The sequence below is a fragment of the Eschrichtius robustus genome, chromosome 18 (genome assembly GCF_028021215.1).
Source record: "Eschrichtius robustus isolate mEscRob2 chromosome 18, mEscRob2.pri, whole genome shotgun sequence".
Taxonomy (NCBI): Eukaryota; Metazoa; Chordata; class Mammalia; order Artiodactyla; family Eschrichtiidae; genus Eschrichtius; species Eschrichtius robustus.
Genome location: NC_090841.1, coordinates 34976982 through 35049070, shown reverse-complemented (window position 1 = coordinate 35049070; position 72089 = coordinate 34976982). Strand labels below are relative to the sequence as shown.

Here is a 72089-nt window from a genome sequence, read left to right as displayed (position 1 = left end):
AATTGTTAACCTGAGTGGATGGTATGGTGAATCGTTTTCATTTTTTCCTAATGAAGAAATAGTAAGCTGAGTAAGTAGACTACTTCTATCATAACTTTACTCCAATGCAAAATGGGTCTCTTGGCATTGGACTATATATAGTTCTTACTAAAGCTGGTGCTACTCTCAAATTATATCGTATGACCTCATTATTGCCTGAATAACTTCACATAACTTTTTCAGCTTTATTGAGATATAACTGGCAAATAAAGTATTAATATATTTAAAGTGTACAATATGAAGATTTCATATGCATATATATTGTGAAAGTATTTCTATAATCAAATTGATTAACACATCCATCATCTCATGTATTTACCTTTTTCTTTGTGAGAGCACTAAAATTCTATCTCAGCAAATTTCAGTTATTCAATATTAGCAAGTCTAGTCACCATGCTATACATTAGATTTGCATAGCTTATTAATCTTATAACTAACAGTTTGCACCCCTTATCAACCTCTCCCCCAGCTCCTAGCAACCACTTTTCTACTTTCTGTTTCTATGAGTTTAATCTTTTATTATTCCACATATAAGTGAGACCCTATAATATTTTGCTTAACATATTGCCCTCAGGTCGTCCATGCTATCACAAATGGCAAAGATTTCTTTTCTTTTTTAAGTCTGCATGATATTTCATTGTATGCAGTGGCCAAGATGGTGAAGTAAAAAGACCTTGACCTCACCTTGCCCCACAAGCACACCAAAATTACAAATATTTATAGAGCAACTGTTGATGAGAATAAACTGAAGAATAGAAGAAAAGATTCTTTACAATGAAAGATATAATGAAGGAACCGCAACAAGACAGATAGGAGGCAAACAGATGCAGTATGGTCAAAACCCCACACTCCTGGATAGGCATCCCACAAAAGGGAGGACAATGGCAATTGCAGAGTTTCTCCACAAGAAGCAAGGGGTCCAAGCCCCACATCAAGTTCCCCAACCTGAGAGTCCTAGATCAGGAAGACAAGCTCCAGAATATCTGGCTTTGAAGGCCAGTGGGGCTTGCTTTCAGGAGAGAAAGAGGGCTGTAGGCAACAGAGCCTTTGTACTTTAAAGGCATACAGAAAATCTCACATGCTTTGAGACCCAGGGCAGAAGCAGTAATTTGAAAAGAGCCTGGGTCAAGCCCACTTGCTGACATTGGAGAGTCTCCTAGAGAAGCAAGAAGCAATCAGGACTTACCCTGGCAACATGGACTCTGGCAGCAACCCTTTGTGGGAGCTCACTTTACCATGTGGACACTGGTACTGGCAAATGCCACTTTGGAGTCCTCCCTCTAGCTAATTAGCACCCAAACCTGGTCCCACCCAACAGAAGGTCAGCAGTAGGCATAGGCACCCTTGCACTACCAGACATGCCAAGACCCAGGCCCAACTACCAACAGGCTGACACAAACCCTGGGACTCTTTGGGCTACAGCCTCACCCACTAACAGGCTGGCACCAGCCCTGGGACACCCAGGTCCTGCAACCAACCACATCAAGAACTAACCCCACAAACCAACAAACTTACACCAGTCTCAGGAACCCCCAGACCCCACCCAGACATGCTGAGACCCAGCCACACCCATCATCTGGCCAGTACCAGGACTGGACCTCCCTGGGCTGTGCAGCCAGCTGCACCAGGATGAAGCTCTGCCCACCAGCAGCTAACAACATCTGCATTAGGAAAAGCCTAACTAACAAATGATAAGGGGCCATCCATGTCTACCAGCACACCCATAGTAGTCAACCCTGCTGCAAAAAAAAAGCCTCACACAGATAACATAGGCAGTACATCTAGACCATAGAGCTTTGGTGAACAGATGGAAGTATGTTACTGGGTTTCACAGGATATCTCCTGCATAAGAACATTTCTCCAATGTCAGGAAATGTATCCAACCTTTGTAATACATAGAAATAAAGACAGAATATTAGGAAAAATGAGGAGACAGACAAATATTTTTGAAACAAAGTAGCAAGATAAAACCCAGAAGAAGAAATAAACAAAGTGGAGATAAGCAAGCTATCCAATAAAGAATTCAAGGTTATGACAATAAAGATGTTCAACAAATACATGAGAATTTGTTGCTTTTACTGATGAACATGGTAATGGATGAACATGGTAAGAAGATTAACAAAGAGTTAGAAGAAAATAAGGAAGAAATAAACAGAGCTGAAGAATACAATAAATGAAATAAAAAATACTCTGGAAGGAATCAACAGTAGATTACATGATACAGAGGAAGAGATTAGCAAAATGGAAGACAGAATAATGTTAATGTCTCAGGCTCAACAGAAAAAGAAAAAAGAAAAAGAAAAAAAGATGTAAAACTATGATCAGTTTAAAAAGGACATTATATAGAGATCTCAGAGGAGAAGAGAGAAAGAAAGGAACAGAGAACATATTTCAAGACATAATAGCTGAAAACTTCCCTAACCTGGGAAAGGGAACAGACATCCAGCTTCAGGAAGCACAGAGAGTCCCAAACAAGGCCAACCAAAAGAGGTCCACACCAAGACTCACTGTAATTAAAATGGCAAAAATTAAAGATAAGGAGAGACTATTTAAAGTAGCAAGGGTAAAACAACAAGTCACATAAAAGGAAACTCATAAGGCTATCAGATGACTTTCTAACAGAAACTCTGTAGGCCAAAGGGAGAGGCAGAGGAGCGGCAAAGGGAGTGACAGGGCATATTTAAAATGGTGAAAAGGAAAAAAACACCCACAAACAAGAATATTCTATGCAGCAAGGTATCGTTCATACTTGAAGGAGAGATAAAGACTTTTACAGACAAGCAAAAGCTAGAAGAGTTTGGCTTTACAAAAAAATGTTAAAGAAACTTCTCTAAACAGAAAAGAAGCAGACAAAAATAGAAATATAAAATTCACAAAAGGGAAAAATCTCATTGGTAAAGGCAAATATACAGTAAAGGTAGTAGATCAACCACTTATAAAGCTAGTAGGAAGGTTAAAAAACAAAATTCGTAAAATCATTTATATCCACAATAAATGCTTAAGGAATATACAACAGAAAGACGTAAAACCTGATGTCATAAATATTAACTGTGAAGGAGGAGTAAAAAATACAGGGTTGTTAGAATGTGTTCAAACTTAAGAGACCATCAACTTAAAATAATCATATATTTATGATTATGTATATATATGTATATACAAACAAAAAACATACAATCGCACACACACACACACACACACACACAAAATAGAAGGGAAACCAAACATAACACAAAAGAAACAAAAAAAGAGCCAAAAATACCTAGAAAACAACTAACAAAATGGCAATAAGTAAGTAGCTGTCCATAATTACTTTAAATTTAAATGGATTAAATACTCCAAATGAAAGATATAGACTAGCTGAATGGATACAAAAACAAGCCCTATATACATGCTGCCTACATGTGACTCACTTCAGATCTAAAGACACACACAGATTGAGAGTTGGAAAAGGTAAAAAAAGAAAAAAAGAAAAAAAATAAAAGCCAGGGTAGCAATACTTATATCAAACAAAACAACTTTAAAACAAATACTATAACAAGAGACAAAGAAGGACATTGCATAATAGTAAAATAATCAATCCAACAAGCAGATATAACAGTTATAAATATATTTAGGAGCACCAAATAAAGCAAATATTAACAGACTTAAAGGGAGAAATTGACAGTAACACAATAATATTAGAAGATTTTAACAACCTCCTTACATCAATGGACAGATCATTTACACAGAAAATCAATATGGAAACACTAGCCTTAAATGACACGTTAAACCCAATAGATTTAATAGATACCTATTGAACATTCCATCCAAGAGCAGTAGAATATATATTACATTATTTTCAAATGCACATGGAACATTCTCCAGGGTAGATCACATGCTAGGCACAAAACAAGCCTCAGTAAATCTAGAATATTGAAATCATATTAAGCATCTTTCTAACTACAAGAGTTTAAGACCAGAAATCACAAATGAAGAAAACTTCAAAAAAACAAAACACATATAGGCTAAGGAATATGGTACTTAACAACCAATGTTTCACTGAATAAATCAAAAAGAAATAAAAAATATCAGGAAATGAATGAAAAGGAAAACACAGTGATCCAAAATCTATGAGACACAACAAAAGCTGTTCAAAGAGGTAAGTTGATAGCAATGCAAGCTTACCTCAGGAAACAAGAAAAATCTCAAATAAACAATCTAATCTTACACCTAAAGGAACTACAAGAAGAAGAAGAGCTCAAAGTTAGTAAAAGGAAGAAATCATAAAGATCAGAGCAGAAATAAATTAAGTATAGACAAAAAAAAAGTATAGAAATATCAATCAAACTAAGAGAGAGTTCTTCAGAAAGGTAAACAAAATTGATGAATCTTTAGCTAGATTCATTAACAAAAAGAGAGATAGGGCCCAAACAAATAAAATCAGAGAAAAAAAGGAGAAGTTACAACTGACACCCATAAATACAAAGAATTATAAGGAATTACTATGAAAACTTATATGCCAAAAAATGAACAACATAGAAAAAATGGATAAGTTCCTAGAAAGGTACAATTTCCCAAGACTGAATCAGGAAAAAATAGACAATATGAAAATGCCAATTGTTAAAAAACTCCCACCAAACAAAAGTCTAGGATCAGATGGCTTCACAAGTGCATTCTACCAAACATTTAAATAAGAGTTAACACCTATCATTCTCAAACAATTCCAAAAAATTTCAGAAGAAGAAACACTTCTGAACCCATTCTGGAGGATTGCCCTGATGCTAAAATAAGGCAAAGAAACCATAAAAAGAGACCAATAACACTGATAAAATTAGATGTAAAAATCCTCAACAGAATAATAGCAAACAAATTCAACAATACATTATAAGGATCATACACCACTCATGATCAAGTAAGATTTGATACGTGGGTGAAAGGATGGTTCGATATCCACAAATTAAGCAGTGTGATACACCACAGTAGCAAACTGAAAAATAATCTATGATCAACCCAATAGATAAAGAATTTTTGACAAAATTCTAAGCCCATTTATGATAAAAACTGTCCAGAAACTGAGTACAGAGAGAACATATCTCAACATAATACAGGCCATATATGACAAACTCACAGTTAACGTCATACTCAATGGTGAAAAGCTGAAAAACATTTCCATTAAGATCAGGAATAAGACAAAGATGCCCATTCTCACCACTTTTATTCAACAGAGTATTGGAAGAAAAAGAAATGAGGCACCAAAATTGAAAAGGAAAAAGCAAAACTGTCACTGTTTGCACATGACATGGTACAATTCATGGAAAATCCTTAAGGCACCACCAAAAACTAATAGAACTCATCAATGAATTCAGTAAAGGTTCAGGATACAAAATTACTATATGCAAATCTGTTGCATTCCTAACAATGACTTATGAGAAAGAGAAATTAAGGGAAAAATACCATTTACAGCTGCATAGAAAAGAATAAAATACCTAGAAATAAATCTAACCAAATCTAACGTATACCATGTTCATGAATTGGAAGAATTAATATTGTTGAAATGACCATGCTCTCCAAGGCAAACTACAGATTCAGTGAAATCCCTATCAAAATACCAAAGGCATTTTTCACAGAACTGGCACAAATAATTCTAAAATTTGTATGAAAACACAACACACCCCAAATAGTCAAAACAATCTTGAGAAAGAAAAAAGCTGCATGTTTTCTGTTCCCTGATTTCAAACTATGCAACAAAACCAGAATAATAACAGTATGGTACAGCCACAAAAACAGACGTAAAGATGAATAGAATAGAATAGACAACCAAGAAATAAACACACACACTTATAAGGTCATTTAATCTACCACAAACAATGCAAGAATATAGATTAGGGGATAAACAGCCTCTTCAATAAATTGTGTTGGGAAAAATGTACAGCTACATGCAAAAGAATCAAACTGGATTAATTACACATACCACGTAAAAAGTAAACTCAAAATAAATCAAACACTTAAATGTAAGCTCTGAAATCATTAAACTGCTAACAGAAAACATAGGCAATATATTTTTTTTTTAATTTTTGAATTTTATTTTATTTTTTATACAGCAGGTTCTTATTAGTCATCAATTTTATACACATCAGTGTATACCTGTCAATCCCAATTGCCCAATTCATCACACCCCCACCCCCACCCCACTTGCTGCTGTGTTCCCCCCTTGGTGTCCATACGTTTGTTCTCTACATCTGTGTCTCAATTTCTCACCTGCAAACAGGTTCATCTGTACCATTTTTCTAGGTTCCACATATATGCGTTAATATACGATATTTGTTTTTCTCTTTCTGACTTACTTCACTCTGTATGACAGTCTCTAGATCCATCCACGTCTCAACAAATGACCCAATATAACTTAAAACTTTGGGGAGAGAGGAGAAGATGGTGGAAGAGTAAGATGCGGAGATCACCTTGCTCCACACAGATACATCAGAAACATATCTACACGTGGAACTGCTCCTATAGAACACCCACTGAACGCTGGCAGAAGACCTCAGACCTCCCAAAAGGCATGAAACTCCCCATGTACCTGAGTAGAGCAAAAGAAAAAAGAAAAAAACAGAGACAAAGAATAGGGACAGGACCTGCACCAGTGGGAGGGAGCCGTGAAGGAGGAAAGGTTTCCACACACTAAGAAGCCCCTTCGCGGGCGGAGACTGCGGGTGGAGGAGGGGGAAGCTTCAGAGCCACGGAGGAGAGCAGACACAGGGGTGTGGAGGGCAAAGTGGAGAGATTACCGCACAGAGGGCCGGTGCCGACCAGGACTCACCAGCCCAAGAGGCTTGTCTGCTCACCTGCCGGGACGGGCGAGGGCTGGGAGCTGAGGCTCAGGCTTCGGTCAGATCTCAGGGAGAGGACTGGGGTTGGTGGAGTGAACACAGCCTGAAGGGGGCTAGTGCACCACAGCTAGCCAGGAGGGAGTCCAGGAAAAAGTCTGGACCTGCCGAAGAGGCAAGAGACTTTTTCTTGCCTCTTTGTTTCCTGATGCGTGAGGAGAGAGGATTAAGAGCGCTGCCTAAAGGAGCTCCAGAGACAGGTGCGAGCCACGACTAACAGTACGGACCCCAGAGACGGGCATGAGATGCTAAGGCTGCTGCTGCAGCCACCAAAAAGCCTGTGTGTGAGCACAGGTCACTATGCACAACCCCCCTCCCGGGAGCCTGTGCAGCCCGCGACTGCCAGGCTTCCGTGATCCAGGGACAACTTCCCTGGGAGAGCGCATGGCGCGTCTCAGGCTGGTGCAACGTCACGCTGGCCTCTGCCGCCCTAAGCTCGCCCCACACTCCGTACCCCTACCTCCCCCTGGCCTGAGTGAGCCAGAGCCACCGAATCAGCTGCTCCTTCAACCTTGTCCTGTCTGAGCGAAGAACAGATGCCTTCAGGCGACCTACAGGCAGAGGCGGGTCCAAATCCAAAGCTGAACACGTGGAGCTGTGTGAACAAAGAAGAAAAAGGGAAATCTCTCCCAGCAGCCTCAGAAGCAGTGGATGAAAGCTCCACAATCAACTTGATGTACCCCGCATCTGTGGAATACCTGAATAGACAATGAATTATCCCAAATTGAAGAGCCAGGCAACAGGCCTGTGCCTCTGAGGTGGGAGAGCCAACTTCAGGACACTGGTCCACAAGAGACCTCCCAGCTGCACGAAATACCAAATGGCGAAAATCTCTCAGAGATGTCCATCTCAACACCAAGACCCAGCTTCACTCAACGACCAGCAAGCTACAGTGCTGGACACCCTATGCCAAACAACTAGCAAGACAGGAATACAGCCTCATCCATTAGCAGAGAGGCTGCCTAAAATCATAATAAGGCCACAGACACCCAAAAACACACCACCAGACGTGGACCTGCCCACCAGAAGGACAGGATCCAGCCTCATCCACCAGAACACAGGCACTAGTCCCCTCCATCAGGCAACCTACAAAACCCACTGAACCAACCTTAGCCACTGGGGACAGACACCAAAAACAACGGGAACTACAAACCTGCAGCCGGCAAAAAGGAGAACCCAAACACAGTAAGATAAGCAAAATGAGAAGACAGAAAAACACACAGCAGTTGAAGGAGCAAGGTAAAAACACACCAGACTTAACAAATGAAGAGGAAATAGGTAGTCTACCTGAACAAGAATTCTGAATAATGATAGTAAAGATGATTCAAAATCTTGGAAATAGAATAGATAAAATGCAAGAAACACTTAACAAGGACCTAGAAGAACTAAAGAGGAACCAAGCAATGATGAAAAACACAATAAATGAAATTAAAAATACTCTAGAAGGAATCAATAGCAGAAGAACTGAGGCAGAAGAAGAAGGCTGTTTATCCCCTGTAAGATAAAATAGTGGAAATAACTACTGCAGAGCAAAATAAGGAAAAAAGAATGAAAAGAACTGAGGACAGTCTCAGAGACTTCTGGGACAACATTAAACACAACAATATTCGAATTATAGGGGTCCCAGAAGAAGAAGAGAAAAAGAAACGGACTGAGAAAATATTTGAAGAGATTATAGTTGAAAACTTCCCTAAAATGGGAAAGGAAATAGTTAATCAAGTCCTGGAAGCACAGAGAGTCCCATACAGGATAAATCCAAGGAGAAACACGCCAAGACACATAATAATCAAATTATTAAAAATTAAATATAAAGAAAACATATTAAAAGCAGCAAGAGAAAACCAACAAATAACACACAAGGGAATCCCCATAAGGTTAACAGCTGATCTTTCGGCAGAAACTCTGCAAGAAGGGAGTGGCAGGACATATTTAAAGTAATGAAGGAGAAAAACCTACAGCCAAGATTACTCTACTCAGCAAGGAGCTCATTCAGATTTGATGGAGAAATTAAAACCTTTACAGACAAGCAAATGCTGAAAGAGTTCAGCACCACCAAACCAGATTTACAACAAATGCTAAAGGAACTTCTCTAGGCAAGAAACACAAAAGAAGGAAAACACCTACAATAACCAACCCAAAACATTTAAGAAAATGGGAATAGGAACATACATATCGATAATTACCTTAAATGTAAATGGATTAAATGCTCCCACCAAAAGACACAGACTGGCTGAATGGATACAAAAAAAAGACCTGTATATATGCTGTCTACAAGAGACCCACTTCAGAACTAGGGACACATACAGACTGAAAGTGAGGGTATGGAAAAAGATATTCGATGCAAATGGAAATCAAAAGAAAGCTGGAGTAGCAATTCTCATATCAGAAAAAAATAGGCTTTAAAATAAAGACTATTCCAAGAAACAAAGAAGGACACTACATAATGATCAAGGGATCGATCCAAAAAGAAGATATAACAATTGTAAATATTTATGGACCCAACATAGGAGAACCTCAATACATAAGGCAAATGCTAACAGCCATAAAAGGGGAAATTGACAGCAACACAATCATAGTAGGGGACTTTAACACCCCACTTTCACCAATGGACAGATCATCCAAAATGAAAATAAATAAGGAAACACAAGCTTTAAATAATACGTTAAAACAGATGGACTTAATTGATATTTATAGGACATTCCACACAAAAATAACAGAATACACATTTTTCTCAAGTGCTCATGGAACATTCTCCAGGATAGATCATATCTTGGGTCACAAATCAAGCCTTGGTAAATTTAAGAAAATTGAAATCATATCAAGTATCATTTCCGACCACAACGCTATGAGACTAGATATCAATTACAGGAAAAGATTTGTAAAAAATACAAACATATGGAGGGTAAACAATACATTACTTTATAACGAAGTGATCACTGAAGAAATCAAAGGGGAAATCAAAAAATACCTAGAAACAAATGACAATGGAGACACGATGACCCAAAACTTATGGGATGCAGCAAAAGCAGTTCTAAGAGGGAAGTTTATAGCAATACAATCCTACCTCAAGAAACAGGAAACATCTCAAATAAACAACCTAACCTTGCAGCTAAAGCAATTAGACAAAGAAGAACAAAAAACCCCAAAGGTAGCAGAAGGAAAGATATCAAAGAGTTCAGATCAGAAATAAATGAAAAAGAAATGAAGGAAACGATAGCAAAGATCAATAAAACTAAAAGCTGGTTCTTTGAGAAGATGAACAAAATTCATAAACCATTAGCTAGACTCATCAAGTAAAAAAGGGAGAAGACTCAAATCAATAGAATTAGAAATGAAAAAGGAGAGGTAACAACTGACACTGCAGAAATACAAACGATCATGAGAGATTACTACAAGCAACTCTATGACAATAAAATGGACAACCTGGAAGAAATGGACCAATTCTTAGATATGCACAACCTGCCGAGACTGAACCAGGAAGAAATAGAAAATATGAAAAGACCAATCACAAGCACTTAAATTGAAATTGTGATTAAAAATCTTCCAACATACAAAAGCCCAGGACCAGATGGCTTCACAGGCGAATTCTATCAAACATTTAGAGAAGAGCTAACACCTATCCTTCTCAAACTCTTCCAAAATACAGCAGACAGAGGAATACTCCCAAACTCATTCTATGAGGCCACCATCACCCTGATACCAAAACCAGGCAAAGATGTCACAAAGAAAGAAAACTACAGACCAATATCACTGATGAACATAGATGCAAAAATCCTCAACAAAATACTAGCAAACGGAATCCAACAGCACATTAAAAGGATTATACACCATGATCAAGTGGGGTTTATTCCAGGAATGCAAGGATTCTTCAATATACGCACATCAATCAACGTGATACACCATATTAACAAATTGAAGGAGAAAAACCATATGATCATCTCAATAGATGCAGAGAAAGCTTTCGACAAACTTCAACACCCATTTATGATAAAAGCCCTGCAGAAAGTAGGCATAGAGGGAACTTTTGTCAGCATAATAAAGGCCATATATGACAAACCCACAGCCAACATTGTCCTCACTGGTGAAAAACTGAAACCATTTCCACTAAGATCAGGAACAAGACAAGGTTGCCCACTCTCACCACTATTATTCAACATAGTTTTGGAAGTGTTAGCCACAGCTATCACAGAAGAAAAAGAAATAAAAGGATTCCAAACTGGAAAAGAAGAAGTAAAACTGTCACTGTTTGCAGATGACATGATACTATACATAGAGAATACTAAAGTTGCTCCCAGAAAACTACCAGAGCTAATCAATGAATTTGGTAAAGTAGCAGGATACAAAATTAATGCACAGAAATCTCTTGCATTCCTATACACTACTGATGAAAAATCTGAAAGTGAAATTAAGAAAACACTCACATTTACCATTGCAACAAAAAGAATAAAATATCTAGGAATAAACCTACCTAAGGAGACAAAAGACCTGTATGCAGAAAATTATAAGACACTGATGAAAGAAATTAAAGATGATACAAATAGATGGAGAGATATACCATGTTCTTGGACTGGAAGAATCAACATTGTGAAAATTACTCTACTACCCAAAGCAATCTACAGATTCAATGCAATCCCTATCAAACTACCACAGACATTTTTCACAGAACTAGAACAAAAAATTTCATAAATTGTGTGGAAACACAAAAGACCCCGAATAGCCAAAGCAATCTTGAGAATGAAAAATACAGCTGAAGGATCAGGCTCCCTGACTTCAGACTATACTACAAAGCTATAGTAATCAAGACAGTATGGTACTGGCACAAAAACAGAATTATAGATCAATGGAACAGGATAGAAAACCCAATGATAAACCCACGCACATATGGTCACCTTATCTTTGATAAAGGAGGCAAGCATATACAGTGGAGAAAAGACAGCCTCTTCAATAAGTGGTGCTGTGAAAACAGGACAGATACATGTAAAAGTATGAAATTAGAACACTCCCTAACACCATACTCAAAAATAAACTCAATATGGATTAAAGCACTAAATGTAAGGCCAGACACTATCAAACTCTTAGAGGAAAACATAGGCAGAACACTCTATGACATAAATCACAGCAAGATCCTTTTTGACCTACCTCCTAGAGAAATGGAAATAAACACAGAAATAAACAAATGGGACCTAATGAAACCTAAAAGCTTTTGCACAGCAAAGGAAACCAGAAACAAGACGAAAAGACAACCCTCAGAATGGGAGAAAATATTTGCAAATGAAGCAACTGACAAAGAATTAATCTCCAAGATTTACAAGCAGCTCATGCAGCTCAATAACAAAAAAACAAACGACCCAATCCAAAAATGGGCAGAAAACCTAAATAGACATTTCTCCAAAGAAGATATACAGATTGCCAACAAACACGTGAAAGAATGCTCAACATCATTAGAGAAATGCAAATCAAAAGTACAATGAGATATCATCTCACAGCAGTCAGAATGGCCATCATCAAAAAATCTACAAACAATAAATGCTGGAGAGGGTGTGGAGAAAAGGGAACACTCTTGTATTTTTGGTGGGAATGTAAATTGATACAGCCACTATGGAGAACAGTATGGAGGTTCCTTAAAAAACTAAAAATAGAACTACCATATGACCCAGCAATCCCACTATTAGGCATATACCCTGAGAAGACCATAATTCAAAAAGAGTCATGTACCAAAATGTTCATTGCAGCTCTATTTACAATAGCCAGGACATGGAAGCAACCTAAGTGTCCATCATCGGATGAATGGATAAAGATGTGGCACATATATGCAATGGAATATTACTCAGCCATAAAAAGAAACGAAATGGAGGTATTTGTAATGAGGTGGATGGATTTAGAGTCTGTCATACAGAGTGAAGTAAGTCAGAAAGAGAAAAACAAATACAGTATGCTAACACATATATATGGAATCTAAGGAAAAAAAAAATGTCATGAAGAACCTAGTGGCAAGAAGGGAATAAAGACACAGTCCTTACTAGAGAATGGACTTGAGGATATGGGGAGGGGGAAGGGTAAGCTGTGACAAAGTGAGAGAGTGGCATGGACATATATTCACTACCAAACGTAAAATAGATAGCTAGTGGGAAGCAGCCACATAGTACAGGGAAATCAGCTCTGTGCTTTGTGACCACCTAGAGTGGTGGGATAGGGACGGTGGGAGGGAAAGAGATGCAAGAGGGAAGAGATATGGGAACACATGTATATATATAACTGATTTATTTTGTTATAAAAACAGAAACTAACACACCGTTGTGAATCAATTATACTCCAATAAAGATGTTAAAAAAAAAAAGAAATGAAAACTGAGATATTTTGTAAAATTTTATGTAAATCACAAAAAATTACATAAATTTATTACAAAAATCTTATTACATGGCAATATAAATTATGCAATTCCATAAAAATAGTAACATTTGAAAACTTTAGTAAGAAGAGTAGCATTTTTTAATATATATTTTTTCAAATCTCTTTAATTTCTGGTTTAAGAAGAAATAGGTAGATTCTAACATCTGATTCTCCATTTAAGCTGATGCAATAAGCATGTGGAAGTATATAATGAATAGAAATATATAAATAAACTCCAACCTCACACAGATATGTACTTGGAAAACGTAAAATTTTAATAGCCATTTAATATAATTGAGAATATTCTTTTGATTCTGCACAAAATGTAAAATATGGTTGCTTTTCAAAGTTAGTTGCAATGTGAATCTGAAATCATATGAGTGAACTTTTTACTCTCTTACTCTAAAATCCATTGTTCTATCTTCAACTTTGGACATATTGTTACCCATGCATCATTCTGAAGTATCATGCATTGGTCATTTGGAGAATTCAGTGCTGAGTTTTGGAAATCTTCCAAATGTCAACATGTATTATTTAAAAATATCAAGAACTCTATTTGCCAGTATTACCACCAACTTAATCAGAAAAGTCTTAAATAATAGAAAGCTAGCAAACTTCCAATGTTGGATACAAGTTTCCTAAAGTTCTTCTCTTCAGGTTCAAATTTTATTATTGGCAACAAACACCTTAAGTTGTTTTCCTAGAAGTGGTAGGCTCACTTTGTTATTCTTTGAGAAAATGAGTATCAAATACTTAAGTCTGACTACCCATATTTAGCTTATCAGTTGTTCTCTCAAATAAAAGTGGAAAAATTAGCTAAGTCAGCTGTAACTGAAAAAAAAAAAATTTAAGTTGTTTTCCCTGATACATACATCCTATTGTAGCATTTAACAGAAGTGTTTTATGCATTCACTTTTTCTCTCACAGAATATTAAAATCACATTTACTCAAGGGGTGAGGTTTAATAACATTAAATTTTGTTACTGCTCTTTTGAAGATATTGTTAATTAAAACTTTTCTCCTGGAAAGACATGGCAGTGAAGAATACAATAAGGAGGGGCAAAGATGTCGGAATAGGAAGACCTGAGTTTACCTCCTCTCACATGCATACCAAAATTACAACTCTTTACAGAGAAATTATTGATGAGAAAGACTGAAAAATCAGCATAAAACATATTGTACAACTAAAGATATAAAGAAACAACCACAATGATATTGATAGTAGGGCCAGAGACACATCATACTCAAGATGCTCCTCTGTATGCAACCCGCATACAGGAGGATAATTACAATTGCAAAGGTTCCCCCCAAGGACCAAAGGGTCTGACTCCAACACCAGTCTCCCCAGTCTGGTGTCCTGCACCAGGAAGATGAGCCTCCAAAACACTTTGCCTTTGAAGGTCACAGGAGAGAGAGAAGGCTGTGGGAAATAGACGCTTCACTCTTAAAGGGCACACACAAAATCACAAATGCTCCAGGACCCAGGGAAGAAAGAAGCCTGGGTCCTGGGGCAGACCCAGCTGCTGATCTTGGAGAGCCTCCTGAAGAGGCAGGAAGAAACTGGGGCTCACCCTGGGGACATAGACACTGATGCCAGCCATTTTGGGGAGCTCATTCTATGACCAGGACACTGGTGTTGGCAAGCACCATTTTGGAAACCTCCCCCTAACTTATTAGTGCCAGCACCCATCTCCACACACCATCCTGTTGGCACCAGTACTGGGATATCTCAGGCCAAGCAACTAACTAGGTGGAGACAGAGCCTCACCCACCAGCAGGCCAACTGCCTTAAGACCCCCTGATCCCACAGCCACCCAAGACCCAGTCCTGCACATGAGTGGGCCAGCACTAGCCTGAGACTATGTTCACCCACCAGTGGGCAGGCACTAGCCGCAGGAAAACCTGGGCCCTGGCCCCACCCACCAGTAGGCCAACACACCAACTCTGGAACACCCAGGGCTCTGCATTCAGAGACCTTGGGATCCAGCCCCACCCATCACTGGACTGGCATTAGCCCCAGGAACTGGCCTCACCCACCAGTGGGCAGACACCAGTCATTGGATCCACTGGGCCCCAATCCCACCCACCAGCAGGGAGACACCAGCGTTATGACCACCACAGCCTTGCAGCCTACCATATCAAGATCCAGACCACCTACTAGCAGGCCAACACCAGCTCTTGTACAAATTGAGGCCCTTGGCCAGCCTAAATGTAAGACTGGATACTAGAAAACTCCTAGAGGAAAACAGGCAGAACATTCTTTGACATAAATTACAGTAATATTTTTTTGGATCCATCTCCTAAAGCAAAGGAAAAAAAAAGCAAACATAAACAAGTGGGACCTAGTTAAACTTAAAAGCTTTTGTGTAGTAAAGGAAACCATCGACAAAATGAAAAGACAACACTAAAAGACAACCAACTGAATGGTAGAACATATTTGCAAATAATACAACAGATAAGGGTTAATATCTGTTTAATAACATATATAAACAGCTCATACAACTCAACATCAAAAAAATGAAAAACCCAATTAAAAAATGAGCAGAAGAACTGAATGCACACTTTTACAAAGAGGAATTGCAGATGACCAACAAGCACATGAAAAGATGCTCAACATCACTAATCATCAGGGAAATGCAAATCAAAACCACAAGGAGATATCACCTCACACCTGTCAGAATGACTATCATTAAAAAGAACACAAATAACAAATGTTGGTGAGGATATGGGGAAGAGGGAATCCTCCTACACTGTTGGTGGGAATGTAAATTGGTGCAGCCAACTGTGGAAAATAGCATGGAGATCTTTCAAAAAACTAAAAATAGAAGTACCATATGACCCAGCAATTCCACTCCTGGGTATACATCCGTAAAAACCAAGAACACTAATTTGAAAAGATACTTGCCCCAATGTTCATAGCAGCAATATTTATAAGTGCCGAAGTATGGAATCAACCTAAGTGTCCATCAACAGATGAATAGATAAAGATGTGGTATATATATACACAATGGAATACTACTCGGCCATAAGAAATTTTGCTATTTGCAGCAACATGGATAAACTTGGAGGACATTATGCTAGGTGAAATAAGTCAGATAGAGAAATACAAATCTAAAAAATACAGCAAACTAGTGACTAAAACAAAAAAGAAGCAGACTCACAGATAGAGAGAACAAACTAGTGGTTAACAGTGGGGAGAGGGAATGGGCAGGGGCAATATAGGGTTAGGGGATAAAAATAAGGGGATTTCATGGGACTATATGAAATCATGTGTGTTAAACTTTTGAAAATTATAGAGCACCATAGAACTGGAAGAATCATTCAATAAATAAAAGTTAAAAAACATTTATTTTATGCTAAAATTTATACTCTTTCTACTTGACAATAATGCCTCACATTGTACATTATTCAAAGACTTTGTTGTCTGTTTCTGCTACTAGATACTAAATTTCCTGGAGGTAGCAACTCTATATTATTTGGTACTATAAATAAAATATCAAGTACATTATCGAAGCTATACCAGGCTTCAAATATCTATATGTTTAATCAATAAATGAGTGCATTAATACATAAATCCATCAAAAAGTAGTAAGAAAGTAATGTAATCTAGCACAAATTCAATTTTCAATGTAGGTTACTAGAAAACCAAAAGAATTTTATTTACTTTAAGATATCCAGAAAAATTAAACTCATGATAATTATCTCCCCATTAATCCTCAAAAATACATTAATTTGCCTTCATTAAAATAATTACTGACATTAAAACAATTACTGATAGGTAGGATATTTATAAGATTTGTAATAATATATAGTGTTTATATTTTATAAAATGTTAATTTATAAACTTATATGTTTCCATCCAATAAAATTTTAAATCTAAGTCCTAAACATTTTATTTTTGTTCAGAAATTTATATTTGTGAGCTATAGTAAGAATGGGGTTTATAACAAAGATAATGGCTATTTTGACCTGTAGTTTGTCATAGAGTAAGGAAAAAAAAGAATGGTACTAATTTTTATTTTAGTATCTAGCAAATATCAACTCCCCAACTTTTATTAACACTCTATTTGGGGACTAACTTGAGGGATTAACAAATTTTCTCTAGGCCTTACAAGTTAGAGAGAGAAGGTGACTAGATTTAGATTCAAGTCGACTTGGCCTAAAGATCTACAAGATAATGTGTCCAAAGGATGAGAAAAAGAAGAATGGAATTAAAAGAAGGAAAAATGTAAAGGAGGGAAATATAATAAAGAGATAGAAAGTTCAAAGGTCAAAATATTGTTTTCTACATTTAAACTGTCTGCTCTTTTAAAAAATTTTGCCAGTCTAAATTACCAACTTATTTGCATTGCATTCTCCCTAATGACAAATTAAATAATAATACCATTCTTAACAAAATAAGAAAAAAAGAAAAAAGAAAAAAAAAGGTGAAAGGTGACAAATGGAAAGGCAAATCTATTTTAATGGTTAATATCTCACTACAAACATAATTAAAGATAAAAGTTCTTTACATTCAGATGGCCCCCTGTATGTTACAGCTATAGTTCTTGTTTCACAATTTACAATATGAAGTTAGATAGGAGTCCTATCCATGGAGATGCTTCATTAGTGATGATGCAGTATGTTATGACACATACAAAATATAGCCCAGGGACTTGGTAGTACAGAAATACAGCAAAAATAGTCAAATCAGAATTATTTTATCCACTTTTCTTTATTAGTATTACTAATTTACTTCAACCACCATAAATAGCATTATTTCTTCATCAGTATATTAATAAATACTGACATGATACCTGACTAGGGTAGAAAGTAAGAAGTATTTTGTCAGCATTCTGGAATTGGTAAAATACTGACAGATACGTAAAGTGAAATTACTAAAATTATGTTTAAATTCATCAAAATTCATTTTTCCAGTGAATATACTGAAATAAGGTCTGACCTGAGATTATCTGTTTTCAGAATAACAATGTTAACTGATTGTAGCCAAGTCCCCTCTCCAAAGAAATCATCAAGTCCTTTATAAAAAAATTTAATTGCTGTGAAATAATACTTAAAATGCAGTTGAAAAGAAATTTTATCCTCAAGCACTTTGGGTAAACTCTTAAGCTGTGGATTTAATTAGTCTTATAATACTCTTAAAGGATGAACATTGTGGAGGTTTATATTGTCTGAGCTTAAGTAGTATGAGAAAAACACTTGGAATATTATTTAATTTCAATTTAATGAGATAGCAGTTGGGTTCAGATTTTTATAACATATTCCACTCCACTTTTCTTTGCAACTGAAGGCTTTAATAATGCTGATTTTCTTGTGTTATTTAAAAATATATTTTATTTCCAGTACTATATAAGACAAAAATGAGCTAATTAACTTTAATGGAGCCCATTATTAGGAAACAGAAAAGTCAAGTATCTAGATGAACTTGTTGAAAGTTGTATGCTCATTTTGTAATTAAAATAACAAGTCAAAATGCCATAGTTCCACTAAGCTGGAAATATATGCACTACATTAGAGAGAGAAAGACAGCATTTTCATGCACAGTCAGTTCAAGCATGTGTGAATAAATTGATTGATTAATGTAATCAAAACCAATGCAGTTAAAAAAAAATCATTCTAATCAGTCTTAACAGGACAAAAACTACAAAATATATTGATACAATTTTAAACAAAATGCAATACTTGTAGAGAGTTGATACACATAGATTTGGATGTATTTTGTGTGCAAAAAGAACAATGATCAGTGATGTTGTAAACAAAAAAGAGATACAAACATAATAGTTGAATCACCGACAGTAGCAGAAAAATAATGATCAATATAACCATGTCTTTTGGGTATCTGCAAGGGCCCCAAATAGTTGGTTTCAGTATTAAACAGCTGTGATTGGGTTTTATTATATGCTATGCACAAAATGATCTCACATCATCGTTTATCTAAAGCTCATGCTGTCATCCTTTTTCCAAAGTTTCCTGTATCTAATAACCATGTTTGCATTTTTCAGTTATACCATTTCACTTATAATAACAGTTTTCTCCTACGCTCAACAATGAGAATTTTATTTGGTCTTTGTTTATGTGCTTTATTGTCTTAACATAAAGAAGCATAAAATGGAATTTAATGTCTATAGTAGTTGTATATTTCTTTTTTAAAAGTTATATTTCATGATTTAGTCTGTAGAATTTTTTCTATAGAATCATATTATTTTTCTTTTAATTTCCTTTACTCCAGGGAAGATATTTTACCTAAACAGATGAAGTACTATTTAAACCCTTCTCCAAATATACTATTTAACTGTAAAATTAATATCTCTTTTAAAGTTATATGCAGTATGTTCTATATTCTATAATAAAAATAATCAAATTTTATGCACTGACAAACTTCATGTTCCCTGAGGTTTAATACATTTATTTTGTATAAATTTGAAACATTTTAATATATTTAGAGGTTAATATAGTTTTTAAAGGAATAGTCTCATTTCCATTGCTTTTAAAACTTAAAATTAAGGTAAATGGGAATTTTATTCTTATTAATTAAATTGTAGGAACTTATTAGTCAGCTTGAACTGTCATAACAAAATTCCATAGACTGGGTAGTTTAAACAACAAAGATTAATTTCCTCACAGTTCTGGAGGCTGGAAGTCTGAGACCCAGCATGATCAAGTTCTCTTGGAAGCTCTCTTCCTGGCTTATAGACAGTGCCTTCTCACTGCGTCCTCACATGGAAGAGACAGAGCTCTTATAAACTGACTAATACCATCCTGAGGACCCCACCCACATCACCTCATCTGAACCCGAATATTTCCTAAAGGCCCCACCTCCAAACACCATCACATTGTGAGTTAGAGCTTCAACATATGAAATTTGATGGGCTGGGGGGGAACACAATTCAGTCCATAGCATTAAGTTTTATATTCAGAACTCTCAAATCTGAAACAGGTATAAGAAATATATGTAAATGACCAAAGGGTTAAAAATTTGCCTTCAAATGACTATCATGTAATCCATAAGCACTATACAAAGAAAGTAGCTGGGGAAAAAGAGTTGTTTACATCAAAATCTATAGAAATTCCAAAAAAATTAAATCATTATAATGCCTACATTTACATACCATTTTATTGATATCAAAGTGCTTTCAAAGATATTGTAATTTTTACATATCTAAAGTGACAAACCTGCTTTAGACTTCTTCATTGTTTTTATTGATATTCACATTAAAAAAGTCTGTTTCTTAGGATTATAATGTTGTTTGTGGTTACCTAAATTCCAAAGAAGTAAGTAGACAAGTCCCCTGCTCTGAATCTTTGCTATTTCAAAGCTGACATTAATATAACCTGTCATATTAAAGGACATTTTGAGTTGAGATGAAAACAGCCAAGTAATCGTCTTACTAAATATCTCTCAACATAATCCTCTCTCTTGCACAGGTGACAAACTGAACTGAAGTTCCAGTTCTGAGCAGAGGCCTATTCTTCATGACATATAGGTCAAAATGATAATTTTTACCTAAAAATTCACACTTTACACAAAATATTAGTCTCTGTTTCTTTCATGGTTATTTTATTTGATGTATTTCTGTGGAGGCTTAATATCCCTTGAAGGAGTACATGTCCATTTCCATTTCTTTATATCTGAATAATTTAAATATTTATAGGCAGAATGAAAATTGACAAATACAAATAATCAGCCCTAAACAATATTAAATTTCAATAAGTCACACGTGGATTTTCTTCAGCTGCTCTTCACAGATTCTGTACTTATCATTATCAGCAAACACTTTATTAGTATAAATTATTTTACATCAGTGACTCTCTTTACCATAGGATTGTAAATTTCTCTATGACTTGAAACTTTAATGCTCTCTCTGAAAAGAAAGGTCATTTTGGATACTTTTTACCATATTGTGATTCTGATGGAACTAGGAAATAATGCAATCCAATTAAAGAGACAAAATGATTGGAGCATGTATTTTAAAGGCTCTTGTGTGGAAGTATTAATGTAAAGAGAAGAATCATCATATTTCTTCCATTTATTTTCTAAGAAGGATTAAAGACATAAAGTAGCTGGCTCATTTGAAAGTCATTCTGATTCTTAGAAAATGCATGAATCACACAATTTAATTTACAAAGTCTGAAATGCTGTCATGCTAATACTTTATAGTGGATAACACTATTTCTAGATAAATAAAACTACTTAGAGTACATTTTGACTTAATAATAGTTGAGAAGGAGTAAAAAATCTAGAAATGTTAAGTTTACTAATTTATGTTTCTAATCAAACTGTCTTTAATCTTTGTTGTTTTTACAAGGTCATTGTATTAATAAATGGGGCAAGAATAAGAGGTAATAATTATTAAGTTAACTGCAAAAATGAATGAAATCGTGTGTCAAAAGCAACAGATTTACGCTTCTTGCACCCCTAGTGCATTCATGAAAACAATGGTTTAAAGATTATCAAAGTGGTCTTTTATTTTAGAAGATAGTATTAAAAGTGAGAGATTATTTCATTATATTTCATTATATTTTTGTATAAATAATAAAACTCGAATTTTGCCAAAATTCGAGTTTCTTGATTAAAATAATTATGTAGCTATTGAAGTGACTTAAATTGTCTTACTTCCCTTTTGTTTTGCCTGCCTCTGTCCTCCAAGCTCATTCGTTTTTATCATGAACACTCTCTTAGAGCCCCTTCCAGACTTGAAAGTCATGTAGGAAAGTGCATTTATTAAAGAAAGTAAGCAAGGCTATGGGATTTTCTTGACAATTCCTGATCTGAGATACCCTGAGTGTAACACAGGTTTGGATGACAATTCGAGGAGTCAAAGCACTGCCAAACCTAATGTAAATGTTCTTATGTGGTTTTCAATTTATATTTAACAGATGTTAAATTATTTTACGTGAAAACAAGTAGGACAGTGTCAAGATAACTGCAAAGGAATCAGAACAGAATTTGCCATATTTTGATCCTCAGAATTCTGACTGTGGGATGTGCCCGCCGTGTGACGCTGACCAGTTCATCTTGCCTCTCAAGCTGTTTCCTGGCCTGTTACATTGGGATGGAAACACCTAACTCATTAGATTGCTATGAAGATTGAACGGTACTATCATGAGGTTGCAAGGAAGAAGACACACGCACACACATGGATGGAAATAAGCAAAAACAAACAAACAAACAAACAACACCCCTTGTTGTACTTGAAAGCTAAATATTCTCATTTGAAAATTTTTAAAATATTGCTCTTCTGAATGCCAAATTTTAAGATGGCATCCCCCTATTATGTGCCTGATACTGAGAAAGGCTTTTGCATGCGTTGTGTCATTAAATTTTCAAATATGCAGAAACTGAGACTTTAGATATGCTAAGACACCTGGGACAAAACTGAGAAGAAACAGAGCCAAGGTTCCTACAGCAATGCCCAACAAAAACAAGTGCCCTCTATCACTGTGGTGTATGGACTCTAATTAGGCAGTATGCAGTCTTGTTTTCAGCTATTAGCAATCACAAAAATTGCATCTCAGTATTCTTTCACTGAAGTACTACAGTACCATAGAGAGTATACATGCACTACTGAGCATTAAATCTTACTACCTCAAATGTGTATCAAATATTCAATTTTTATCCCCTTTAGTAACTGGTAAGCTGTGAAATAAAACAGTTTGGAAGTGTCTACATGGTAAAAAAAAGTGGAAAAGAAAATCAGTCAGAAAAATGTATTATTTTAACACTACCGAATTCCTGGTCTGAATCATAGAATAAATGGAATGCAAGGAAGGCAAATTATTTTATCTTCTACAGAGTGTTCACATTTTGTGACATTCATTACTAATATGTACTTGAGTTAATAGTATAAAACTGTCAAGATTAAAACATGAATTATTGATCCCCTATGTATCCGTTCTAACAGTCATCAATTAAGGTATTGGTTTACAAATGCATTTTCCCTATGAATTATTGAAATTTTACAGGAAATTTTACATGCCAACTTTTGATCCTATGAGGGCTGAATAAAATTTATATTATCAACTCTGGATATCTAAAATACCTTAAAATTATTTGTTTAAGAGAAAAAGTAATGGCAGGCAAAGTCTAGATTTCACAGAAAGGAAAGGGAGGGGAGATGAAAATTGTCATGGCCCAACTCAGGTACCAGGAGAGTCAAAGGTCCTGAAACTCAGAATAAAGCAGGAGTGGTGTCAGGCAGCTTAATTTTTTATCACAATTTTTGGTGTGTTTTACAGAAAATCCTCTTTGGCTCATGAAATGGCCGGATCCTACTGGCTTACAACTTCACAGATTTCTTGGACTCATCAGTGTTGCATGGAGGAAGCAAAGCATCCTTAGATTATGAGTTCCAGAATATCTGGCACTCTAAAATCACAAGCTCTATTCATCTGGCATATGGCTGGCTGGATTGAGGCTTCATCCTCAGGGACATTCCCTTTTCTCTAGAATTCCTAAATGAGATCCATGAGTTCAACTTATATTTTTCATTCCATTCTGGTCTTGCTCCTTTCCACTACTGAATCCATATAATTTTATTTCATATCATAATTATTACATCCAGTCTTCTCTTATTTAGAGAGAGAGAAATGAGTTATTACATTTCTCCTTTGTGAGCTGCAGGCAACATTTTGCTTGAACAAAGTTGCCTCCTATTTCTTCAGGTGGTAGACATACTTTTCCTTCAAATGCCAGAAAAAATTCAGCCTTCTTATCCCTTTTGTATTGTATGTAGTCCTCCACCATTATTTCTTCTGCAGATATTAATTATAGTATCATTAAATTTAAATATTATTTCCTTCTTTCATTTTTTTAATATTTTGCTTTACCAGCTGTTTTCTCTTTTTTTTAACATGTTTATTGGAGTATAATTGCTTTACAAAGTTGTGTTAGTTTCTGCTGTATAACAAAGTGAATCAGCTATATGTATACATATATTCACATAACTCCTCCCTCTTGTGTCTCCCTCCCAACTTCCCTATCCCACCCCTCTAAGTGGTCACAAAACACCGAGCTGATCTCCCTGCGTAATATGGCTGCTTCCCACTAGCTATCGGTTTTACATTTGCGTCTTTATTCCTGTCCTGCCCCTAGGTCGTGTATATATGTCCATGCTTACACGTCCCCCTCCCTGTGTCCTCAAGTCCATTCTCTAAGTCTGCATCTTTATTCCTGTCCTGCCCCTAGGTTCTTCAGAACCTTTATTTTTTGATTCCATATATATGTGTTAGCAAATGGTATTTGTTTTCCTCTTTCTGACTTACTTCACTCTGTATGACAGTCTCTATGTTCATCTACCTCACTACAAATAACTCAATTTTGTTTCCTTTTATGGCTGAGTAATATTCCCTTGTGCCACATCTTCTTTAACCATTCATCTGTTTATGGACCCTTAGGTTGATTCCATGTCCTGACTATTGTAAATAGGACTGCAATGAACATTCTGGTACTTGACTCTTTTTGAATTATGGTTGTCTCAAGGTATATGCCCAGTAGTGGGATTGCTGCGTCGTATGGTAGTTCTATTTTTACTTTTTTAAGGAACCTTCATACTGTTCCCCATAGTGGCTGTATCAAATTACATTCCCACCAACAGTGCAAGAGGGTTCCCTTTTCTCCACACCCTCTCCAGCATTTATTGTTTGTAGATTTTTTGATGATGGCCATTCTGACTGCTGTGAGGTGATACCTCAGTGTAGTTTTGATTTGCATTTCTCTAATGATTGGTGATGTTGATCATCCTTTCATGTGTTTGTTGGCAATCTGTATATCTTCTTTGGAGAAATGTCTATTTAGATTTTCTGCCCATTTTTGGATTGGGTTGTTTGTTTTTTTGATATTGAGCTGCATGAGTTGCTTATATATTTTGAAGATTAATCCTTTGTCAGTTGCTTCATTTGCAAATATTTTCTCCCATTCTGAAGGTTGTCTTTTCATCTCATTTATAGTTCCCTTTGCTGTGCAAAAGCTTTTAAGTTTCATTAGGTTTCATTTGCTTATATTTGTTTTTATTTCCATTTCTCTAGGAGGTGGGTCAAAAAGGATCTTGCTGTGATTTATGTCATAGAGTGTTCTGCTTATGTTTTCCTCTATGAGTTTTATAGTGGCTGACCTTACATTTAGGTCTTTAATCCATTTTGAGTTTATTTTTATGTATGCTGTTAAGGAGTGTTCTAATTTCATTCTTTTACATGCAGCTGTCCAGTTTTCCCAGCACCACTTATTGAAGAGGCTGTCTTTTCTCTGTTGTATATTCTTGCCTCCTTTTAAGTGTGTGGGTTTATCTCTGGGCTTTCTACCCAGTTCCATTGATCTATATTGCTATTTTTGTGCCAGTACCATATTGTCTTGATGACTGTAGCTTTGTGGTAGAATGTGAAATCAAGTAGCCTGATTCCTCCAGCTCCGTTTTTCTTTCTCAAGGTTGCTTTGGCTATTCAGGGTCTTTTGTGTTTCCATACAAACTGTTAAATTTTTTGTTCTAGTTCTTTGAAAAATGCCATTTGTAGTTTGGTAGGGATTGCATTGAATCTGTAGATTGCTTTGTGTAGCATAGTCATTTTCACAATGTTGATTCTTCCAATCCAAAAACATGGTATATCTCTCCATCTGTTTGTACTGTCTTTAATTTCTTTCATCAGTGTCTTATAGTTTTCTGCATACAGGTTTTTGTCTCCTTAAGTAGGTTTATTCCTAGGTATTTTATTCTTTTTGTTACAATGGTAAATGGGAGTGTTTCCTTAATTTCTCTTTCAGATTTTTCCTCATTAGTGTATAGGAATGCAAGAGATTTCTGTTCATTAATTTTGTATCCTGCTACTTTGCCAAATTCATTGATTAACTCTAGTAGTTTCCTGGTAGCATCTTTAGGATTCTCTATGTATAGTATCATGTCATCTGCAAACAGTGACAGCTTTATTTTTTCCTTTCTTGTTTGGATTCCTTTTATTTCTTTTACTTCTCTGATTGCTGTGGCTTAAATTTCCAAAACTATGTTGAAAAATAGTGGGGAGAGTGCACAACCTTTCCTTGTTCCTGATCTTAGAGGAAATGGTTTCAGTTTTTCACCATTGAGAACGAAGTTGGCTGTGGGTTTGTCATATATGGCCTTTATTATGTTGAGGTAAGTTCCCTCTATGCTTACTTTCCGGAGAGTTTTTATCATAAATGGGTGTTGAATCTTGTCAAAAGCTTTTTCTGCATCTTTTGAGATGATCATATGGTTTTTCTCCTTCAATTTGTTAATATGATTTATCACATTGCATATATTGAATTGCATATATATATTGTGTATATGTGCGTATATTGAAGAATCTTTGCATTCCTTGGGTAAACCCCACTTGATCATGGTGTATGATCCTTTTAATGGACTGTTGCATTCTGTTTGGTAGCAGTTTGTTGAGGATTTTTGCATCTATGTTCATCAATGATATTGACCTGTAGTTTTCTTTCTGTGACATCTTTTTCTGGTTTTGGTATCAGGGTGATGGTGGCCTCGTAGAATGAGTTTGGGAAGGTTCCTCCCTCTGCTATATTTTGGAAGAGTTTGAGAAGGATAGGTGTTAACTCTTCTCTAAATGTTTGATAGAATTCCCCTGTGAAGCCATCTGGTTCTGGGCTTTTGTTTTTTGGAAGATATTTAATCACAGTCTCAATTTCAGTGCTTGTGATTGGTCTGTTTATATTTTTTTATTCCTTCCTGGTTCAGTCTCAGAAGGTTATGGTTTTCTAAGAATTTGTCCATTTCTTCCAGGTTGTCCATTTTATTGGCATAGAGTTGCTTGTAGTAATCTCTCATGATCCTTTGTATTTCTGCTGTGTCAGTTGTTACTTCTCGTTTTTCAATTCTAATTCTATTGATTTGAGTCTTCTCCCTTTTTTTCTTGTTGAGTTTGGTTAATGGTTTATGAATTTTGTTCATCTTCTCAAAGAACCAGCTTTTAGTTTTATTGATGTTTGCTATTATTTTCTTCATTTCTTTTTCACTTATTTCTGATCTGATATTTATGATTTCTTTCCTTCTGCTAACTCTGGGTTTTTTTTGTTCTTCTTTCTCTAATTGCTTTAGGTGTAAGGTTAGGTTGTTTATTTGAGATTTTTCTTGTTTCTTGAGGTAGGATTTTATTGCTATAAACTTCCCTGTTATATTTACTTTTGCTGCATCCGATAGGTTTTGGGTCGTTGGGTTTTCATTGTCATTTGTTTCTAGGTATTTTTTGATTTCCTCTTTGATTTCTTCAGTGATTTCTTGGTTATTTAGTAGTATATTATTTAGCCTCCATGTGTTTGTATTTTTTCAGATTTTTTCCTGTAATTGATATCTAGTCTCATAGTGCTATGCTCGGAAAAGATACTTGATACAATTTCTATTTCCTTTTTTCTATACCTGCCCATCCCTACCTCATCTTCCAAGAAGAAGATAAACTTCAGGGTTCCTTCTCTTAAGGAGAGAGGGTCATGACAGAGCATAAAATGAAAGCATCTGGTGGTCTCTGCATGGATATTTCCCAAAGTTTATACCTGTTAGGGAGATTATGCTAGTTATATTTAAGGCAAGAAACCACTGGGGCAGAAAAATTGTCTCTGAGGAAAAATCATGATGAATAACAAAAATAGGAATGAGAACAGAGAATTAGATGGGATTTTTAGGGTGCAATACCATGCTTTCCTGGTTGGATTCTTGGGGACACATTAGATATGTGGAGTGTGAGAACAAAGGAGTCTTTACACTACTTTCTCGGTTAGAGACCCAAGATGACAATAATACTGTAGAAGAAGGAACAATTGAGTGGAAGCTTGGCTCTGCATTGTGGGGTCATTGACAGCTTACATGTATCAATGAACACGTAAGGGTGCCAGATCTTCCCTGTCCAAGCACACTCATAGTCTTTGGTCTACTTGTGCTCCTAGGATTTTGTCACAACTCTAAGGAAAAGAGGGAATACAGCACAAAAATGATCAAGATTACACTTTTCCTTCCTGATGGAATAGAGATTAAAAACATAAATTGAGTTCTGCTGTAATAATATTTGTTCTTCTAATGTTTCTCTCTCTCTCTCTCTCACACACACACACGATATAAACCTCTTGAAGGCGCAAACTGCATCTTAATCACTTTTTCTTTGCTTGTCTGATTTCATCAATAAATGGATCAGATGTGATAAACTGACTATTAATTATTAGTTGAGAAACAGATTTCCGTTTTATGATGTTTCATGAACTATATTATTTGGAAACACCTTAAAGGTTTCACTTGTCCCTTACCTCTATTCTATGAGTCATTATTGGAAAGCACTTCTTTTAAATGTATAGTTCACAATTTCAGCACTTGGTTTCCAATAGTGCAATGAAATAAAGTACTGGAGATATTCTAAGTCACCTTCCTGACAGTGCTTTAGAGAAATTGCTGATTAAACATAGAAAAGACTAAAAATATTTGCATCTATAAAGGAGATTGAGAAATGTACATATCTATTATAAATTAAATATATTTTTAGAATTATGGTTTTACTACTAGGCATTGATAAAAAGAATGTTTTAATTTTTTATAAACTTAACTATGATTCTGTAAAACCTCAGCAAGAACAAAAGTTTTAGTAATAGTTGATGGCTCCTAGAAGTTCAGAGGGTAATTATTAAAACGTATTTTAAACTTAAAATAGCTATTGAACTTTATACTTTAAGTAGTGTTATAAATTATAATCTGATATGACTTTTTTTTTTTTTTTTTTTTGCTTTAAACTAAATTCTTAACCTATGAGTGATGGTGGCTTTGACCAGAACAATCTCAAATAGGCTTGAGGCTGTTTTATAGGATGTCTAATTCCCACAGGGGCTCATTGTAATTTCAACACTACAGTATGAAGAGCTGCTGTCACTGCTGCGACCCTCTGGGGTACTTTATTTTAACTTGACCTCTTGTCTGAAGAAGTATTCCACTCTCTTTTTTTCTCTTTAATAATGTGAGGTTATGTCTAGGGTACGTTGGCCTAATTAAAGCCAAAAGAATACGAGCAACAGCAGCTCTATTTTGCTGAACTCTCACCTTTTCCACACCTTAAGTAATAACTATTCTTATTCTCTTGTCCTACTTGACCACACTTAGTTATGTTAATAATCATTATTTATAAATTCCAAAAGATATTTATAATGAAATTTTAAAGTTCTTAATATTTTCTTCTGCGGTTGTTTACCATACAAAAAGATAAAATATTACCATGTGCAACTTGAATTAAATTAAGCGAAATAAATTTTACTTAAAACCGTGATTTATAGCAGAGAGACTTTACTTGTGATAACCATAATCAGAGTGATAGCCATAATCAGATGCTAGGAAAAATATAGTGGATTATTTATTTTTATTTTTATTTTTGGGGTACCAAATTACTTTATTTGAAGGAATGATACTAAGGAAAGGACTTGTAGATGTTTTGGTACAACTTACAGAAAAGGTAAAGGTAACCCAAACATGCATGCACTGCCTTGGTGACCAGGGAAGTCACGCCTGTGGCTACAGGAAGCCAGCCTAAGGCTTAGCTTTCATTATCACTATTTCCCAGGGTGTGCTTGTCAAAGACATAATGTGCCATGCCAGATTCGGGGGCCCCCATCGTGCGCAAGTTGGTTACGTGGTCAATTTTTTAATGGATTTCACCTGCTCATTCAGGTAATGAGTCTCAATGAAGTCACACAAATGGGGGTCATTTTTCTCAGTGGCCAATTTTTGCAGTTCCAGTAGTGACTGATTCACACTTTTTTCCAAGTGTAGAGCACATTCCATTGCATTCAGCCTATTCTCCCAGTCATCACGGTCTGGTTTCTTGATATCCTGAAGAAAGATTCGGCCACCCCGTTGGTTCTGCAGCTTCATCAGTTTCTCAGCATGTTCTCTCTCCTCATGAGATTGGTGAAGAAAGTATTTGGCAAAGTTCTTCAATGCCACATCATCGCGGTCAAAATAGTACGACATGGACAGGTAGACGTAGGAGGCATAGAGCTCCAGGTTGATCTGGCGATTGATGGCGGCCTCCGAGTCCTGGTGGTAGTTCTGGCGCACCTGCAAGGGGGACGCGGTCGTCATGGCGGGCGGCTGAGGTGAGGCGGTGGCGGTGGCTGCGCGGCGCTGTGGCGCTGTAACAGCGGCGGGGACCTTGGGGGCGGTTGGAGGGCGCTGTGAGGTGGTGGCGAGGGCTGGCTCTGAGCGGCCGACCTGAGCGGGGGACGAGCGCCGGGTTCCATCCAAGCACTGTTGAAGCAGGAAACCACGGCGACTCTCCGCGAGGACTGTCGTGGATTATTTTTTATTACAATGAAAAACGTATTAAATATCTGCTACTTATGATTCTACAGAGCTCTATGAAAATGATGAAAGAAATCACATATGCAACCCATAGCTTCAAACAGTTTACTTTGTGGTGACAACATGAATATGAAATGTCAATGAAGAATATAAGAGAACACAATTAACTGCTAAATTATCTGATACAGACAATATAAATATTGATTGAAAAGGTTTAAATCAATTCAGTGTAACTGTAGTCCAGATGAGATTTGAGGCAAGCTTTGGAAGATGGATAGGATTAGAATAGGCAAATGGAAAGAAAAGGACATTGTACATGAGAATAATGAAAGATCAAAAGTGGTGGGTCAGGTAGGAACAGGGCTGACTTAAAATACTGTGAGATGAGGAGTTCAGGTTAATTTGGAGGAAAGTGAAGTGAAATTATGGAGGACTTTCAAAACCATGCAAGGAAATATTGACTTAAAAAACTAATAATGAAAGATGACAGAATTGTTTAATGGCCTGATAGTAATAATGATGATGTTGATGAAGTTGCTAGTAATAATATAGAACATTTGTACTACCTGCCAAGCACAGTGCTATGGTTTTACATAACCTCAGTTAATCCTCATGACATCTTCTGAGATCAGTAAAATTGTCTTGTCAATTTTACAAATGATGAAATATAAATCGTTTTAGGTTATATAGACTCTAAGAGTCGGGATAGAGATTTCACACCAGATGTGTACTAGCACATGTAAATAACAACTAAAGATCTTATTAAAACTACAGAAAAACTTACATAGAAGGTAATTTAGCAGAATGCACAAGAGAAATAAGACTAAACCTAAAATAATTTTATTTGGGTAAAATAAGACATTTTAAGAATCACACATGAAAAAATCATGGCTCATAATTTGTATGAATTTCATTGTAAATCAGTGTTTCTTGAAATGGAGTCCATTAGTTATTTTAACCTTCATGAACTTGGTTGCTCATTAGATAACCATAATAAAAATAACACAGCATAGATTATTGGGCTTATTTAAGCCAAATAATTCAGAGTATTTTGGCAGTCATAAGAAGAACTATAACATATACTAATAGTACCCACAGTAGCAAGCAGAATAAATACTTTCCCTTGTACACCAATACAGTGAGACTGAAAAAAAAAGATTTGAGTGAACATTATGGAGAACCAGATAACGGGTTTCTACATGCAGTTGATATGACTGCTACAACCCTGCCCATGAAAACCTGAAGCCTTAGAAAAGCTTGGTGCTTGGAAAATCTACCTGGACAACTGAAACCATTCTCCCTGTTCCTGGGGAAATTCTCATGTTTTGCAGAGGAAAAGTTTACCTTTGTAGGTTTACTCATCTATGATGTCTTAGATCAGAACCTTATGTTTGAGTGCAGGTGACTGGATGAATTTCCAAATCTGAAGGCTTTCATGTGTTTTTGTGACACTTTGGAGAAAATAGTTGTCTATATGCAGTCTGACTGCTTTTTCAAGATGACCATCATCAAGAAGATGGCTCAATGGGGTAACAAGAGTATATGCTGAGCAGAGGGCAGATGTGATTGCTTGTTTTTTTCCGTCCTGTCTTCTGGGGGGATGAGCTCTAACTTCTCTTTTCTTTTGAATAAATAGCACTTAGGCTAAAAAAACAAACAAAAACTATTATATACTATATATAATTTTATAACTATATATATAATTTTGTAAGTTAATTTACACACAAACATAATATACATATATAACTGATCTAATTATAAGCCTACAACATCCTATTTCTCTGACTGCCTCCCAGAAGTATACATGATCCTCAGGTAGGTATAAATATTTCCTGCTATACTTTCACATTTTTAGAAAATAAAAATGTAATTTAAAATATATGTAATTGCTTTGGAAATTCAAGCTATTACACTAAATATATAATTTTGTAACAACTTTTAGACTTAACATTATACTTTTGAGATTTTTCATTTGGACTTATGTAAATATAGTTCATTTTTTTACTGCTTTTCAATATTCAGTTTATGAAAAACTCAAAGCTTATCTATATATTTCTCTACTAAGATAGAATTGGGTTTTTTACCCCTGTATTTTTAACTTCATCTTGGTATAGTCTTATTTTGCACATTTAATAGAGATACTCTGGTTTTTTGCCTATTAATGGAATTAATTGAACTGAAGGAAATATGTATTAACCTCTATTAGGCAATAAAAAATATCACCCAATGTAGATCTAAAGTGTATGAAAGTTTCTGTTTATACTCTCGTGATAAAAATAACTACCCAAATTGAACATGTTTGCCACTGTAGATATGAAATGGTAGATCAGATTTATTCGTTGGCCATTCAAATGAGAAAACTGTGAAAATCATTCCATTATTCCATTTCAGCTTCTTATTTCTTAAATTAACTGTTTTCAACAGGGTTGTTTCTCTTTCATTTATTTTGCTTTGGGAAAATTTATTATGTATTATGATTTATCAAAAATCTTACAGAAAATATAATGTAAGACTTGTATTTTACTTTTGACAGGTGTGTCAGGACTAATTACATCAAATATATTTGTAATGTAAAGTACAGTGGAAAGAAAAATGTTAATTTACTGCATAAAATTGTAAAGGCCAGACATCCACATTGTACCTACATTTTTAAAAAATTGAAGTATAGTTGACATGCAATATTATATTAGTTTCAGGTGTACAACTGGTGACTTAACATTTATATACATTACAAATTGATTACAACAATAAACCTAGTAACCACCTGTCACCATAAAAAGTTATTATAATATCATTGACCATATTCCCTAAGCTCTGCATTACATCCTGTGACATTTATGCTATAACTGGAAATTTGTACTCTTAATCCCCTTCACCCACTCCTCTGGTGACCACCAGTTTGTTCTCTGTATTTATAAGTCTGTTTCTGTCTTTTTGTTTCATTGTTTGTTTTGTTTTTGAGATTCCACATATAAGTGACACCACACAGTATTTGTGTTTCTATGGCTTATTTCACTTAGTGTAATACTTTCTAGGTCCATCCATGTTGTAACAAATGGCAAGACATCACTCTTTTTAAGGCAGAGCAATATTCCATGGTGTTTATAAACTACATCTTCTTTATTCATTCATCTATTGATGGACACTTAGGTCCATGGACACTTAGCCATATCTTGGCTATTGTAAATAATGCTGCAATGAGCAAAAGAATGCATATATCTTTTCAAATTAGTATTTTCATTTTCTTTGGATTAATAGCCAGGAGTGGAATTGGTGAATGACATGGTAGTTTTATTTTTAATTTTTTAAGAAACCTCCATACAATTTTCCACAGTGGCTGCAGCAGTTTACATTCCCACTAACAGAGCATGAGGCTTCCCTTTCTTCCACATTATCTGCAACACTTGTTATTTCTTGGCCTTTTGATAATAGTCATTCTGGCAGATGTGAAGTGATATCACATTTTTTAAAAATTCAATATGATCCTTTATTCATAATTCTCACATGTAAATTTGGAAAGAATGCCTAAGTTGTTACTGTTTGTTTTTTCAAAACTAAGTGTTTCTAATTTTTGAGCAAACAATACTAGGTATTTTATTCTTTTTGATGCAATTGAAAATGGAATTGTTTTCATAATTTATCCTTCTGATAGTTCTTCATCAGTGTGTATGAATGCAACAGACTTCTGTATATTAATCTTGTATCTGGCAGCTTTATTAAATTTGTTTATTAATCCTAGTAAATTATTTTTGGTGCAGTCTTTAGAATTTTCTATATACAGGCTTAATTCTTTTTATTGCACTTCACCTTATTATACTTTGCTGGTATGACATTTTTAACCAGTTGAAAGTTTGTGTAAGCATAACTTTTGTATGCCCAGGGAAAATAAAAAATTTGTGTGACTCACTTTATTGTGTTAGTTGCTTCATTGCTGTGGTCTGGAACCAAACCTGCAATATCTCCAAGGTATATCTGGAATACTTTTTCCATTCCCTCAATCTGTGTGTGTCTTTAGATCTGAAGTGAATCTCTTATAGGTAGCAATTACGTGGGTCTTGTTTTTGTATCCATTTAGTCACCCTATGTCTTTTGATTGGAGTATTTAATTCATTTACATTTAAACTAATTATTGATAGGTCTTTTTTTATTGTCATTTTTTAATTGTTTTCTGGTTGTTTTTGTAGCCCCTCTATGTGCTTTTCTTATTCTCATTCTCCTCCCTTGTGATTTGATGACTTTCTTTAATATTATGTTTGTATTCCTTTCTCTTTATTTTTTGTGTATCCATTGTAGATTTTTGGTTTGTGGTTACCATGAGATCCATATATGCCAACTGCATATGTAGCAGTCTATGTTAAGCTGATTGGCACTTAAATTGGAACATATTCTAAAAACACTACATTTTTTACCTCCATATTTTATGCTTTCGATGTCATATTTCCATCCTTTTATTTTGTGTTTCACTTAGCTAATTATTTTAGATATAGACAATTTTATTACTTTTATCTTTAACTTTCATACTAGCCTTATAAGTGCAACCACTTACCTTTACCATATGTTTGTCTTTACTAGTGAAATTTTTCTTTCATAATTTTTTTTTGTTTCTAGTTATAGCCTTTATTTTTCCATTTAAAGTAGTTCCTTTAACATTTCTTGTTAGACCAGTTTGGTGGTGATGAACTCCTTTAGCTTTTCCTTGTCTGGGAAACTCTTTATCTCTCCTACAATTCTGAATGATCATTACCAGGTAGAGAATTCTTGGTTGGAAGGTTTTTCCTTTTAGCACTTTCTTCTGGCCTACAGTGTTTCTGCTGAAAATCAAATGATAGCCTTATGGGTGTCCCCTTTATGTGACTTGTTTTTCTTGTTGTTTTTAAGTTTATCTACCTTTAACTTTTGTCCTTTAAATTACGATATGTTTTGGTGTGGATCTCTCTAGTTTCATCTTGTTTGGTACTCTGTGCTTTTTTTGACCTGAATATCTCTTTTCTTCTCCAGGTTAGGAAACTTCAGCCATTATTTCTTCAAATAAGTTTTCTGCCACTTTCTCTCCTCTTTTTCTAGGACCTCTATAATGTGAATGTTAGTACACTTGACGTTGTCTCAGAGGTTCCTTAAACTATCCTCAGTTTTTAAATTATTTTTTCTTTTTGCTGTTCTGATTGGATGATTTTCACTACCCTGTTTTTTAGACTACTCATCTGTTTTGCTCTGCATCCTTTAATCTGATGTTAATTCCCTCTAGTGTATTTTTCATTTCAGTTATAACGTTCTTTAGTTCTGATTGGTTCTTTTTATATTTTATATATTTTTTTTTATTGAAGTTCTCAGAGTTCTTCCATTTTTTTTCTCCCAAGTTCAGTGAGCATCTTTATGACTATTATTTTGAAATTTGTGTCTGGTAAATTGCTTATCTCAGTTTTGCTTATTTTTTTTTCTGAGGGTTTGTCTTGCTCTTTTGTTTGAATAGTATTCCTTTGTCTCCACATTTTGCCTAACTCTCTGTGTTCATTTCTATGTAATAGGTATATCAGCTCCATCTCCCAGTTGTAAAATAGTAGGTTTATGTAGAAGGTGTCCTTTTGGGCCCAATGGTGCAATCCTCTCTGGTCAACAGAGCCAGATGCTCCAGTGATGTCCCCTGTGTGAGCTGCATATTCCCTCTTGTTGTGGTTGGGCTACAATTGCTGTGGGTGCACTGGTGGGTGTGGTAGGGACCCCAGGGCAGCTAGCCCATTTGTGAGTTCTATAAGCAGACTAGTCAGAGAACTGGTTCCTGACCCAGCCAGCTGAGTGGTCTGGCCAAGACTGCTATGGACACCCTGTTGTGTGGCATTGGCCCCCCAGAGTAGGAGATGCTGTGGAGGGGCACAGGCAATGGTGGGGGCTGCTCACCAGGTGGGGTGGGTTGGAAACTTCTTTGGGGGCCAGGTGCCACATGCAGGTTGGGCAGGGCAGGTCCTCAAAAGAAGCAGGAACAGAACACATGTTGTTAGCTAGGTTGATGGAGAATGACAAAGAGACAACTGCCAGTGACAGGCCAGCTAGGTGGAAGAAGAGTAAAAAGAAATGGTGCCCACTAGCACTTCTCTCCCTGGAGAAAGTTCCACCAGATCCCTGCCCTTTCAGAACCTGCCCTAAAATTAGCTAATGACTGTCTTTTTCTTATGATCCAGGCACTTTTCAAACTGCTGCCTCTGAGTTTGGACTTGGAGCAAGTGAGTTTGTGTGTGAGACCTTCAAGAGCAGAGTCTGTTTCCTACATCCCTCCAACTCTCCTGGACATAAACTCTGTTGATTTTCAAAGCCAGATGATATGGCTCTCATTTTCCTGGTGTAGGTCTCCCAAACTAGGGACCCCAACATGGGGCTCAGACCCCTTGCTCCTCAGGGGTTACCTCCTCAGTTGTGATATCCCTTCCACTTGTGGTTTGCTACTCTGGGGATGTGAGTTCTGACTAGACTGCTTCTCTGCTCCTCCTACCTATCCTGATGTGACCTTCTCTTTATACCCATAGTTGCAGAAAATCTGTCTGCTAATCTTCAGGTTGTTCTCAGAGATACTTGTTTTATATGTTTTGGTGTGTCCATGGGAGGAGGTGAGCTTAGAATCTTCCTACTCCACCATCTTTATGCAGACTCCCATGGTAGTTAATTTGGATGTTATTTCAATTTAATTTTGTATTAAACCTCTAGGCTATGCATTACTACTGACATTTTGCTGATGATGGCACTAAGGTTCAGAGATGCTAAGTAACTTGTCAAGGGCTTTGTATCTATGAAGTAGAGGAGAAATATCTCATACACATTTTATTTGACTCTATAGTCCATATCTTTTATAACAAAACAATAATCACACTTTTAACTCTTTAAAAATTATTTAAATAGATACTTGAAACCCATTTAATTATAGGAATAACTAGGGCATGTTTATTAACTTTAATGCATGGTATTACATATAAGTGGAACCTTTTCTTAAAAGTTGAACTAGTAAAAACAGAGAATAAAAAAATGGTTACCAAGGTCTCAAGGAGGGAAAATAGGGAGAGGTTAGTAAAATGGTATAGACTTTCATTTATAAGATGAATAAGGTCTGAGGAGCTAATGTATAACATGGTGAGTATAGTTGATAACACTGTATTATATAATTGAAATTTACTAAGAAAGTAGAACTTAAGTATTCTCATTATATAAAAAAAGAAAGGTGTAAATATATGAGGTGATAGATGTATCAACTCAATGGGGAGAATCCTTTCACAATGTATATGTATATCAAATCATCATGTTGCACATTTTACATATCTTATGACATTATTTGTCAATTATACCTCAATAAAACTTGAGAAAATTGGAAAACAGGAGTTAGAAATAATTTTTCAAAGTTACTGGCAAAAGTGAAATTAGAATTTACATATTCTAACCCTTGTCCAATATTTCTTCCATTGAACTTACCTAAAGCTTAAAATAGACTAATAGATTGACATAAATTGGCATCAGTGATGCATATACTAAAATATTGCTGACAACATACTTTTCACTAAACCTTGAATGTATAATATATTCTATGTGGGTGAATTATATTATTTAGCCTTGATACTAATATATTTGAATCTATATTATTAATGATTTTTCTTAATGGACATTATATGAATTATATGTGTGTATATATATATATATATATATATATATGTATTAACATTTACTTTAATTTCAAAGTGGTATAGAAATTTTGGCAAATACTAATTTTTAAATTAAAAGTACTCTTTTAACAAGAGAGCTTTATATTAAAAGAGAAAGATTTACAAATCTGGAGATTAATGGTAAAAAATAAAAAGAATCAAAAAGTAAATGAAAATTATATATGCCAGAAAAAAGAGTGTAAATTACTCAACTAAACCATTCTCATAGTTCAGATAAAATTCTGAGGCTCAAATAAGTTATGTGCTTTCCCGTTTATATAATGAGTTGATGGAGGATTGAGAACTTAGTCTTCTGCATTTTAAGTAAAAGGATCTTTTAACACATATTGGTTTTGCTTTGTTTCGCATTCAGCTTTCCCATACTGAGACTTGTATGTTTCTTAAATACTGTAGTATTATAACTAATACAACCAGTTAGTACATTTTCCCCTGGTTAAGTAAGTTGCATAAAATAATTTTCAGTGGCATGTTACCCACTCACCAGATCAGCCACTCTATGTTCCAAGATGTCCTAGAAACATTGGAAATTCAGGACACGTTAAGCCTTTAAGTAGCACTCATACAAATAACAGAGTCATGGGAAATGCTGAAATGTTGCATATGGAAATGAGAGCAACCCATTTTCATTCTTGATAAAGAAAAATATGAAAAATATTCCAATTATTCGGTGTGAGGTGGGGTTTACCAACTGAGTCAAATCTAACAGACTTGGATTTGAATCCTGACTCATCTAAATTGTTCTGCATCAGGCCATTGCTTGATTTTTATGTTGTTCCCTATGTTTATCTGTAAAACTGGGTTATTAATGCCTCCTTGCAAGGTGGCTGTAAAGAGATTAAATGAGAGAACATATCTCATTAGTATAGAAATATAGTAGGTGCGGAACAAAGTAAGAGTGGGTTGTTTTTGTGAGAGTCTTGGAGCAGTTCAGATATTTCTTTCAACCTCTCCCTCAGTTGAAACATCATCTCTCTCTCTCTCTCCATTCCCTCTTGGCTCCAATTCCTTGATCATGCAAAGTTGTAATTACATTGTTTCTTATATTTAAGAAAATCACCCTGGCTGTGATAGCTATTTAGCCTGTTTCACATGCAGAGCAAAAGAGACTTACCATGGTATTGATATATGTGCTGCCAGGGGAAGAGGAGTTGGGTTTAGTTGCTTCTCATAACCTCTGGGTTATTCAAACACACCTGGTCCCTCAATATTCTAATAGTCTTTGATTTGCTAAAATCAGCATATTTCAGTGCAATAATTTCAAATACTCAAAGCTATTTTTCCATTTTTTTCATGATACATTTTTTTCAAAATACCTTTCAAAAGGTGAGGACATATTCAAAGAGTATTCACAGATGACTGTTAGTTACTTTTTCAATTTTCTTGCTGCAGTTTACAAATACAAAAAAACAAAACAAAACAACTCTGGATTCTACTTTAAAAGTTGAGAAATGTATTGTTTGGGAGAGGAGTTTCATGTGCATTTTCTAATTTTTCACTTCATATGTTTCTGCCATTCAATATGTCTTGAGATTATTTTATTTTCATGTTCTTGAAATATGCATGTAATTTAATAAATATAACAGGTGTCTCTAATTGTAAATCCTTCAGTCACATTTCTTTTTCATTACATTTTAAAAATAATGCTTAGTTTAAAATGTATTTAATTTCACTAATGTCTTTTACTATTTAAAAGATGCATATGTAGGAGGTGACACAAAATATAAGTTATAATTTTGGTGAAAATATATCCTTGTCCTTCAATTATTTTCCACATGATATTATGTTTATAAACTAGGACATTGCTGATTAAGAATTTTAATTGGCAAGGCAATTTTCTATCTGAGAACACCACTTTTTCCCAACCTTTGGTTTGAAAATCACTAAACATTTTTAGTTCACATTCACCACATCCTGAAACTCCATGATTATTTTGAAGGTGTGGAAGAAGCAATTTGAGGAAGTGTTATTCTGACCAAACTTCATCCTCATTTAATTTTGACACGTTTGAAGGCCTGCTTCATCTCTACTCATTTAAAGCTATTGGATTTGATTTGTATTTTCCAGCACGGCTCTGGAGAGTTTTGCTTTCAAACTCTGAAGAATAATCGAACCCACCAGATTTCTTTGAAAATCAACAGCAGCTATAATAAAATCCTTCAGTGTCTCTCCACGGCCTACAAGATAAAATCCCAGCTCCTTAGTTTGGCAAGAAAGCTCTCCCTTTATGATTCAGAAACAACTCAATTTCTCTCCCCCCGGAACAAGTCATTGCCTCAGCCACACACGATGACTTATGGTTCCCAAACACACAAATCTGTCTTCACTCCTACGCACAGTGCATTCTTTTTCCAACCAGTTTTATCCTATCAACTCCTCCTCATCAGTGGGGAAATTAATTAAAATTAATAAAGTCCTTTATGCTTGAATGCTGTAGCAAGATGGAATCCAAAGATGGTCACATAAAAATCAAGCTATGGAAACAAAGAGATCCCCTTCTCAATATTAAAATGGAACTTCAGTCCAGAAATCTATGGGATTTCTGGGCACTTTCTCATCTAGAGTTTACACTGACCAGAGCTGTTTTTACTTTGAATCTTAAATGGATATCATGTGGCATAGTTGGTACTCAATACGCTTGAGACTGAGTACTTCACAAAGTTCTATATTAAGAGCACTGGCAAAAACGCTCTAAATAAAAAGTTTAAAAAAAAAAAAAGCTTCAAATGGGAATGTACGAAACTGTGTTAACCAGTTGAGAACTATTATATTATTTGGATTAACCCACCTGCTCCAATACTGATATGTAAAGATTCTTTTGTGAGGTTTTGTTGTTGTTGTTCTTTTGTTTTGTTTTGTTTAAGGGGTGCATGGAGGAAGAAAAAAAAACAATTAGACTGTAACAGTTAACGTTTCCAGCTCAAAGAGGGCAAAATTCAGGAAAGGATGGTAGTATTGAATATGGACAAAAATGGACAGATTTACAATATAAAATTTGAACTCTTTATTGATGGATTGATTTGAGGGAAACGAAGTAGGTAGAGGAAATAAAGGTGACTTCCACATTTCTTGCTTGAGCAGTGGAGTGAAGGCAGTGCTATTTTCTGAGACGCAAAAGACTGAGACGGAAATTAGGATTTGGAGAAGAAAAGAGATTACAAAAATTGGAAGTGAGTTTAACCACTGTGAACAATGAGTATATCAATAAGCATAAGGAAAAAATAGTTCATAAAATGAATCACCTTTCTATAGTGCTTTATGAGGGCAATGCAAATATCAAAAATATTGCTATTGTGGAAATTTATCTCAATGGAAATCAATAATTCATTTTCTTCAAAAGAGTTGCAACACCCCACCCCTTATTATGCCAGCAAATCATTTCAATAATTTTTGGTAAACTGAATTTTAACATAATCCCAGAACTTCCTATATGAATATCCATGTGATGTGGGGAAAAATAGAATTAATTTGGATCTCATCATTATAAAATATAGCTCCAGAAAATACCTATTAGTAAAACCCATTATGCCCCTAAGGGTTTTGGAAAATTTCTCACATAGTGCTTTTAATAATGCTTATATGTCTTTGCAAAGCAACGTGTTAGATATTGGTTGTAGTCACTAGTAAAAGTTGTTGAGAAATTGCCAAAAATACAGAGCAGCTCATAAAAGGTAATCTTCAAATCAAAGTGACATGTGACATTTTGAATTAAAATTAACTGAAGTGGAAATTATGTACAAAGATTTTGCATATGACTTTTATCAACAAAATATTATTTTAATAATGAAAACAAGGACACTGTAAAGACAGAATAATCGAAATGGCATAATCTTAATGTCTTTAAACAGTGGTCCCCAACACTTTTGGCACCAGAGACCGGTTTCATGGAAGACAATTTTTCAACCAACAGAGTTGGTGGGGGGATGGTTCAGGCGGTAATGAGAGCAATGGAAAGCAATGTGGAGTGGCAGATAAAGCTTCGCTCGCTAGCCCACAGCTCACCTCCTATTGTGTGGCCAGGGTCTTAACAGCCTGCAGACTGGTAGCGGTCCACGGCCTGGGGTTGTGGACACCTGCTTTAATAGATAGATGAAACACTGTACTGAACAGAAATGAGTCTATAAAACGGAGAATAACTATATTCTCTGCTACCTCATAAAGTACATAAATAACAAATTGTTCATTAATGATAAACTTTGAAAGTCATCTGAATATCCTTGAAGTAATTTCTGATAACCTGCCTAGTGAACCCATTTGTTGTTCCCTGAACAGACTCATTGCCTTTTCTTCTGGATTGGGTTTTTTAGCACTACTAGCTATATTTCCAAAATACTAAGAAATCTTATATAAATAACATGTCAGTGTTATTGTAAGTATATTTACAAAAATGCAATATGTGATGAGGAATTCTAGTGTTTCTCCTTGTCAAAAAGAATCTCTTCTAATAAAACCACCAATGAAGCACAAGTTGTTTGGGCTTTTTTGTTAGTTTTGTTTTTTCAGATCAATCCGACTTAACAGAACCGAATGTGTTACACTTAACATGGACATGGGAGAGGAACCAAGATGGTGGAGTAGAAGGACATGCTCTCACTCCCTCTTGCAAGAACACCAGAATCACAACTAGCTGCTGGACAATCATCAACAGGAAGACACTGGAACTCACCAAAAAAGATACCCCACATCCAAAGACAAAGGAGAATCCAAATGAGATGGTAGGAGGGGTACAATCACAGTAAAATCAAATCCCATAACTGCTGGGCGGGTGACTCACAGACTGGAGAACACTTATACCACAGAAGTTCACCCACTGGAGTGAAGGTTCTGAGCGCAATATCAGGCTTCCCAACCTGGGGGTCCGACAATGGGAGGAGAAATTCCTAGAGAATCAGACTTTGAAGCCTACTGGGAATTGATTGCAGGACTTTGACAGGACTGGGGGAAGCAGAGACTCCACTCTTGGAGGGCACACACAAAGTAGTGTGTGCATCAGGACCCAGGGGAAGGAGCAGTGACCCCAGGGGAGATTGAACCAGAACTAGCTGCTAGTGTTGGAGGGTCTCCTGCAGAGGTGGAGAGTGGCTGTGGTTCACTGTGGGGACAAGGACACTGGCAGCAGAAGTTCTGGGAAGTACTCCTTGGCATGATCCTTCACAGAGTCTGTCATTAGCCCCACCAAAGAGCCCAGGTAGGCTCCAGTGTTGGGTTGCCTCAGGCCAAACAACCAACATGGAGGGAACCCAGCCCCACCCATCAACAGTCAAGTGGATTAAAGTTTTACTGAGCTCTGCCCACCAGAGCAACAGTCAGCTCTACCCACCACCAGTCCCTCCCATCAAGCCTCTTAGATAGCCTCATCCACCAGAGGGCAGAGAGCAGAAGCAAGAAGAACTACAATCGTACAGCCTGTGGAACAAAAAACACATTCACAGAAAGATAGACAAGATGAAAAGGCAGAGGGCTATGTGACAGATGAATGAAAAAGATAAAACCCCAGAAAAACAAATAAATGAAGTGGAGAGAGGCAACCTTCCAGGAAAAGAATTCAGAATAATGATAGTGAAGATGATGCAGGAGCTCAGAAAAACAATGGAGGCAAAGATCGAGAAGATGCAAGAAATGTTTAACAAAGACCTAGAAGAATTAAAGAACAAACAAACAGAGATGAACAATACAATAACTGAAAGGAAAACTACACTAGAAGGAATCAGTAGCAGAAAAACTGAGGCAGAAGAACGGATAAGTGACCTGGAAGACAGAACGGTGGAATTCACTACTGTATAACAGAATAAAGAAAAAAGAAAGAAAAGAAAAGAAGACAGCCTAAGAGACCTCTGGGACAACATTAAATGCAACAACATTCACATTATAGGGGTCCCAGAAGGAGAAGAGAGAGAGAAAGGACCAGAGAAAATATTTCAAGAGATTATAGTCGAAAACTTCCCTAACATGGGAAAAGAAATAGCCACCCAAGTCCAGGAAGCACAATGAGTCCCATACATGATAAAGCCAAGGAGAAACAGGCTGAGACACATAGTAATCAAATTGGCAAAAACTAAAGACAAAGAAAAATTATTGAAAGCAGCAAAGGAAAAATGACAAATAACATACAAGGGAACTCCCATAAGGTGAACAGCTGATTTCTCAGCAGAAACTACCAGCCAGAAGGGAGTGGCATGATATACTTAAAGAGATGAAAGGGAAGAACCTACAACCAAAATTACTCTACATGGCAAGGATCTCATTCAGATTCGATGGAGAAATCAAAAGCTTTACAGACAAACAAAAGCTAAGAGAATTCAGCACCACCAAACCAGCTCTACAACAAATGCTAAAGGAATTTCTCTAAGTGGGAAGCAAAACAGAAGAAAAGGATCTACAAAAATAAACCAAAAACAATTAAGAAAATGGTCATAGGAACATACATATTGATAATTACCTTACACGTGAATGGATTAAATGCTCCACCCAAAAGACACAGGCTAGCTGAATGGATACAAAAACAATACCCATATATATACTGTCTACAAGAGACCCACTTCAGAACTAGGGACACATACAGCCTGAAAGTGAGGGGATGGAAAAAGATATTCCATGCAAATGGAAATCAAAAGAAAGCTGGAGTAGCTGTACTCATATCAGATAAAATAGACTTTAAAATAAAGAATGTTACAAGAGACAAGGAAGGACACTACATAATGATCAAGGGATCAATCCAAGAAGAAGATATAACAATTATAAATATATATGCAGCCAACATAGGAGCACCTCAACACATAAGGCAACTGCTAACAGCTTAAAAGAGGAAATCGACAGTAACACAATAATAGTGGGGGACTTTAACACCTCACTTACACCAATGGACAGATCATCCAAAATGAAAATAAATACGGAAGCAGAAGCTTTAAATGACCCAATAGACCAGATAGATTTAATGGATATAGGATATTCCATCCCAAAACAGCAGATTACACTTTCTTCTCAAGTGCGCATGGAACATTCTCCAGGATAGATCACATCTTGGGTCACAAATCAAGCCTCAGTAAATTTAAGAAAATTGAAATCATATCAAGCATCTTTTCTGACCACAACGTTATGAGATTAGATATCAATGACAGGGAAAAAAAGTAAAAAACCCAAACACATGGAGGCTAAACAATACATTACTAAATAACCGAGACATCACTGAAGAAATCAAAGAGGAAATAAAAAAATACCTAGAGACAAATGACAATGAAAACACGATTATCCAAAACCTATGGGATGCAGCAAAAGCAGTTCTAAGAGGAAGTTTATAGCTATACAAGCCTACCTCAAGAAACAAGAAAAAGCTCAAGTAAACAATCTAACCTTTAAACCTAAAGGAACTAGAGAAAGAAGAACAAACAAAACCCAAAGTTAGCAGATGAAAGAAATCATAAAGATTATAGCAGAAATAAATGACATAGAAACAAAGAAAACAATAGCAAAGATCAATAAAACTAAAGGCTGGTTCTTTGAGAAGATAAACGAAATTGATAAACCATTAGGCAGACTCATCAAGAAAAAGAGAGAGAGGACTCAATTCAATAAAGTTAGGAATGAAAAAGGAGAAGTTACAACAGACACCGCTGTACTACAAAGCATCCTAAGAGACTACTACAAGCAACTCTATGCCAATACAATGGACAATCTGGAAGAAATGGACAAATTCTTAGAAAGGTATAACCTTCCAAGACTGAACCAGGAAGAAACAGAAAATATGAACAGACCAATCACAAGTAATGAAATTGAAACTGTGATTAAAAATATTCCAACAAATAAAAGTCCAGGACCAGATGGCTTCACAGGTGAATTCTATCAAACATTTAGAGAAGCGCTAGAAGCCCTCCTTCTCAAACTCTTCCAAAAAATTGCAGAGGAAGGAACACTCCCATACTCATTCTATGAGGCCACAATCACCCAGATACCAAAACCAGACAAAGATATTACAAAAAAAGAAAATTACGGACCAATATCACTGATGAATATAGATACAAAAATCCTCAACAAAATACTAGCAAACAGAATCCAACAACACATTAAAAGGATCATACACCATGATCAAGTGAGATTTATCCAAGGGATGCAAGGATTCTTCAGTATACACAAATCAATCAATGTGATACACCATATTAACAAATTGAAGAATAAAAACCATATGATCATCTCAATAGATGCAGAAAAAGCTTTTGACAAAATTCAACACGCATTTATGACAAAAATTCTCCAGAAAGTGGGCATAGAGGGAACTTACCTCAACATACTAAAGGCTGTATACGACAAACCCACAGCAAACATCATTCTCAGTGGTGAAAATTGAAAGCATTTCCTCTAAGATCAGGAACGAAACAAGGATGTCCACTCTCACCACTATTATTCAACATAGTTTTGGAAGTCCTAGCCACAGCAATCAGAGAAGATAAAGAAATAAAGGAATACAAATTGGAAAACAAGAAGTAAAACTCTCACTGTTTGCAGATGACATGGTACTATACATAGAGAATCCTAAAAATGCCACCAGAAAATTACTAGAGCTAATCAATGAATTTGGTAAAATAGCAGGATACAAAATTAATGCACAGAGATCTATTGCATTCCTATATACTAATGATGAAAATTCTGAAAGAGAAATTAAGGAAACACTCCCATTTACCATTGCAACAAAAAGAATAAAATACCTTGGAATAAACCTACCTAGGGAGACAAAAGACTTGTATGCAGAAAACGATAAGACACTGATGAAAGTAATTAAAAATGATACCAACAGATGGAGAGATATACAGTGTTCTTGGATTGGAAGAATCAATATTGTGAAAATGACTATACTACCCAAAGCAATCTACAGATTCAATGCAATCCCTATCAAATTACCAATGGCATTTTTACAGAAGTAGAACAAATCGTCTTAAAATTTGTATGGAGACGCAAAAGACCCCAAATAGCCAAAGCAGTCTTGAGGGGTAAAAACGGAGCTGGAGGAATCAGACCCCCTGACTTCAGACTACACTACAAAGCTACAGTAATCAAGACAATATGATACTGGCACAAAAATAGAAACATAGATCAAAGGAACAAGATAGAAAGCCCAGAGATAAACCCACACACCTATGGTCAACTAATCTATGACAAAGGAGGCAAAGTTATACAATGGAGAAAAGACAGTCTTTTCAATAACTGGTGATGGGAAAACTGGACAGCTACATGTAAAAGAATGAAATTAGAACACTCCCTAACACCATACACAAAAGTAAACTCAAAATGGATTTGAGACCTAACTGTAAGACCGGACACTATCAAATTCTTAGAGGAAAACATAGGAAGAACACTCTTTGACATAAATAACAGCAAGATCTTTTTTGATCCACTACCTAGAGTAATGGAAATAAAAACAAACATAACAAATGGGACTTAATGAAACTTAAAAGCTTTTGCACAGCAAAGGAAACCATAAACAAGATGAAAAGACAACCCTCAGAATGGGATAAAATATTTGCAAACGAATCAACAGACAAAGGATTCATCTCCAAAATATATAAACAGCTCATGCAGCTCAATATTAAAGAAACAAACAACCCAATCCAAAAATGGGCAGAAGACCTAAATAGACATTTCTCTAAAGAAGACATACAGATGGCCAAGAAAAGCACATGAAAGCACATGAAAAGCTGCTCAACATCACTAATTATTAGAGAAATGCAAATCAAAACTACAATGAGGTATCACTTCACACCAGTTAGAATGGACATCATCAGAAAATCTACAAACAACAAATGCTGGAGAGGGTGTGAAGAAAAGGGAGCCCTCTTGCACTGTTGGTGGGAATATAAATTGATACACCCACTATGGAGAACAGTATGGATGTTCCTTAAAAAATGAAAAATAGAATTAACATATGATCCAGCAATCCCACTACTGGGCATATGCCCAGAGAAAACCATAATTCAAAAAGACACATGTACCCCAATATTCATTGCAGCACTGTTTACAATAGCCAGGTCATGGAAGCAACCTAAGTGCCCATCAACAGACGAATGGATAAAGAAGTTGTGGTACATATATACAATGGAATATTAGTCAGCCGTAAAACGGAACGAAATTGAGTCATTTGTTGAGACGTGGATGGATCTAGAGACTGTCATACAGAGTGAAGTAAGTCAGAAAGAGAAAAACAAATATATTAATGCATGTATGTTGAACCTAGGAAAATGGTACAGATGATCCAGTTTGCAGGGCAGAATTTGAGACACAGATGTAGAGAACAAACTTATGGACACCAAGGGGGGAAAACCACGGTGGGGTGGGGATGGTGGTGTGATGAATTGGGCGATTGGGATTGACATGTATACACACTGATGTGTATAAAATTGATGACTAATAAGAACCTGCAGTATAAGCAAACAAACAAACAAACAAACAAAATAAAACAACTAATACTAAACTTTCTGTAGGTTATTTGTATGGAAATATGTTAATATAAATGTTTCAGACATTACATGAAATTTCTAAAAATCTTATATATTCTGGTATAATGTTATAAGTCATAATTCTAGTTATTACTTTAAAATGTGTATCTCAGAAATAACTAAATTTCCTTGTCAATTGCATTATTATGAACTTTCATCAAATCTTTAACCATGGTCATTTTTAAGTCTTTTGTCATTTACAGACAGTTCTGGGTGTACTCTGATGCTTTCACAAAAATGTTCCTATAAAAGGGTTTCATCTTCAAGGAATTCATGGTAAAGACTCTGAGAAGTACAGGTTTCTGGTAACTGACTATACTGCTGAACTGAATGAATAAGCACTTTCAGAACTCTAATGGAAAACTGATGAATTCATAAAAGTGCTAACAAAAGATCAGGATGAAAAAAAATTAATTACATGGGACTGAGTGAACTGATGAGGATGATTATAATTTTTGTGACTTTCTGTTTGAATAATAATAATAAAAAAAATCCCACAAGGACTCAGAGGCAAAAAATATACAAATCAATTTTCACTGCAAGGCAAAGGAGCTGTTACAGTGGAGGATTACTGGACTGAATGTCAATATTTTGACATAGTATGAGTGTGTTTCGTGTTTGGTAATTGCAATCATTGTTGCAGTCATCCATTTAAAATGTTTGGTGTCAGTTTATTTATCTCTTGTAAAAATAAAATAAAGTGTGTGTGTGTGAGCTGTGGGGAAAAAAAAGGAAACTTTTAAACTCCTGAAAAAAGAAAATAATACATTTAATTAGTAAGTAAAAAAAAAAAAAAAAGTGGACAGGGAATTATCCATTTATTAGAAAGAAAGACATCTTTTCTGGGACTAAGTTCACTCATAGAATTCAAATTATTTTTGTAAAACTATAGAAAATTCCTCTTTTTTCTTGATAGAACCACTGTAGATATTGAATATATATTTACTGTAGGAATAAGCAAGTACAAAAATGGATGGAAGGCAGGCCTTCCTTCTTCTGCTCCTCCTCCAACTACATCTATGTCCAACAGATCATCTGCTATCCTGTTAACATGAGTCATGTTATGTCACACATCTTGCTCAAACCCCCCAATGTAGCTTCCAATCTTACCCTGAGTAAATTCCAGTCATTATGTTGATCTACAAGGTTTGATAAGATTGAATCTTCATTTCTCCTTCAACTTCACCTCCTTCTATATTATCTTTGCTCACTTTGCTCTACCCCTCCAGCCTCCTTACTCATATCCAGCCTACCATACATATCCCAGATGAGAGCCTGTGCACTCTGATTGCTGTACTCTTTACCCAAATGTCACTTAGTTGCCAACTGCAAGGTATTTACTTAAATGTAAACTTCTCAATGAAACATTCCCTGACCACTTTATTAAAAAAGCATATCCTCTGTCAATCTCTGTCTCCATTCTCTGCTTGATTTTTCTCCGTAGTACTTATCCCTATCTAGTACTTCACAAATTTACTTAGTTCTTTTCACTGATTTTCTGTATTTACAGATTACAATGTATACATACTCCAAGAGGGTAGGTGTTTTTGGTCTTCTATAGCCCTCAGAATAGGAACACATAATAGGCATGCAATAAATATTTTTGTATGAGTGAATGAATCAAGCCAACTGTCCTGATAGTTTTGAATGTTCATGCAATTATTTTTGTAAATGAACACAGGATATATACAGTTACTTTAATTAAAGCAATGAATATTTTACAAAAACGTCATTACCCAGGGAGATTCTTTCAGGGCACACCTCATTTTCAGCCAAATAAACAAGCAAAGTGAATCATGACTGGAAGTCAGTGGTCAAATATATCTCACATCTGCTAATGAAGTTTATTAAAGTTTTGTGCATAAACTCTAAAATTATTGAGTCTTTGGTTAAGGAAAACTTTCATTATATTCAAACTAGTAAATATCCATCATAAAGCTGTCCACAACTTCTGCACTTGGCTTTTCCCTGTATAATAAACTCTGTCTCATTTCTAGTCTCATCACAGTAGTTATCTACATTGCATTCCTTTGAAATGATAAAAGGGAAATACATATGAAACTGAGGGTGTTGTTTACTTCAATTGCTATTGACTAAAATCAATGTTTTGATTGCCATTGACTTCTATATGGAATGGCAAAATGTTGGTACTGAAGGACACATAATAATCTGTCAGCAAGGCATGACTAAGAAGAGATAAATAAGAATATCTTGAAATGAGAGGCTCTTCTCTATGTCTGAATATCTCATTTGTGGTGAGCCATCTTTACAATTAGTGCTAAGTATGACCCACAGGTGACCAGATGATGAAATGTCTCTACATTCTTTTCAAAGCTTATCAGTGGAATGGATTAACAAAATGATGAGTGACACACAAATTAGTTTGGTTAACTTCCAAGCATACCAAATTAAATAAGCTTTTGCTTAGCTTAATTTATAGAGAATTTCTTGGTCTTTAATAATAAACAAAAGGAGAATCTTTTACTGCAAAATATATTTTACAAAATTTCTATAGAAAATGAGGTTTCTCTTATTTCCCAAGCCTTCTAGTTTTCTTGAAATTATTAGCTAAACCAACCTTAAATGTTCATTATATGTCTATTGGACTCAGATTCAGCAAGAATCAACCAATGTGCCAAAGCGGTTTGGGGCTTCAGTTGAGAGAAAATTAGTGGGTCTTTGATTCTTTTCCATTATCCTATCCTAATAAAAAGGTGTTGCTTATTTAATAGCTTGATTGATTTAAGGAATAATTATTAAGTACCATTAGCTAGATATTGTTCCATGTTTCCTGCCATTCAGGAGCTTATTCTCTGGATGCCAAAACGGCCAAAACAGTACAGACAATTGAAAAGTCCATACGGCATTAACAGATTGCAGTGAAAGCTCAGAAGATGCTGTGATTCTCATGGGCCCGAAAGAGCTTTTCTGAGAAGATGATTGTGACAATCAGTTTTGCTAAGGAATAACCAGTCTGACTCAAACTCATGAAGAAAAAACAGTCCTGATAGCCACCTCACCCCTAAAAGCAGAATATTTTTTTTGGTCATTTGGATGATATGGGATGGAAAATAAAACAATATTTCAAGAACATCCAGGGTAAGGAGATGCCAGGGAAAAAACAAATGGCACATGTGGGAGGACATACATAGTTATATATGTGTGTGTGTGAATCTGTGAGCTTTTTGTGTGTCAGTATGCCCCAGTATGTGAATGTACAGGTGCAAGGGATCACTGGACTGTGAAAGGGTGACTATTCCACTACTGATAGCATACTGTGGTGGTCATAGTCAGGTCTTCCAGGCATGGTGCCCACTTGGTCTTGTAGACAACCAAGAATGCACGTCTACAGATTGGTCATTGCTGTAGAGTTACAATGTGACAGAGTATCATGCATTAATAAAATACCATGTGCACAGTGATACTGAGTGGCATAGGTGGGGTAATATAAAACTGTAACAAGGCAGTAGACAGTATTGGATATAGGAGATGTGGCTGACTAAATTCAGTTTTCCAGTTTTCTGATAGGTTCAGAATGACATAGCTCTGAGTAAGGTTTCATTCACAACTTACCCCAACCAGAGCAGCATTGACACCAACGCAAGCACTTCTATGAGTTGATCAGTAAGACTTGAGAAGCCGTCCTCACTAAACATTTCTGAGGCTGATGTTTTGCCAAAAATATCATTTGATCGCATCTCACTAACTCTGTTTTTTGGGGGTGTATCTGCAAACTGGCCTTATATATACGTTTCTTTCTTTCTTTTTTTTTTAATTTTTTTTAAAAAATTTTATTTTATTTTTTTATACAGCAAGTTCTTATTAGTTATCTATTTTATGCATTAGTGTATATATGTCAATCCCAATCTCCCAATTCATCCCACCACCACCATGCCCCCCCACCCCACTTTCCCCCCTTGGTGTGCATACGTTTGTTCTCTACATCTGTGTCTCTATTTCTGCCGTGCAAATCTGTTCATCTGTACCATTTTTCTAGATTCCACATATATGCATTAATATACGATATTTGATTTTCTCTTTACTTACTTCACTCTATATGACAGTCTCTAGGTACATGTACATCTCTGCAGATAACCCAATTTCATTCCTTTTTATGGCTGAGTAATATTCCATTGTATGTATGTACCACATCTTCTTTATCCATTCCTCTGTCGATGGGCATTCAGGTTACTTCCATGACCTGGCTATTGTAAACAGTGCTGCAATGAATATTGGGGTGCATGTGTCTTTTTGAATTATGGATTTCTCTGGGTATATGCACAGTAGTGGGATTGCTGGGTCATATGGTAATACTATTTTTAGTTTTTTAAGGAACCTCCATAAAAAAAATCATAAATTCTTGTAGACATTGTTCTTTGTAGATTTTCTGTTGATGCCCATTCTAACAGGTGTGAGCTGATAACTCATTGTAGTTTTGATTGGCATTTCTCTAATAATTAGTTATGTTGACCATCTTTTCATGTGCCTCTTGGCCATCTGTGTGTTTTCTTTGGGGAAATGTCTATTTAGCACTCCTGCCCATTTTTTGATTGGGTTGTTTGCTTTTTTAATATTGAGCTGCATGAGCTGTTTATATATTTTGGAGATGAATCCTTTGTCCGTTGATTCGTTTGCAAATATTTTCTCCCATTCTGAGACTTGTCTTTTCACCTTGTTTATACTTTCCTTTGCTGTGCAAAAGATTTTAAGTTTCATTAGTTTCCATTTTTTTATTTTTCTTTTTATTTCCATTACTCTAGGAGGTGGGTCAAAAAATATTTTGCTGTGATTTATGTCAGAGTGTTCTTCCTATGTTTTCCTCTAAAAATTTTACAGTGTACGTTCTTTAATTTAGGTCTTTTTTCCATTTTGAGTTTATTTTTGTGTATGGTCTTAGGGAGTGTTCTAATTTCATTCTTTTACATGTAGCTGTCCAGTTTTCCCAGCATCACACGTTGAACAGACTATTTTTTCCCCATTGTATATCCTTACCTCCTTTGTCATAGATCAGTTGACCCTAGGTGCGTGGGTTTATCTTGAGGCTTTCTATTCTGTTCCATTGATCTATATTTCACTCTTTGTGCCAGTACCATATTGTCTTGATTACTGTAGCTTTGTAGTATAGTCTGAAGTCGGGGATTCTGATTCTTCCAGTGCCGTTTTTTTTTCCCTAAATATTGCTTTGGCTATTCGGGGTCTTTTGTGTCTCCATACAAATTTGAAGACTTTTTGTTCTAGTTCTGTACAAAATGCCATTGGTAATTTGATAGGGATTGCATTGAATCTGTAGATTCCTTTGGGTAGTTTAGATATTTTCACAATATTGATACTTCCAATCCAAGAACATGACATATCTCTCCATCTGTTTGTGTCATCTTTGATTTCTTTCATCAGTGTCTTATAGTATTCTGAGTACAGGGCTTTTGCCTCCTTAGGTAGGTTTATTCCCAGGTATTTTATTCATTTTGTTTTGATGGTGAATGGGAGTGTTTCCTTAATTTGTCTTTCTGATCTTGCATTGTTAGTATATAGGAATGCAAGAGATTTCTGTGCATTAATTTTGTATCCTGCAACTTTACCAAATTCATTGATTAGCTCTAGTAGTTTTCTGGCAGCAACTTTAGGATTATCTAGGTATAGTATCATGTCATTTGCAAACAGTTACAGTTTTACTTCTTCTTTTCCAATTTGTATTCCTTTTATTTCTTTTTCTTCTCTGATTGCCATGGTTAGGACTTCCAATCATATGTTGAATAATTGTGATGAGAGTGGACATCCTTGTCTTGTTCCTGATCTTAGAGGAAATGCTTTCAGTTTTCCACCAAAGAGAATGATGTTTGCTGTGGGTTTGCTGTATATGACCTTTATTATGTTGAGGTAGATTCCCTCTATGCCCACTTCTGGAGAATTTTTATGATAAATGGGTTTTGAATTTTGTCAAAAACCTTTTCTGCATCTATTGAGATCATCATACGGTTTTTATTCTTCAGTTTGTTAATATGGTGTATCAAATTGATTGATTTGCATATATTGAAGAATCCTTGCATCCCTGAGATAAATCCCACTTGATCATGGTGTATGACCTTTTTAATGTGTTGTTGGATTCTGTTTGCTAGTATTTTGTTGAGTATTTATGCATGTATATTCATCAGTGATATTGGTCTCTAGTTTTCTTTTTTATGTAATATCTTTTTATGGTTTTGGCATCTGGGTGATGGTGGCCTCATAGAATGAGTTAAGGAGTGTTCCTTCCTCTGTAATTTTTTGGAACAGTTTGAGAAGGATGGGTGTTAGCTCTTCTCTAAATGTTTGATAGAATTCACCTGTGAAGCCATCTGGTCTTGAACTTTTGTTTGTTGGAAGATTTTTAATCACAGTTTCAATTTCATTACTTGTGATTGGTCTGTTCATGTTTTCTATTTCTTCCTGGTTCTGTCATGGAAGATTATAACTTTCTAAGAATTTGTCCATTTCTTCCAGGTTGTCCATTGTATTGGCATAGAGTTTCTTGTAGTAGTCTCTTATGATGCTTTGTATTTCTGTGATGCCCATTGTAACTTCTCCATTTTCATTTATAATTTTATTGATTTGAGTCCTCTCCCTCTTTTTCTTGATGAGCCTGGCTAAAGGTTTATCAATTTTGTTTATCTCCTCAAACAACCAGCTTTTAGTTTCCTTGATTTTCGCTGCTGTTTTCTTTGTTGCTATTTAATTTATTACTGCTCTGATCATTATGATTTCTTTCCTTCTACTAACTTTGGGTTTCGTTTGTTCTTCTGTCTCTAGTTCCTTTAGGTGTAAGGTTAGAATTTTTTTTTTAATTAATGACAAAGATTATTTTTTAATTAATTAATTGATTTATTTATTTATTTTTGGCTGTGTTGGGTCTTCATTTCTGTGGGAGGGCTTTCTCTAGTTGTGGCAAGCGGGAGCCACTCTCCATCGCGGTGCATGGGCCTTTCACTATCATGGCCTCTCTTGTTGCGGAGCACAGGCTCCAGACGTGCAGGCTCAGTAGTTGTGGTGCATGGGCTTAGTTGCTCCACGGCATGTGGGATCTTCCCAGACCAGGGCTCGAACTCGTTTCCCCTGCATTGGCAGGCAGATTCTCAACCACTGTGCCACCAAGGAAGCCCAGGTTAGATTTTTTATTTGAGATTTTTCTTATTTCCTGAGGTAGGATTGTATTGCTATAAACTTTACTCTTAGAACTGCATTTGTTGCATCCCATAAGTTTTGGATCATAGTGTATTCATTATCATTTGTCTCTAGGTAATTTTGATTTCCTCTTTGATTTCTGCAGTGATCTCTTGGTTATTAAGTAACGTATTGTTTAGCCTCCATGTGTTTCTGTTTTTTATGTTTTTTTCCCTGTCATTGATATCTAATCTCATAGTGTTGTGGTCAGAAAAGACGCTTGATATGATTTCAATTTTCTTAAATTTACTGAGGCTTGATTTGTGACGCAAGGTGTGATCTATCCTGGAGAATGTTCCATGCGCACTTATAAAGAAAGTGTAATCTGCTGTTTTTGGATGGAATGTCCTATAAATATCAATTGAATCTATTAGGTCTATTATGTCATTTAAAGCTTCTGATTCCTTAATAATATTTTGTCTGGATGATCTGTCCATTGGTGTAAGTGAGGTGTTAAAGTCCCCCACTATTATTGTGTTACTGTCGATTTCCTCTTTTATAGCTGTTAGCATTTGCCTTATGTATTGAGGTGCTCCTATATTGGGTGCATATATATTTATAATTGTTATATCTTCTTCTTGGATTGATCCCTTGATTATTATGTAGTGTCCTTCCTTGTGTCTTGTAACATTCTTTATTTTAAAGTCTATTTTATCTGATCTGAGTATTGCTACTCCAGCTTTCTTTTGATTTCCATTTGCGTGGAATATCTTTTTCTATCCCTTCACTGTCAGTCCGTGTGTGTCCCTAGGTCTGAAGTGGGTCTCTTGTAGACAGCATATATATGGGTCTTGTTTTTGTATCCAGTCAGCAAGCCTGTGTCTTTTGGTTGTATCATTTAATCCGTTCACGTGTAAGGTAATTATTGATATGTATGTTCTGATGACCATTTTCTTAATTGTTTTGGGTTTGTTTTTGTAGTTTCTTTTCTTCTCTTGTGTTTCCCACTTAGAGAAGTTCCTTTAACATTTCTTGTAGAACTGGTTTAGTAGTGCTGAATTCTCTTAGCTTTTGCTTCTCTCTAAAGCTTTTGATTTCTCCATCAAATCTGAATGAGTTCCTGGCTGGGTAGAGTAGTCTTGGTTGCAGGTTCTTCCCTTTCATCACTTTAAATATGTCATGCCACTCCCTTCTGGCTAATAGAATTTCTGCTGAGTAATCAGCTCTTAACCTTATGGGTGTTCCCATATGTGTTTATTGTTGTTTTCCTTTGTTGCTTTTAATATTTATTTTTGTCTTTTATTTTTTTTAACCTTTATTACTGTGTGTTTCAGCATCTTTCTCCTTGAGTTTGTCTTGCCTGGGACTCTCTGCACTTCCTGGACCTCAGTGGCTATTTCCTTTCCCATTTTACGGAAGTTTTCAACAATAATCTCTCAAATATTTTCTCGGTCCTTTCTCTCTCTCTTCTCCTTCTGGGACCCCTATAATGTGATGCTGTTGTGTTTAATGTTGTCCCAGAGGTCTCCTAGGCTGTCTTTATTTCTTTTCATTCTTCTTTCCTTATTATGTTTCACAGCAGTGAATTCCACCATTCTGTCTTCCAGGTCACTAATCCATTCTTCTGCCTCAGTTATTCTGCTATTGATTTCTTGTAGTGTATTTTTCATTTCAGTTATTTTACTATTCATTTCTGGGGTTTTTTTTTTGTCGTTGTTGTTGTTGTTCTTTAATTCTTCTAGGTCTTTGCTAAATATTTCTTGCATCTTCTCGATCTTTGCCTCTATTCTTTTTCCGAGGTCCTGGATCATCTTCACTGTCATTATTCTGAATTCTTTTTTTGGAAGGTTGCCTGTCTCCTCTTCATTTAATTGTTTTTCTAGGGTTTTATCTTGTTTCTTCATCTGGTATGTAGCCCTCTCCCTTTTCATTTTGTCTATCTTTTTGTGAATGTGGTTTTCTTTCCACAGGCTGCAAGATTGTAGTTTTCTTGCTTCTGCTGTCTGCAGTCTGATGGATGAGGCTATCTAAGAGGCTTGTGTTAGCTTCCTGATGGGAAGGACTTGTGGTGGGCAGAGCAGGGTGTTGCTCTGTTGGACAAAGCTCAGTAAAACTTTAATCCACTCATCTGCTCATGGGTGGGGCTGAGTTCCCTCCCTGTTGGTTGTTTGGCCTGAGGCGATCCAGCACTGGCATCTACAAGCTCTTTGGTGGGGCTAATGATGGACTGCAGGAGGGTTCATGTCAAGGAATACCTCCCAGAATTTCTGCTGCCAGTGTCCTTGTCCCCACAGTAAGCCACAGCCACCCCCTGCCTCTGCAGGAGACCCTCCAACACTAGTAGGTAGGTCTGGTTCTGTCTCCTATGGGGTCACTGCTCCTTCCCCCTGAGTCCTGATGTGCACACTACTTTGTGTGTGCCCTCCAAGAGTGAGTCTCTGTTTCCCCCAGTCCTGTTGAATTTCTGCAATCAAAACCCCGTAGCCTCCAAAGAATGGTTCTCTTGAAATTCCTCCTCCCATTGCTGGACCCCCAGGTTGGGAAGCCTGACGTGGGACTCAGAACCTTCACTCCAGTGGGTGGACTTCTGTGGTATAATTGTTCTCCAATTTGTGAGTCACCCATCCAGCAGTTATGAGATTTGATTTTATTGTGATTGTGCCCCTACTACCATCTCATTTCATCTTCTCCTTTGTCTTTGGATGTGGGGTATCTTTTTTGGTGAGTTCCAGTGTTTTCCAGTCAGTGATTTTTCAGCAGTTAGTTATGATTCTGGTCCTCTCACAAGAGGGAGTGAGCACACATCCTTCTACTCCACCATCTTGACCCAATCTCCTCACTAACTCTAAATTGCATGTTTATTTTAAGAATAAACACATGAGTATTCATCTCCATGAAATCTCAAGCCCAGTACTCTTCATAATCACAAAATAAACAAAGATAAAGATATATGTCTGTATGACTATTTAAAGTGTGAATTAATATTGCTTCCAAAAAGTATACATAATGCCTCTAAAGGTAATTTTTAACCAAGAGGAAATGAAATGTATTTTGACTAGTAGAGTGTGGGAAGAGATGAAGTACATGATATTGAAATAAGTTGTTCATAATCACTGAAGACCTCTACCATTTAGAGATAAACATTTTTATGCCAAATTATTGGGTAATACATAGGGAAGAAGTAATTATGTTTTATACCCTTGGTGTGTTATTCAAGAGACACTAGAACAGGGATGGCAAATGGTTTAATCTTGAGTCATCATACCTCTCCTTTGATAGTGCTGCCTTGAAGGCTAAGCTAAGATGGATTCTGATGTAATGTCCTGAATGAGCTGAAAAGTTGAAATGATCCACAAGCAAAGCGAGTGGAAAAGTTTGAGGAGGTACATGAGTCAAATATGTGCTGTCCCTGATGCTGAACAGTTTAAAATAAAATATTATACTTCACTAAGAAAAACAATAATCACTCTTAACAAGGTAAAGATAGCTAACAGAAATAGGCAGGAAGAGAATGACTTAACCCCCTTTTGTTGAGAGAAAAGCCTAGCATTTGTCACAAATCCTAATGTTTCCTTTATTAATATCTAGTAACTTTGCTCTGACTTGACAGGATATCAGGATTTCACATTAATGGAGACAAACCGGGACTTAACATCTTGGGTTATTGAAAGAAAAAAAAAAAAAAATAGGTAATTTTTTGAAACTCATTAAACTATGAAACTTAAAATCATTTTTCATTGGCCTGAGGAATATTTCAAAAGCTCACAAGTTCAAATGAGTAGAGATGAGAAAAACATAAAGTGAATTTTCCTCAAGTAAAAAAAATAAACTTTTGTGCTTCATTTTTCTTCTTTAGGATAAATGACTCTCAACAAGTATTATTATCTCTACTTGTTTCAAATCTATATATATATACATCTTCAGAGAAATATTTTAAGTTATTTACAAATGGTTTTATAACTATCGCAACACTGTTTTCATGAGACTTACTCTCTTGCTTTGTATTTTCTCTCAGCACAGTGGTGACTTCTAGTTCCTCTTCATCTCCATGACCTCTAAATGTTGGAGAGTCCCAAAGCTCACTCCTTAGACCTTTCCTTTTGTCTATACTCACTTCCTTGGTTAACTCATGGCTTTATATATCATCTATATACTGACAATAACATCTTTTCAGTCAAGAATTACCTCCTGAACTTGAGATTTCAACTGCCTACACAATATCTTCAAATAGATGACTAACAAGAATCATAAACTCAACACATTCTAAACCAATTTCCTAATTTTCCCTCAGTCTGCTCAGATGCATCCAGTTTAGTTCATGGCAACTTCATCCATCCAGTTGGGGACGGATAACACCTTTGTATTGACCTCGTATTTTCTATTTCCCCTCATACCAACTATCCAATCCATTAGAAAATCCTATTGACTCTATCTTCAAGACATATCCAGAATCCATCCACTATTCATTGTTTCCACCCCTCTCACCTTATTCCAGACTACGGTCATCTCGTGCCAGGTTATTGTCAGACGTTTCCATTTCTACCCTTGTTTTCTACAGTCTGCAATTCTCACCACAGCAATAATTTACTATTGTAGCTGAAACAAATTATCACAAAATTAATGGCTTAAACCAGCAACCATTTATTATCTTGGAGTTTCTATAGGTCTGAACTCCAGTGCAGTATGGCTTATCTGGTCCTCTGTTTAGGCCAAATCAAGGTGACAGCAGGGTTGTGTTCTTTTTAGAGGCTTTAGGGGAACATATGCTTCCAAGATGGTTCAATTTGTTGGCAGAATTCAGTTCCATGGGGTAGGTCTAACATTCCAGTTTTCTTGCTGGCTTTTGGTTGAGTGTGGTTCTTGGGTTCTAGAAGCTGCTCACATTCCTTGGTATGTGATCCCCTTGTTCCATCTTCAAAGCTAGCAATGGTGGGTGGCACCTTTCTCACACTTTGAATTCATCTCTGCCTCTCCCTCTGACACATCCCTCTGACTAACCAGATGGAGAAATTTCTCTGCTTTAACGTCTCAAGTGATTAGACTGGACCTGTCCAGGTAAGGCCTGTGATCTTAATTACATTTGCAAAGTCCCTGCATAGCAGAACCTAGATTAGTGTTTAACTGAATAACTAGGAGAAGGGAAACTTAGAGAGTATCTTTAGAATTCTACCATAGTAACCAAACGATCCTGTTAAAACACAAAGTAGATTATGCTTCTCCTCTGCTCTGTATTATATAATGGTTCTTATTTCATGCAAAGTAAAAACCAAATTTCATAGAATGGCTTACAAAAGCCTACACAACCTCTTCTCCCATTACCTATGACTTCATTTTTTATTTTCCTTACTATTCATATTTTCCTCTAAGGAGAAGACATTTTTGAATACTTTAGTCTCTTTGAAGAACTTTAAATACATTAAGTAAGCATACCTTTTATCTATGGTTTTAAAAGTAAGCTTTTAAAGTTTACTTTTTAAGTCAATTTTGAAAATTTTATTTGTATAAACTAGTTTTTCTCAATCTCAGCAGTATTTCCACTTTGGACCACATTGTTCTTTGTTGCAGAGGCTGTTCTGTACATTATAGGATGTTTAGTACATCCCTGGTTTCTACTCACTAGGTACCATTAGTACAGCCCAGTTGTGACAACCAAAATTTCTCCAGACATTGCCAAATGTCTCCTGGTTGGCAAAATTCCCACTGGTTCAGAACCACAAAATGTCAAAATAAATTTCTTGTTATGCAGCAATGCCAAAATGCAGGCAGGTACTAGTTCCTTAAATTTCTAATTTTAGAAGTTTCATGATTTCTTTTTGTAATACATTTATATAAATATATTATATTGGAAATATAAAACAAAGGCAAGCACTTCCTATATTAATGAACAACTTTCATTCAGTAAAGAAATATGAATCAAAGATAAGTTAAAAAATGAAAACAAAGTAATAAAACTGAAGAGGTGGACTATAGGAATTACCAGTACAGAAAAATATGTGGGCTAGTAAAACAAATATATATGATCACCATCATTAGTCCTCTTTATATTAGGTTAACAAAACCTGTCTTTATATGAATGCCTGCTATTAATATCCAATATCCAAGTTTTAGAAAATCCATTTTCAGTAAACTAAGGCTTCATGTTTAAGAAGTCTCTACTAAATATTTAAACTGCACCATGAGTAGATTTTAAATAGGAGCTTAGTGCATGTCCTCTGGCATTTGGCTTAAGGTTAGTTATGTAAACTCTAGGATACTGCAAGATTTGGGAAAATAAAACTCTAATAAATAAATCCAAGTTATTCTCAAGTGTTTTGGTGGAAAAATTATGTATGATGTAATAGTCACATGCTATTTCTGATTTCTGGACAATAACAAAAGTATTAGTTCAGAAAGAGTACAAAGTTAAGGACACTCTTGTAGCAGCAGGAGAAAAAGAAATAAAACCTTTGGACACAATGACTAGCCACGATGATTGAAAAAGTTATCTCCAAGGTCATCAAGAATATATGTACCTTTAAATTAAATATCATTAAAAGCACAAAGAAATGCTTTCATTTTTACCAGCTTGTGGGCATACTAATGATGCTCAGAAATAAAAATTCAAAATCAACTACACAATTATTGTTAATATTTTTGAACAAATTAGCTACATTTAGAAAATTATTAGAGTTGAATTTTTACTATTTAACATCTTTTGTAAAACGATTTGAAGTATACGTAATTCCATGTTTTCAGTTAAGCAAAATTAATACAATATTGAATTTTAATTGTTATTGATTTACATTTAGAGATGTGCAACATCAGTAGTTTTAGAGAGACTTTCAGTTATCAATATACAGTCTGCCATTCAACCAACATTTCCTGAGGGTCTTCTTTATGCCAGCAACTGTTCCTTTGCAGGAGTGCACATAGAGACCTGGTTCCTCAGTCATGGATCTTGTGTTCTAGTGGAGGAAGAAAGCAAATAAACAAATTAACAAATAATGAGTAATAAAACATGAGGCAGTGATAACAATAAAGATGAAAAAATAGAAAGGACCTGAGTGTTAATTAGACCATGAGGTTCGGGAGGGCTCCCACAAGAAGTGATTCTAAACCAAGCCATGAATGACAAAAAATTTTTTGAGATTCCAGGGAAAAGAAATAACTACTATGCTTTGTAAAATCAAGCACTTCTTAGGTGTACGATGGAGTGTTGAGACTCAGTGTTGGAGTCCAAAGCATAATGTTTCTCCTTAGAATAATGGGAGAGAGAAAAGTAAAACTGAACCAGAATAGGCTACAGGATCTGCTTATTAGTGTGTCAGCAGCTGCCATTATTTTTGCATATATCCTTGAAAAATGATACTTTCGTGACCTTCTTGCTGATTCTTCAGGAAGAAATGAATCCTATGATTTACAAATAAAAAGTTCAGAGTTCCCAACCAAATACAGGAAGCACTTTGGAAAAGTTCCAGTTTCTGTGGAAGGAAGATCAAAATTTCAAAGTACAAAAACCAGTAATCAAATACCCAATAAAAGTTCAAAAGGGCTCTAAGATCAAAGAGAATGATGTGGTTGAAATCAAAGAAATAATTGTAACATTTGTAGGTCCTGGAGTCATGGGGAGAGGGGTGAAAGAGAGTTCCAAATCCAGGGGGTTGTAATTGTCCTGTAATTTTAGAAGAACATACCCATTTCAAATATGCTGTCCTATTTTCTCCAGAGACAAACTGGTATCTGTCAAAACACTTGTCATGAGTTTGAGCTGCTAAAACTTTTTCTATATAAAAAGAGTCTAATATTCATGAATGGGAACTCACTTTAAATTTGGGGGAGGGAAGTTATAATCAGCTCCTTCTCCTGAAGACCACATGACTCTCTATATATGCCTGATCTTTCTATACTGATTTGGGAATATGAGTCACAAAGTGAAGTGCCAGGGAAAGTTGAGGCTGGAAATTAGGTAGAAATAAAAGTCAGGAATCAAGTAAGGAAAATGAATTTCTGTTGACATCTTCAAAGGCAAGTAAAGCATCTCTGAGTTAAAACCTCTTCTCTCTGCTCTATTATAATTCATTTGCAGTATATACCACTCACTTCCTCCAAACCTCATTCTTAGACACCTATAACCCCTGGTAATTTCTTTATGAAATTAACTATAGACATTAACTTTTTACAATGGTCAATCATTAAATTTGAACATTTTAAAATCATTGATATGATCAGATTATTTTCCATGTTTCTTATCTAAATGAATAACTTTCCATTTGAATTCTTGAGAATTTCTGTGCACGCTAAAGGACCTGAATAAGTATGATTAAAAGAAAAATTAGGAAGATAAAAAAAACACACTTTTGGTTTTAAAATAAAACTTCAAAAGTAGAATGAACAGAAAAGTATGGATCTCAGAGGAGTCAAGATGGCAGAATAGGAGGATGTGGAATTCATCTCTCCTTACAAGTACATCAAGAATACATCTACAAATGGAACAATTCTGACAGAGCCCCTGCTGAACATTAGCAAAATACTTTGGACACCTAAAGGGACAAGAAAATCCTCTTGCAACTGGGTAGGATGAAAGAAAGAAAGAAAAAAAGAAAAGAGGAATCAAAAAAGGGACCAGGAACACTGGAAGCTGAAAGGGAGAGGAGGTCCCCACTCTCAGAAAAACTCCTTAACAGTGGGGAAATCAGCTGGGACAGAAAGGGACCCTCAGGGGATCAAAGGAGAATGCAGCAGATGTTCTGTGGAAGGCAGGACAAAGTAAGAACTCCACACACGTTCTGTGCTGCAGCTCTGTGCACCCCGGGCTGAGTCATGAGTCTCCTGTTGCAGAGGGGTCTGGGTGCTGGCAAGTGGAGTTTGGAGTGTGGACTCAGGGAGGGGACAGCTACTGGTTGTGAAAAGACAGCCTGAAGGGTCAGGAATAAGGAGCTCCACAACCAGGCAAAAGAAGTGAGACATCATTGTTGAGTTGCTTGCAAGGGGCAGGGCTGCCATTGCAACCCCTTTCCACAAGCGTCAGTTTCTTCAGCCTCCACGAACACTGGGAGGGGCACCCATCTGAGCAGTCTCACATGTCCTTCAGGCCAAGGTCTCCTCTGCCCACATAGGCTCCAGTGTGGGATGCCGCCCATCCCAAAGCCTCCTTGGGAATCAGCCCTGGACGCCCCTGCCTAAGATAGGAATCTGCCAGTGCTGGTGGGGGCTGAGTGATAAAGCATGTGGTTAAGAGGGCAGGTCCAGGTAAAGGACCTCTGTTGGCTGCACGGATGTAGCAGAGGAGATGGGAGTGAGGGGATGTGCGACCAGGAATGCCCCTAGAGGAAGCGTTTTCTGCCTAGAAAACGAGGCACATTTGTTGAGTGGCACACAAGGGGCTGGGCCACTGTCACCCCCACACACCAGGTCCTGCCTCTGCAGGCACTGGGAGGGACTCCCACCAGAGCAAACAAGCCCCAGTCTGTTGTAACTGCCTGCCAGTCCCCGCTACCACAGGCAATTCAAGCACACCCCAATTTTGGCCAACGTAGCACTCCCCAGCCTGAGGGAGTAAGTGTGCCCCAATCAGCCACTGTTTTCAATTCCCATCACCTGGGTGGGGAACAGACTCCTGAGGGAAGAGGAATGGAAATCTCTCCGTGCAGCTGCTGCACAAGCCACAAATTAAATCCCCTCAATAGGCTTGGTAAATCCTGCATCTGTGTAATATCTGAATAAACAACAAGTGTTCACAATAAGACTGGCATAGCTGTAGCAACAGTAGACATTGGTGGTAAGTACACTTGGGAATTACAGCTCAGAGTCTGAGCTGACTCCAGAGTGCCCACAACTGGTCCAGAGACCTACCTAGAGGTATCCACCTTGACACCAAGACCCATCTCCACCCAGCTGTCTGCAGGCTCTGGTGCTGGACACCTCACACCAAACAAACAGCAAGATAAGAACACAGCCCCACCCCTCAGCAGACAGGCTGCCTAAACTCCTACTAAGCTCACAGAGACCCCAAAACTCTCCACATGATGCAGCACTGCCCATCAGAAGGAAAAGACTCAGCTCCACCCACCAAAGCACAGACACCAGTCCCTCCCACCAGGAACCCTACACAAGCCCTTGGACCAATCTTACCCACCAGGGGCCAAACAATAGAAGCAAGAGGAGCTACGACCCTGCAGCCTGCGGAAAGCAGACTATAAACACGGTAAGTTAGACAAAATGAGATGACAGAGAAATATGTTGCAGAGAAAGGAGCAGGGTAAAAACCCAAAAGACCAAATAAATAAAGAGGATATAGGCAATCTACCTGAAAAAGAATTCAGAGTAATCATAGTAAAGATGATCCAAGATCTCAGAAATGGAATGCAGGCACGGATCAAAAAGGTACAAGAAATGTTTAACAAGGACCTAGAAGAGCTAAAGAATAAACAATCAGTGATGAACAACACAATAACTGAAATGCAAATTACACCAGAAGGAATCAATAAAGGAATAACTGAGACAGAAAAACGGATAAGTGAGGTGGAATATAGAATACTGGAAATAACTGCCATGAAGCAGAATAAGGAAAAAAGAATGAAAAGAAATGAGGACAGTCTCAGAGACCTCTGTGACAACATTAAATACACCAACATTCGAACTATAGGGGTCCCAGAAGAACAGGAAAAAGAGAAATGATCTGAGAAAATGTTCGAATAGATTATAGTCGAAAACTACCCTAACATAGGAAAGAAAATAGTCACCCAAGACCAGGAAGCACAGCAGGTTCCAGGCAGGATAAACCAAAGGAGAAACATTCCAAGACAATAATTAATCAAATAAGATAAATTAAATACAAAGAAAAAATATTAAAAGCAGTAACAGAAAAACAACAAATAATATACAAGGGAATCTCCATAAGGTTATCAGCTGATATTTCAGCAGAAACTCTGCAGGTCTAAAGGGAGTGGCAGGATATATTTAAAGTAAAGAAAGGGAAAGACCTACAACCAAGATTACTCTACCCAGCAAGGATATCATTCAGATTAGAAGGAGAAGTCCAAAGCTTTACAGACAAGCAAAAGCTAAGAAAATTCAACACCACAAAACCAGCTCTACAACAAATGCTAAAGGAACTTCTCTAAGTGGGAAACACAAGAGAAGAAAAGGACCTACAAACACAAATCCAAAACAATTAAGAAAATGGAAATAGGAACATACACATCAATAATCACATTAAATGTAAATGGATTAAATGCTCCAACCAAAAGATGCTGCGTGGATACAAAAACAGGACCTGTATATATGCTGTCTACAAGAGACCCACTTCAGACCTAGGGACACATACAGACTGAAAGTGAGGGGATGGAAAAAGATATTCCATACAAATGGAAATCAAAAGAAAGTTGGAGTAGCAATTCTCATATCAGACAAAATAGACTTTAAAATAAATACTATTACAAGAGACAAAGAAGGACACTACATAATGATCAAGGGGTCGATCCAAGAAGAATATGTAACAATTGTAAATATTTATGAACCCAACATAGGAGCACCTCAATACATAAGGCAAATGCTAACAGCCATAAAAGGGGAAATTGACAGTAACACATAATAGTGGGGAATTTTAACACTCCACTTACACCAAAGGATAGATCACCCAGACAGAAAAAGCAGTAAGGAAACACAAGCCTTAAATGGCACACTAGACCAGACAGAATTAATTGTTATTTGCAGGATACAAAATTAATTCACAGAAATATCTTACATTCCTATACACTCACAACAAAATATCAGAAAGAGAATTTAAGGAAACAATTCCAGTCACCATTGTAATAAAAAGAGTAAAATACCTAGGGATAAACCTACCTAAAGAGGCAAAAGACCTGTATGCAGAAAACTATAAGATACTGATGAAAGAAATAAAAGATGACACAAAGAGATGGAGAGACCATGTTCTTGGATTGGAAGAATCAATATTGTCAAAATGACTCTACTACCCAAGGCAATCTACAGATTCAGTGCAATCTCTATCAAATTACCTTTTTGTGATGTAAATGTAATTTGGCAAATGGCATTTTTCACAGAATTAGAACAAAAAATTTTCCAATTTGTATGGAAATACAGAAGACCCTGAGTAGCCAAAGCAATCTTGAGAAAGAAAAATGGAGCTGGAGGAACCATGCTCCCTGACTTCAGACTATCCTACAAAGCTACAGTAATTAAGACAGTGTGGTACTGACACAAAAACAGAAATATAGATCATTGGAACAGGATAGAAAGCCCAGAGATAAACCCACACCCCTATGGTCACCTAATCTATGACAAAAAATGCGAGAATATACAATGGAGAAAAGACAGCCTCTTCAATAAGTGGTGCTGGGAAAACTGGACAGCTACATATAAAAGAATGAAATTAGAACACTTCTTAACACCATACACAAAAATAAACTCAAAATGGAATAAAGACCTAAAAGTAAGGCCAGACACTACAAAACTTAAAGGAAAACATAGGCAGAACACTCTTTGACATAAATCGCAGCAAGATCTCTTTTGCCCCACCTCCTAGAGTAATGAAAATAAAAACAAAAATTAAAAAATAGGACCTAATGAAACTTTAGAGGTTTTGCACAGCAAAGAAAACTATAAACAAGATGAAAAGACAACCTTCAGAATGGGAGAAAATATTTGCAAATGAAGCAGCTGACAAAGGATTAATCTCCAAACTATACAAACAGCTCATCCAGCTAAATATCAAAAACACAAACAACCCAATCAAAAACATGGGTGGAAGACCTAAATACACATTTCTCTGAAGAAGATATACAGATGGCCAAGAGACACATGAAAAGATGCTCAACATCACTAATTATTACAGAAATGCAAGTTAAAAGTACAATGAGGTATCACCTCACACCAGTGAGAATGGCCATCATCAAAAAATCTACAAACAATAATTGTTGGAGAGGGTGTGGAGAAAAGGCAACCCTCTTGAACTGTTGGTGGGAATGTAAATTGAAAGAGCCACTATGGAGAACAGCATGGAGGTTCCTTAAAAAACTAAAAATAGAACTACCATATGACCCAGCAACCCCACTACTGGGCATATACCCAGAGAAAACAGTAATTCAAAAAGACACATGCATCCCAATGTTCAATGTAGCACTATTCACAATAGCCAGGACATGGAATCATCCTAAATCTCCATCAACAGAGGGAAGGATAGAGAAGATGTGGTACATATATACAAGACTATCACTCATCCATAAAAAGGAATGAAATTGGGTCATTTGCAGCGATGTTGATGGACCTAGAGGCTGTCATACAGAGTGAAGTAAGTCAGAAAACAATTATTGTATATTAACACATATATGTGGAATCTAGAAAAATGGTATAGATGATCTCATTTGCAAAGCAGAAATAGAGACGCAGACGTAGAGAACAAACATATGGGTACCAAGGGGGAAAAGGGGTGGGATTGACATATATATACTTTTGATACTATGTATAAAATAAATAACTAATGAGAACCTACTGTATAGGACAGGGAACTCTACTCAATGCTCTGTGGTTACCTAAATGGGAAGGAAATCCAAAAAAGAGGGGATATATGTATACATTTAGCTGATTCACTTTGCTGTATAGCAGAAACTAACACAACATTGTAAAGCAATTATACTCCAATAAAAATTAAATAAATAAATAAATAAATAAATAAATAAATAAATAAATAAATAAATAAATAGTTGAATGAACAAAATGATGGCGTTTATTTCCCCCAGGTACATTACCAAATTATTTTTAAATTACTGTGGATGCCTGTGAGTAATAGAAATTACTCTTTAAAGTTATTTATTCAGAAGTTCTTTCTACCTGTTTTCAATGATAGAGCCATATGGTTAATTCATTTGTTTAAAAGTGAACAAGACTAGGTCATAGGGCTTTGCAATTATTTTTATAAGTATATATATTTTTAAATGGTGATTCTGATCTCTATGACGATATATGAATAACTTCCACTTGTTTGATTGGTTAACCAATGTTGGAAGCTCATTTTAAAATAGGAAATAGTAATTTATTATGTGGATAAATTGTTAACTGACAGTGATTCTTAAAATGGAACATTTTTTCTTCTCACTATTGAGATGCGAATCCTAGCATCACTAAATATTTGCAGTCAAAGGCCAAACTTGTATTTTGAATAAAGTTAATATTAAACATTGACATCTTTAAGTATAAAATGACAGGGTAATTTGTTTTGTTACCAGGGATTTGAAAATTGCATTTTAGCAAGGAATAATTCCTATAAACATATATAAATGAGGTGTGGACAAAACTATTGTGTAGGGAATTTTGTATTTGTGTATATTAATTGCCTGGGTTTTCAAGGATGACTGATGCATTTTAATTAATTAATTTATTTATTTTTTATTTTATGGCTGTGTTGGGTCTTCGTTTCTGTGCGAGGGCTTTCTCCAGTCACGGCAAGCGGGGGCCACTCTTCATCACGGTGCGCGGGCCTCTCACCATCGCGGCCTCTCTTGTTGCGGAGCACAGGCTCCAGATGCGCAGGCTCAGTAATTGTGGCTCACGGGCCCAGTTGCTCCACGGCATGTGGGATCTTCCCAGACCAGGGCTCGAACCCGTGTCCCCTGCATTGGCAGGCAGACTCTCAACCACTGCGCCACCAGGGAAGCCCTGACTGATGCATTTTAATTCAAATTTCAAATGCCTTTCAAATGAACAGCCTGTGCCTGAATTTAAATCCTTACAAAGAAATAGCATTAGAAGCTCTACTTTCATTTTGTAGGTAACTAAGAATATAAAACTGTCTCTTTTTTTTCTCATTTTTTTCAGATTAACCTTAGCCTACTGACCATCAAATTTTTAAATGCATCAAGAACATTTTTTGTCTGAAAAACATAGCTTGTGTTAATAGGCAAAGTTTCAGGGTTAAGGAAGAAAACATAAGTAAAAAGTGTTATCCCAAAGCTTCAAAAATTCACTTCCTCAAAATCAAGCATTGGTAATAAAATAAATGAAATAAATTTCCCCTGCTCTCTTCTTTGTACCAATACACTTACTTTAGAATACATGACAAGATTTTTTTCAGTGAGTCAGCCCAATCTTAGTTATTTAAATGAAGTTGAATAATCAATCCAAAAAACCCGCCTAAGTTTTATCTTAAAACAATCATTTTTCCAAGTTTTTCCTATTATTTCCCGGCTAACTGAATCAGAAATGTTGGTTTTTAAAATATTTTTGATAGATTTTCTTTACCTGTTTTTGTAACTTCATTTCCAATTCTGACAAAATCGGGGAGTGCTAAAAATAACAAACGTGACTAATTATCAATTACTTGCAGTAAAGCGAAGCAAAAGGGGAGCTGGCATGATGGAATAAATTACATCCACTGCTAGTTTAAAAATCCAATTTTAACCATTACTTTCAACCTCCTTCTTATTAACAAATAAAATTGGACTTCTCTAAGTTCCATTACCTCTTCCTTCATCTGAAAAATCCCCTGATGGAGTTGCTGGCATAAAGATAAATATTCCAAAGACAGGAAAGAGGGGATAGAAATGGAGCAAGAAATATGGATCCTTTGCATACTTGATATTTCACTCCAAATCTATAAATAAAAAAATAAATAGTTGAATGAACAAAATGATGGCATTTATTTCCCCCAGGTACATTACCAAATTATTTTAAAATTCCTGTGGATGCCTGTGAGTAATAGAAATTACTCTTTAAAGTTAATCTAACAAAAAATATCAGATGTAAGCAAAAATTCTTAGAATAAAATGTAATTTTTATGAGGTGACAATCTTGCCTGAGATCTGTGTTATTCTCCAACATACATATATATTCCTTTGTCCTTTAAATTTAGGTGATGTTGGGATAGAAAGAAGGATAGGTGTATAGATTTATGTGATAAAACAAATATAGCAAAATTAAATTAAAATAAATCTAGGTGGAGTGTACAATTTTTTCAAGTTTTCTGCTTGAAATTTTTCATAATAAAATTTGGGAAATAAAAATCAGAATTCTAAAAGAAATCTCCTCCAAATAAATTTAATATAATATTAGAAGATAATTAAATATTGCATGAGTTGGTTTTCTCTGACCATATCAAGTGCTTTCAAATATATGGAACTACTAGAACCTTTATACATTGCTGGAGGGAATGTAAAATGATACAACCACTTTAGGAAACAATTTGGC

General features: G+C 36.0%; 1 pseudogene; it reads right to left on the bottom strand.

Annotated features, from left to right (window-relative positions):
* Positions 1 to 29667: 29667 nt before the first annotated feature.
* Positions 29668 to 30391, bottom strand: LOC137752010 (ferritin heavy chain pseudogene; annotated as a pseudogene).
* Positions 30392 to 72089: the final 41698 nt, after the last annotated feature.